General features: G+C 31.7%; 1 protein-coding gene and 1 long non-coding RNA gene across 2 annotated transcripts; one reads left to right on the top strand and one right to left on the bottom strand.

Moving 5' to 3' along the window:
* Positions 1–17,764: 17,764 nt before the first annotated feature.
* LOC110996764 lies at positions 17,765–37,947 on the bottom strand. The gene is made up of 3 exons (XR_002600301.2): positions 37,826–37,947; positions 21,383–21,730; positions 17,765–20,123 (listed from the first exon to the last, which is right to left on the bottom strand). It is a non-coding gene; the product is annotated as an uncharacterized LOC110996764 (long non-coding RNA).
* LOC110996763 (collagenase-like) lies at positions 25,252–28,514 on the top strand. Its single transcript, XM_022264589.2, has 5 exons — positions 25,252–25,485; positions 26,310–26,577; positions 26,992–27,084; positions 27,380–27,558; positions 28,061–28,514. Exons 1-5 carry the CDS (start codon positions 25,312–25,314, stop codon positions 28,163–28,165), a joined length of 819 nt encoding a protein of 272 aa, XP_022120281.2. The 5' UTR covers positions 25,252–25,311; the 3' UTR covers positions 28,166–28,514.
* Positions 37,948–59,312: the final 21,365 nt, after the last annotated feature.

Here is a 59,312-nt window from a genome sequence, read left to right as displayed (position 1 = left end):
CCGTATTAAAGTAATGTTTTTAATTTTATAAGTGATGACAAATTATTAATGTAAAATTTAGAGCTCGTCATTTTTTTCACAGCATGTTTGAAAAAAGAACGTGTTCGAGGCGATTCCTTACATACTTCAAGAATGTCGAAAACAAAACACGATCTCCCGAATGACAAGCTTCAAGTAGTTTATTGCCATGAGTCTTTGCTTTTGACAGACGGAAATAGTAGAACAGAATTGAAATTTAGATTTTTGAAATTTAAATATCGAACAGTTTAAAATATTTTACTGTCTATAGATTTACTATTACGTATTGTAAGTGAACGATCAATATCTATTTATATAAATAAATATGTTTGGATGTTATGGATTGTTTGCGTTCTCACTTCTCGTACTCTGACTCATACTAAGTCCCCACTTAAGTGTTACCTAAAGACATGCCAGTTTCTCACTGATGTCAGTTACACATCACTTTAGATTCGTTTTACTACATTCGTAATTTGGTATATGAATACTTTAAAAGTTAGATATATTTTTTGGATTCTTGACATGAATTTCTATTACAAATTGAGAATATCTACTGCCCGTAAACAAAAGATTTAATGTTTATCTTTTTGTACAGATATTTCAAGTGTGGGCACTATAACATGTTGTTAGATTAGCTAATTACGTAGCCTTTAAGTAGGGACTAGATAAATCGAACATGATTGAAAGGTTTTTATTTTCAATATAACGTTACGAGACTGATTTTTTTATAAACTCAACAATATATCGCCAAGGCCTCGATATTGTGGTTCTAGGTTAAACTGTTGTATTAAATTAAACGCGAGTTTCCTTTACGGCAATCGACAATAATTTAGTTACCTCCTTAATACGTTGGCGGCGTCCGTTGATGGTTTTCCGATTCTATTAACCGCAGCGGCAGAGACTTGATTAAACTGAATCGTAAGGAAAATAGCCTTATTTGTTTCTGTTTTCCCTCATAATTTAAACTTGCCGAGATATGGATATTTGAAAATTTTGTTCAATAGAAAATGCTTGAGAATGTATATAATAATAAAAATGAACAAAGTATGTGGTTTTTCCTTTTAATAATTAATCCTTCCACCCATTTAATCTTCGCGTCTGGGTTTAAAAATCCTTCTACCAATTTCACTCTTTCACTTTCTCTCTAGGGGTCTGGAGTTCCACGACACGCTCTTCTGTAACGCCCTACATTTGTTGGAACCAACTGCCATTCTAGGTATTTGAAAACCTATATGACTTTAGGGCCGTCAAAACAGTTTACCTTAAAAGCCGGCTACGCACTTCAAGTCTCCTGGTCTTGCAGGTGTCAGGCTGTGGTAAACAGTTAAAAAGATTTTTTACTATTGTGTGACACCCACTCTGTTCTTAATTCCATATTTAAATTAGTTAAGGTATAGAATATTGACAAAAACAAAACATAGCTACAAAGCTATGTAAAGAGCATCCCTTTATTAATATGTATCGCGAAGCGTTGCAGAACCTTCGAGAGCTTGGCACACGTCATTCAACGTGCGTTTATGAGAACCCTCGAACGGAACGTAAATAGAGCCCTGTTTCAAAATCCGTGTTCCTTTCAAGTATTTACTTTGTATAATATAATATTATAGCGGCTATTTGCTATGAGACTAGAAAATATTTTCTACTTAATAATCCCAACTATATGAAACATTCAAGAAAACGGCGATTAATGGAAGAAATGCAAAGCTTTCTGGCTTGCCTAAGACAGGCAAGAGATAAGAACGCTACACTGTAGACAAATTGGTATGTTATGTATTATTATTTTTATGTGATTACAGAATAGGTAAACAATATCTAGGTACTAATAGAATATACAACGTCAAGTGTACAAAGAGAATCTAAATGAACACAAAAGTAGTGAGTGACGTAATTCGATCGTAGGAGTACTTTTCCATTGACGAGGGTCTGAAGTGAATCCATGTTACACGGATCATTTGTAAACAAAACACTTTATCATTGAATCGAGAATGGTTAACCGCATTTTTTCATTATTACAAATCATTAATTGATTCATTATTTTAAATCATGTACTTTGTTGGGAATTTATTGAAACAAAGTTTCTCGCTTCCTGCATTAATCAATTTTCCCAAACGTCTTGAAATACATAATTCATATTATCAGAGATGCATCGCCGGAATATAGATACTAAGACTAATTAATGCTGTTTTATCGATTTTTTTATTGCGCTATATCCTACAATACAAATTATAGCTTATGACTTAAACTCCATCTGAACTCCCTTAATTTTGTTAAGATGACAACTTTCGGAGTACAAAAATACTAAGTTACGAAGAGATGAAGTATGCAACAAAATAATCTAGTGCCGATTTATGTTATAGACACATAATATAACGATCTGCATCGCAATACATCGAGGAAATGTAGCCAAACAAACAACAAACTTAAACGTATTTCTTTGTGCATGTAGTTTAATATTCATATATAACCAATTGCATATCCAGTATATTCAATATGATTCCCCAATTGCATACCAATATTTCTATATAAAATGAGGATTTTGCTTATCATTGACATATTTTTTTAATTATAAATGTGGTACACATAATAAAAACATTAACAGTACTTTGTAACAAAAGTGCACAACTGCGTAAATTCCATCTTTCATTGTCAGCTTTATTGTACTCTTCATTCCTTTTATATTACGGAATTATAAAACGCTGGTATATTTTCGCTTTTCGTTACAAGAGCTGACTTTTACTGACGGATCAGCCAGGAATATGTCTAAGAGGAGACACCAAAAACATCGTGATCGAGACAGGAAGGTAAAATGAGATGGGATTGACCGTCACTTGTGTGATTATTACAATTTATTTTTTTGGGTTTTTTTTTTTACTTTTAATCTTTCAACCTTTTTTAAATTGCCGTTTTTGTTGCATAATGTACTATCTCATAGTTTACTATCCTCAAAAGTAACACGATCCTGAGGAGAAACCCATGTTTGAGGGCTCTATTTTATATGTATAGGAAGCGATCTGCCCTGGAAATTCATTTATTGGGTCATAAACGTGACAGTTTTCCTACTGTTTTTGTTGTACGGGTGACCTCAGAGCTTGTAGACGTGCTCCCAGAGCTCATAAGAACCGTTACAAATATCTTAAGGACATATTATACTGGGTCTTACAAGCAACCTTTTCACGCCTGAAATGATACCTTTTAACCAGAACAAACATTAATCACTGCCTTATGATTCCATTAATGTATGAAAAATAAATAAGATTAATGTGCGACTCGGTAAACGTCTTTCTGCTTCCATTAGAGGCTTCTCTGGTAGAATTAGAACGTCTGTGAAATGCGGTGAATATATTTACTATCTTTGACGTCATTGCCATTAAGTTCCTTAAAGGGATAAGGTCAAATTATAGGTTCACTTCAAATGCGGTTGGCGAATGATATCGAATTTGTATGGCCACGCCTATTTTTACTTCCTTACAAATCTTTCAATCTGTGGATTTTGTGATAGTTAAACTATCCTGATATAACTTACATAACATAGAACTTTCGCTAGCCGAATTGGATTTCGACTTTACAGATTAAATGTTACCCACAACACAACAATTTTGTCACTACCATATTTTGCTCATGAATAAAGTTTATATTATTTATTCCTATTAACATAACATAACATAAGCATCTTAATAGTCAATGTGTTTGAAAATTAATATTAATTTATAAAGACACCGAATGAGGAGAATTGATCGCAAATTTTGGTTTCAATTAGTTAATTTTGCAGTTATTATACGCATTATGTCATCAATTATAGATTATTTACTCTGATATTACCTGCGATATTATTTTCGTTTAAGTCCCACGTTTCATACATTGTATATTAAATGAATAAATTTGAGCCGTACTGTATAGAAAGAACAAAACACCTTAATATTAGCTATTTTAACACCTTAAAAATACCGAACCGTTATTATTTCAACAATTATTTAATTAAATTAATAATTGTAGCGTACTTCTAATATTTTTTTAGATTGCAATCGATGATTAATTTGCAACATTTTTATATTCAATTTGCATCTATTTTCTCCGTGTAATATTTTTGTTGCCTTGTTTGTTAGATATTAAACCTAACACTCAACGTAAAGAAAGTGGCAAGTATTTAACATAAAATAACAATATCGCAAACGCCTCCGCCGTTTCTTTATTAATTTATTGCTTTGGAAATTAATATTGCAAATTACAATTGTTATTAGGAAATTAGCAATTCTAAAAAGCTTTTCAACTTTCGCGTTCATTCGCCTTCATAGCTTGATTGTCCCGCATTTCTTTATATCACAAAATCGTTAAATGATACCTTTGGTCAAATTTTGTATGAATCCGTATCGCTCGTTTAATATGACACAATTTAATTGAATTATAAATTTAATTTACTCAAAAAATATATATGAGTTACTAAAACACACACGCTAACATTGTCCTATTACCTTCCATCCCTTTTTATCGTTTTCAACGCTATTGTGGTATTTACCATAAAATTTTGAATAAAATGAACCATACATTTAAGACGTGGAATTCACCATAATATGTACACAGTGAACTTCGTCATAAAATAACGCGACCAAGATAAAATTTGTCATTTGAGATAGTTTCTTCTAGATCCTGACGCTAAAGGAACCTAAAGTGAAGAACCGAAGGTTGATATGACCAATTACGTCATACATGCAAAAAAATCATTTTTTTAAATTCAATAGCAAGATACATTTTTAACAGATATTGGAGCGCCTGAACTAATTTCCACTCTCCAATGGTTTAATGAAATAGTAACTTAACAACAATTGATACCAAAATACTATAAAGAAAAACAGAAAGCTAAGACTTATTTCTAGACTAAAGATAAAGGTTGACATGGTCGAGACATTTGTACACACCAGAATCATAATCTTAGGGAAGCGATGGATGGAATGGGAGGTGGAGGGTGGTAGTGTAAAATAGTGTAAGTGCAGAGTGGAAATTAAGAATGGTTAAATTATACTTGAACTAGCAATTCTGTTTCTTCGTAGTTTAAAGCCCAAAGCCACTTGGTAATTAATGTTTTAAAAATTAAGGATCCTATTAAGTTTGATGTACTTACTCAAATATACCAACCAACTGCAAATAATAATAAAAAAAATAGGCAAACGAGCGGGATGGCCTTTGTGGGAGGAGAATGTTCTCTCTTTAAATAATTAAGAGTTAAGACCAACCGAACCAAGTGCTGAAGGTATTATTATTGTTCTGTTTTGTTCAATAAAACTCACTTGTAATTAAATAATTAGTTTTACATCAGAACACTACAAACCTCTAAAAAATATTTCCACGCATACCTCTTTGCCTTGGGCGCCGCCTTTATCAGACTACCAAACACTTACCTAGCCTAACAAAACGCCCTAAACAACTATTATTCTAAGCAAAAATAATATACTTTTGTTAACGAGAGAGTGGATAAATATATTATACCCTGTTGCGCAATTTCAATTTTCTAACTAAATGGACAGAAAAAGGATTTTGTTTTGCCTATTTATTAGTTTGGAAAACCAATACTGTTGTGGGATCCGAACAATGTTCCTCCGTCAGTTGAACAGAGACAAATTGTTCTTAGGACATGAAAGAATGTTGATAGCTGTCCTTTGGGGTCCTTTTAAAATTAATGATGCGTTCGTATTGTATTTTAAGTGCGTATATATGTTATATTTTCGAAATTAACACTAACTTGTATGGTGAAGACATTATTTATCTTAGACACCATCAAGTAGGGTCTGTTCGAAGTATATGAGCAATCCAAGCATATAAGCAATTCTTTACGTTAATCAAATCAAATCAAAACCTTTATTCAGTTTAGGTGCGTCTTAGGGCATGCTTCTGAATGTCAAGATTATTTCCGAAATTCGCGATAGAGCAAACCTACGCCATCCGTTCGCAAAATTATCAGGACTTGTTCTGAGAAAAACGGGCAAGATACTCAGCAAGTTTTACCCTTCTTGCAGTTATCATAGTTATATACATATATATATGGTGGAATTATTAATCATAGTGTAATTCAAATAAGTTCCAAACAGCTTCAGTTCAATAAAATATTTAAACTTATCATAAATAAGCTCAGGGTACTAACTAAATAGCAAGGCAACGAAGTCGTTAGCAAATGGTTGTGATTAATTAAAAACAGAATATTCCAGGAATTCATTAGTTTAAAATGTCATGTTTGCTACCGTAGGTGGGTTTATGTTTGCGTATTATGCAGGAAGCATGCGTCAATACGCCGTATATTAATCTATATGAATGTTATTTACCCTTTCGTTTCCAACGAATCTACGGGAATACTATTTATGAATGAAAGCGTTTCAACAAAAAAGCGAACAGTTTTGTATCCAAATAAAACAAAAAATTGTTATCTTATGCCCAAACCCAATAACTTATCTCAATCTATTTTTGACCATCTGAGATAGACCTCTTAAAGAAAATATTGATAAAATGAGCCAATAACCAATCGACGGATTTTAAAAGCCATCTGTCGATAAAAGGTATCCATGTTAGGTCGGATCGGTCGGGTCGCAATAAAATAATAATCTTATTATTTAATTAATTACTTATTTTTATTTATTTATTTATTAATATTTCCTATTGATTATTAACGTTTGTTAATGTAATATGTGTGTTCTTATAATGTAATAACGAAGCAGTAAATTAATACAATCATGAAAGGTTTTTTTTTATAGAACAGGGGGCAAACGGGCAGGAGGCTCACCTGATGTTAAGTGATACCGCCGCCCATGGACACTCTCAATGCCAGAGAGCTCGCGAGTGCGTTGCCGGCCTTTTAAGAATTGGTACGCTCAAGTTTGATTAATTTGTTTGATAATGTGGAGTAATTTGTCGTATTGGCACGCGTGTGGCTGAATATACGAAACTCAGATTGTACTTTCACCATATTCTTTCATCTTCTTTTATCGAATTACATTTACGTCGCGAGGAAAAGAGAGGAATTCTTTCTTAGGACGTTTGTCCCTAAGGTAAATATTTTTATAAACTAACTTTTTATTTTCTATAATCTATTTCGTATTCTTGGCTTAAACTGTGCAAATTAAGAAAGTTAAGTTAATTTTTCGAGGGCTGAACATCTGCGACCACTATAATTTACAAAGTTAGGAAAAGCTTCTAATTAATTATTCAAGTTATCGACAGGCGGTGCCCTTTATTTTTACGTTTACGATCAAGCCTTTTATTTACGAAGCCACGAACGAAAACTTTATTGGAATCTATTAGCAAGAATTTTTTAGAGAATTTGTTTGAAATAAGCTACAGCTTTATCTTTGATGGGAGAACTATCGAAATGTGTAAACCACCAAGTAATATAGATCAACTGTAAAAATATTTATAGGATAAATTCAGCTTAGAACTTATGATAATACTAATTTTGAAAAGTTTTTACTAAAAAAAGGGCAGTATAGTCTAGTGGCTGCAGCGCGCGACTCTAATCCCTGAGGTGGTAAGTGTGATCCCTGGCTGTGCACCAACGGACTTTCTTACTATGTGAGCATTATCATTGGCTTACCTTAGACCCAAAAAAGTCGACGGCGTCTGTCAGGCACAGAAGGCTGATCACCTACTTGCCTAAGATTGAAGATCATGAAACAGATACAGAAGTCTGACAGCTAAAAAGGTTGTAGTGCCACTGTATAATCTGAATTATTTTATTAAATATATTGATGTTTCACGGAAATTAAAGGATTGTCGGTTGTAAGACATTATTGTTATTACATACATTTTCTTTTCTGGTGAAAACTAGCCATGTTCTCAAAGCTTTTAACGTAGACTAAAGTTACTGTTCTGTACTGTACTGTGACACCACGAAGCGATCCAAGAATGAAAATTAATTTAATATATTATATTAAATTAATTTACTCCCTGTTACAAGAACTTCAAGACTACAACGCAAAATAGGGTAACCTACGACATCGTTATTTTAATGAAGTCTGTATCGCGACACTGAACCACATAGCGAGTCAATAAAACACAACTTCGTTGTTACTACATTTACTTTAAGTCTTTATCAACATATATATTATTAAGAAACATACATAATTTTTGGCAAATAAAAAAAAAAAAAGTAGTAAGTATACAAAGGTAGTGAAGTGAAGTTATTTATAACGTTTTCACATAGATTGACAACTGCCTACATCGTCAGAAACAAAAATGAAACGTACAAATAATAAATAAACGTTCTACGTACAAGCGATGGTATTGCCGAGAAAAGCAATATTCGTAAAAACCCTTTCATTGAAAGTACAATTAACTTAGTCATGCGAAAAAATGTATTTTATTGAATGAACACAATATCTGTTGGCTAAAAATATAATTAAATTATAACAGTATGACTACTCATATTTTATAAAAGTAAAACAGACTGAAACGAATAAGTCATAATAATATCGAAGGAAACAGTAGGATTATTTATTTATGCACTTATATTAATAATCAATTTACGATATATATATATATATATAAAATTGGTAGATGTATGTATTTGTTGTATGTACCTTAGTAAATGAATATAGTCCTCAAATCAAAAGCGTAGAACGAACAAGTACAGACGAGAGACTCTCCGCTGATCTGTTTCATGCAATATAACAAGCTTATAAGGAACTCCCACCTCTACGCCAGTATTGCTGACGTCTTTATCTTCAACAATTTAATGGCAGCTTTAATGGAATCTGGATACGATACTTTCTGGCGCTTAACGCCGACACATACGTATAATGAGTTTACACTTCTTCTTCTTCAAGTGCCTCTCCATTACTGGAGGTTGGCCGTCAGTTTCCTAAAACGCTTCTCGTTCTGCGCCAGATGAAGCAGTGAGTTATGAGTGATGAGTGAGTGATGAGTTTACACAAAATCACAAAAATAAAAGTCTGGGTCTCAGATTTCTGTATCTCTTTCGTAATTTTGTGTTTTTTTCTAAATAGTATGTAAGTGATTAGCCTTATGTGGCCTTTTCGTTTTTTGGTTCTTCGGTTTCCTCACGATATTTTTCTCCACATTACGAGCTGATTCAAAGCGCACATAGACGCTACACAAAATAAAGTGTGTCAAAATATTTAATTTTTTTTGCGATAGGTTTCTAGTTGTAAAACAGATTTGTGCCATTTACAACCAATGACGCGTCTGATATGAATAGCTAGAGTCTAACGTTCGTTTGCATTACTTGAAGACATTTTGCGAAGGTGTTTATAGATTTGAGTACAATACGCATTCAGAGCCCAGGTGAATAATAACCTCTCGTGTCCTCATGACAATGACAGATCGCTATAAAGTACTCTGTCGATTGGTCCCTTCAAGCCGTGATTATAATGTTCATTGATGATTGATCAGCTGTAATACCTTTACAATCGATAGGGCTTATATAATCTAAAAGTGCTATTTGAGAGTATTACGAATAAAAGAGCGTACTACAAAATTACGGTATTTACGGGAAAATGAAACGTTATAATTTTTATTTATAAATATCAGTTGCGTGCTTCTTCTTCTTGTAAAAAGGAGGTTTTTATTTTCGAATCCTTTATAATTTTTGTTTGAATCCACATTACGTTTCTTTGTCTTATAACAAATAAAGTACTCATTTAAGCATTATATTATGATAAATAAGCATCTCTTTCCCTGAATTTTCTTAATAAAGGCACGTAACATTTTAAATGGCCACAATTACTGTTTAACCACGATTATTCGTTCAATTTAAAGTTACGATAAGATTTAAATCGCAATTAATGAGTATTCGGCATCAATTCTAAAAACTTCCGATCCGTAAGTGTTTTTTGGATGCATTTCATCGAATTAAATGCACTATAAGTCGTAAATATCAAGAGCATGATTCCCAGCCATTGGTGAATTGGCTTGAGGCAATTTGGCAATGTGCCCGGCCGCATATCATTGTTCGTTGAATAGGATCGGGATGCAGGAAACGTTTATTACATGACGGCCGAAAAGGTTTAAGAGTTCATAATATATATTGTTATTATACTATGTATAAAGGTATGTTCTGTATGTGTTCCATGTCTCAAACCCGTAAAATCAGGGTTTTTGGGTTCTTCCTTTCTTCCACTTGTGGATTTAATTAATATTTTTAAAGTTATCAAAAAGTACCTAGTTATAACAGCTGTTTGGTGTAAGTGATATGTATTTGATATTTAGTAAAAATAATTATGCTTTTTTAATTTTGATTAATCTGCCTAGATTAAAAAATGTGTGAAGGTACTCTTGAAAGTGTTTTTAGATATTTATGGCCACACTTAAAAGCTTCCGGGTCTACGATAACTCAAAGAATTATTGATTCGTTTCACCATAATAATCACCCTTAAGCATTACAGTTCCATTGCATTTCTTATAGCAATGCATTAATATCAATCTATCCTTTACACAGAAATCAGATGCAAAATATTAATTAAGATATTTTCATAAATATCTACGTTAAAGGAGAACATTTTGAAATATGCCGTGTCTCACCCACAAATTGTCACATGTCAGACACAAACGACTAATAACTAACCTACCCTACTTGTCTAAAAAATCGAAACGTTCGAAGGAATCTGAAGCCAAGATATGTTTGGAGCGCCACTCGATTATTTACATAATTAACAGCGACTTCTAGGATTTATTTCTTCATATCATATCAAAGTTATTGTGGGTATAGTAACAGAAATAGCTTGTATGACATTTCGTTAGTTCGATATAGCTAATCGCGGTAAGTATAGAACAATCTGGAACATTAGTTCAGATAATTGATGTTGTTGCAACAGTGGATGTAATTTAAACTAAACATTTAAGGCTCTGCTCTCGATATCCTTGAGCTTAGTGATTAAATAGAGGCTACTGCATAGCGTCTCCGCGGACTTAGGGGTGGAGCTTTTAAATAAGCGAAGGCAGTAATACTAATCTATGATAATATTAACTGGAGGTCTGCACGTGATAGCTTTTCGATAAGTTTATATTAAACATGTATATTAATTAGTATTAGGGCCTGTTTCACAATGTATGGATAAATTACCAAATAGCTATGAAACACATACATTATTCGAAAGATAAAAGATACTTCGCATTTCATGTTAAATAGCGCGCTGACAGTCGTGAAACGCAAAAATACTATTTATCCTACCAATAAGTAATAAATAGCTTATTTGGAACTTATCCGGACATTGTGAATCAGGCTCTTGTAATATACTGTAGGTTAAGTTATTTAACCATTTATTTTGTTTTAGTTCATGGACCTCGTTCATGCAAATAAACGTTAAAATAGTTGTTTTTATACACGTTCAATAATCGAAGTGATCTCTTGCAGGTAACTCTCTTATGGAAAAAAAAATAAAAAGGAATATGAAGGGTATAGTGCATTGGGTGCATAACCAAGTTAACAAAAAGAAAATTACAAAAAAAATATAATAATAAAATGAAGTAAAAGCTAATCTCCCGGATTAATGAATTATAAAAATAATAATACAATACAAACGAATAATAAATACAAGAATTACAAAAGTTGACTTTGTACATAAACTTTCTCAGTGCGAAATATAATTAAAGGATTTTATCTCTATAAATATTGTTTTTAATCCATCGATGCTTCGATGTATTGTTAGTTCTTTGGTAGTACATTAATGAGGGAAATGTGGGACACAGGTGTATAGTTAAGTACCTGAGTTAATATTATTGTCGTATGAATATATTAATTGATTTCGGAGAAATTGAGCGTGACAAAAACACTGGCTACATTTGGCAGATATATGCTGATGTACAATTAGCACATTAGTACATTGTTATAACAGCTGTTTGTTGGTAGTAAATAGTGTATTTAGTAAAAAAAAGTAAGGTTTTTTAATATTTTATAATCTACCTAGATAAACATAAAATAAACCGATGTGTGAAGTTATTGTTAAAAGTATTTCAAGATATTTATGGCCACATTTTCGATTGGTAACGATTAACGAATTATTAAAATTCTAGGGCAGCTTCCTGTTTTAATACTAAGGGTAGTCTGATGGCATAATTAGTGGCCCATAATATTAAATTGTCTGTATACTTGTTATAGAGGGCGAGAGAGTTTGCGGAGCGCGTAACAAGACTGTTGATTTAGTAGAAGTACTGGTCGCAATTTCAATCTCAAGAGAACTCAAATTTTCATAAACAAACAAAAATGTATACAAATGTAATTTAAGCATATTTTGAGCAAGTGAAGTATAGGATATCCTCAAATTCAAAAGCATTACGTTAGCGATGTGAAGTAACGACATTGAAATTTTTGTGTTCATTCTTTGTATTAAAAGCATAACGAAATTAAATACATTTTCTTATTGACTTTTAAGATGTAATACATTAATTATATATGATTGAGGATACCTATATAGTACATACACATTATGATGGATGAAATTGAAAAAAGATCAATTAGAAGTAATTTATGTTACTATCTTGAGCATTATGTATGTATCATGAAAACATTCTACAGCAGTATTCCGTCTGTGTATGTCACGTGAGCAAAGGTGATTTAATAGTATGATTGCCATGGCATAGCTATTTTTTAATACTAATTTCAGATTGTTTCCATCTGTAGATACAGATAATAAAAATCAAGTATCATTTTTTTAAATATAATTAAAAAATATATCTTAATTAGTTATAAAAGTAAGCACCAAGCCAGTTCTCAAATATATAAGCTGAGCGTTTTCTAAGGCAGTTCTAGCCGCGCACCACCACTATGTGGAACCAGCTGCCCACTGAAGTATTTCTGAACCAATTCAACTTAGGGTCCTTCAAGAGCGTACTATTTCTTGAAAGGCCGGCAACGCACTTGCGAGCCTTCTGGTAATGTGAGTTCCCATGAGCGGCGGTATCACTTAACATCAGGTGAGCTTCCTGCCCGTTCGCCTCCAAACACAAAAAAAAAATCTGACAAGAATTGGTTAAAAAGCTCTCCTCATAAAAGCTATACTATATTTAACAAGAAATATTTAAATGTATTTTTTTTTGTGCAAGTAAATTAATGCTTCAGGTAAAAGCTATGTCTATGTATATATGTGTAAACCATGTATATATATATATATACTTTTCGGTATATTTCAATTACTCTTTACACAAATTTAATTAAGAAACTTTATATTTTAGGTATACCAAATCATAATTCAGCTAAAGCGAATTCGGATCGCGTCTGACCTGTTAAACGCAGGTGTCGCGGGCGTGGACGGCAAAAAAGATGTCATTTATCGTGGTCTGCGAGTTCCAGTTATTTCCTTAAACTAAAGTAATTTGCATGAAACGATTCACCTCGAAACTCCTATTCAAAACCAAGTTTTAATAGTTCTTGTAACTTTCTTAGAGTCTGAATTATAAACTTTTTAATGTTCTATAATGTTTCTTTTCTTCGCGTAGTTCCACATTCTTTTTAATATATAATATATTTATTTGCTAATAAAATATGACATATATTTTATTACTACAATAATTGACTATAACGATATGACTAATGTATATAAAATTTTCGATATCGAATTTTCACGCCATTATGATTCTAACAATATGACAGAATATGCGAACTTTAGATTAAATTTTTATACCATATAATATAAATATTATTCTTATTAAAACGTATTCGTTAATCAAATAATTTAAATAACAAGTACAGTGATAAATTCTGTATGTCGGGTAAGATTCTGAGTCCCGATGTATGTGATTCCCGTGTGTCGAAAACGTACCGACAAACAGAATAGACGATGCTTACATCTAAGCTGAATCCTTAAGACTACAATTAACTACGTGTCGACATGTCTTACTGCAGACTTGTTGTCAGTCATAAAAGTTTTAAGACAGACCATATGCAGAAATCTGATGTATTTCAAAGTTGTAGGCCGTGTCTAAATATGTCGTAAATAAAAAATAAAACATGTTTATTATGTAACATAAGATAGGTATCACTATTTCCACGTCATTAAATTTGAAACTATAGGCATCCCTACACATCGGCAAAGAAGACAGAGGGTGTAAGCCGAGAGCAACACTTTTTTTAAAACAAATAAGTAAATTAATTAGAAGTAGCAAGTATATATGACTTGGTATTGAAATACATAGCTTATATTCAATTTAATATATATATTTAAAAGCAAATGCCGAGAAACACATTATAAAGTTTAAACTTAAGTCAAAATTCGTAGCAAAGCTAGCTTTTATAAAATTATAAAAGCGACGTACTTTTTCATAAAGCGCTCGGAAAAGTAAGTTATTTTTTCCGCTCATAAGCGTTTTTAATTTGTAACAATTTTATGGTAAACTAATTTAAATTACTATCTATTAAAAATTATATAATTGTAATAGTCGATTCGATGGCTTAAAAGAGTCTCCCACTACAGTAGAACATTGAAGCTTTATTAAGTCGCATAAAAATGGCCGAAAGTCGACATTCTAGGGCTGAATATATGGAGAGAAAATTTACACATAAAATAAACATGATTTTTGTCGCAAAAAATAAAAAAATCTGCATTCAATTTTACAAGCTATTATTTACAATCACGGAGTCATAACACGAAAGTTACCAGCTATAATGGCATCTTTATGATTATTGACGCCTTTAAGGAACACCATAACTTTATTTAATGTCGATTCTTCGCATAACTTTATCGTCGGATCATGAAACTGTCTGCTTTTATTAAGTTCGCTTTTGAATATGGTTGTACTTTTCAATATGTAATAAGATGAGGAAATTGAATTTGGATCATACAATTTTATACTATAGAGTATTTAGTATTGTCTTTTAGTAACATAAGTTTTACACAAAGAAAACGCTTTTTACGGATTGAAGTTATGTATTATTGTAAACTTATAATTATTTAAACATAATTTTAAATTTATCCGACGTTTAGCGGTCACCGTGACCATGCACGCTGTAAAGCACGCGAACATATATATCATATCTAGCATATATATCATATATATATATATATATATATATGCTAGTTATTAGTCAGCATATATAGGTAATAAAGGGAGGCTTACTTACTTACTGCTGTATCCACTTTAATATTTCTTAATAAGTTTTAGTTGCGGTTTGTGTGTAGCTTATTTGAGTACATGATCGACTAGTCCGTGACTTCTCCAATGATACATATACAGTTTTAATAATTAAATTCATTGAGTGACAATATAATCAATTTGTTAATCTACTTTGACAATAGGTATCGGTAAGAAATTAGAAGCTTGAATCTATTTCTGCGGATTCTGGTGCTTACGATCATACTTTGACTAACTCAGGGACTTTTCTAGACTAATCTTATACCTTTAAACGAGCAATTCTTGTATATATATATATATATATATATATATATATATATATATAATTAGAATCTCGGAATCGGCTCCAACGATTTTCATGAAATTTAGTATACGGGGGGTTTCGGGGGCGATTAATCGATTGAGCTAGGAATATATGATAGAAAATAACAGAAAGGTGGCGTTTAAGTAGTCCTAATTCAAACTGAAAATGCCTCTTCCTGACATCTATCGGCGAATAATAATACTATTTTTTTAATTTTTTTTTAACGACACAACATCACTAAAGCTATTGCAGCATATATATTCTATATTATTCATATTTCATCATTTTATTAGTATGTAATTCGTATTTAAATATAATTTCCTAAAAACACAATTTATTAAAAAAAATACCGAGCAAAGCGGTCATCCAGGGACTAACATAAAAATAGATAAAACTATGTAGTATTTAGTATCGTGGTACTATATTCATGATTATTTTATTACAATAATAAGATTTTCTCCAAAATATTTTACTACGTAGGTATGTAGATAGATTACAGTTTTTCTTTTAAAATACTATGTTTAAACGTTAGTATTACAATAGTTGCAAGTCGTCTATGTTTCTATAGCATTTGACTGTCTCACTTTTACAGAAAGCGACTACTACATGTAAGATTTTAAAACCAAACGTAAGTATAACCTTATCCGATAATTCATTATAATACGCCAATCTTACGGAATATTTCTAATAAGAAATCCTTTTATGACTTAAGAACTCAGGGTATTTCTTAATAGGATTGTAATATTTCATATAAAATGGTTACCAATTAAATTAATAATAATAATACCTGAAGAAGAGTTAATACCACAGTTTATAATATACTTAAGACGAATAGGTAGATTTTAGTACATTTAAATTGTATTTGCTCAAATGCAAATTCCGTTGTTTATCCAGTTTCTCAGCTATTTTTAATAAAACTCGCAACAAGGTTAGTCACGAAGTCACGTAGACATTTTGTATGTATACAATTCTTTATTCCATTCAATAAGCTACTGTGAAAAGTGTTTGTGAAAAATCCTCTTCATAGCCTCCAGACACGCGGGTTATATTTGCGTTGAAGGTGAACACCATAAATTAAATAAAGATTTCAAGTCTAGGTTACAGGTCAGAAAAGAAGCATCATTAGTCAAAAACACTTATAATTTCAATAATTCTACAGCACTCATTGATATGGTGCTAAAATGAGTGATATTCATGTTTTACCAACCAGTTGTTGCTGCCCTCTAAGATGTTTTTTTTATACTTTTATTATACGTCTCAGGGCCAAAAGAGGAATACGATGCCACCTGTTGTTACAAAATGCATTGACTTAATTTCGCCAATAGTAAAATTGTTATACATTTTAGATAAAGACAGAGAGAATTAGTAACATATATGTCTATGACTACTTAACTGGAAAAAATATTGGTTCGCCGGAATCGAACCCCGATCACGCAATGTTTGATAACACCAAGCGACCGAGGTTCTGGCAGTCATCGCTTTATTAGACAAGTGAAGGTAACTTCTCAGAACTGCGGTTGTATAATCTACAAGCCGGTACAGTTTAATCATCAAAACAACTAAATGGTTTCAATTGTACAATTTTGATTTAAAAAACTGAGGCTGAACATTTCACTCAGGCTATCTTACTTTAACACCGGTGACGAATACCTAAATCTTCGGAATTGCGCCCTCAGAGAATAAGCACGTAGGCATTCTGTCCAATATTTATTTTCATTCGACCATTTAGCATTCAATTGTTTTATATTCTATTCAACATCGGTTGATAATAAATAGTGTCCAGTATTCGTTTAGATTATTAAAAAAACAACTGGCCCAAGAACTGTACAGTACTGTTTTGTCTCTTTCAAGTTTTCTATACGCTGTGTATAGACAGATGAAAATTGTTTTAAAACGCTGCAATTAGACTATGATACTATGAATAATTTGCAATATATCATACTAAGATATATTTCAAATCTATAACTGTCTGTTTCCAATATGATAGGAATCGGAAATAGATAACTACTGTATAAGGTCTAAACCCTGTGAAATATTCAAATTTCGACCAGACTTTGACGCAGTACATAGCCCTACATAAAGAACGTAATGTCATACACTGCCGGTGACCCATTTGGCTTGTAAATGGCACCCTACGAGATTTATTACACAGGTTTCATACTTACTAGGACTTCGAGGTATTAAAATCACTAGATTCATACATTTTAGCGTATATATAAGATATTGTGCTGATATTTATAAAGAATAAGATCGCTTAATATTCTAAGTTAATTACTTGGGAATAGGATATCTGTAGTAATTACAAATGTAAGATGATATAACATTTGTAAATTTAAAATAAAACAAGCAAATTGATATGGCAACACTGGGCAGTGCATTTTATTTAAGTTATAATGAAATGTATTACATTCTTTAAACCAGTAAACGATGCATTTAACTTAAGTGTTTAAATAAATGAATGGATAAAATCACACAATTCAAAACAATAGACGTTTACGGAAGCATTCTATATGTTTCTGTAAACAAAACAAATGTAAAGCGTTCCGCCTCGATAGTGTTGTCATTTGTTGGACAATGTGGTATATCCTATGCATAAGGTGATATAGTTTCACTTCCAAGATTACATATTCTTTGGATTAAGAAAAGTCTGGTACGGCGTAAAATATCTCATATGAAGTTACAACAATACAATTACCTATGAAAACATCTATTTGTTAAAAATAAGAGTAACCATACATCCAAACCGCCATTTTTCACTCGTATAACAATTGAAAACGTTAATTATACTACGCATTAAAAATTGTGTATATATATCACATAGATTAAGTTAGATTTTAATTCTTTCTAATCTATCTACAAGATACAGCTATATTATTGTGAATTTATAATAACTTTTACCTAAGTTCATATGTTTAACTGAAAATACATATAAATAATGAATTTACATAATTCAATTAACTCGTGTGTCGTCAATCATTACTGGTAATAAAATATATTATAGTTGCCAACACGCAAAATGGCTCATTACATTCTCTACACGAACAATCGAATAGTTAAAGTCATAGAATAGTAATGACCACCGTTCCACCGTTTCTTCCAACTAATATAACGTACGTCATTTGAATAGCATTCGTGTAGTAATGTAGTTAAGTATCTCTCTCTCTCTCTTTAGTCGGCAGCTCATGGTCAGCAACGAAACATCTTGAGTGGACTATCTGCTTCCACCGGTTTCTGTCCAGCGCTTCGATTTAGTAAAGTATACTGCGTAGAAATTTCGTTTGAGTTGGAAGAAACTGCCCAGATCACTTATCAAATTATGTTTGTATGTAAAGTACATACAGTATGTAGTTCGTATATGGCTTTTACAGACCATAATCGTGCTAAAATACGCGCCGATGTGAATACAATTAAATTATAAGACCGATAGACTTATAACAAATACTATACAAACATAACATTACATTAAATATGAGAACGATGATTACATAGTTTCATTGCTGAAGGATATGATATTTATATATTCGTATAATATGTATTGTATTGTCATTTCATTATTTTAATCACTAGTCTAAATTCTATCTATTTGTTTAAGGTAACTAAATTATTGTTCATTTGTTTGTAAAAAATATCCACGTGCTAGCAATAAAGCAAAATCAATAAAAAAGAACACCACAGAGTAGTAATAAGTGTGGAAATGAAAAGTGCAAGTACAAAATGTATATAGATAACAAATAGAAATAGCGGTAATCATCGCGGCGACACTGGGTCTGAAGTTTGACGCAAGGCCGTCCCAATTAATTCTACTATATATGTAGGCTGTGGATACCACAGCATCGGGGTTTGTGATCGCCATTCAATTAGGGACGTAATTTCAATTTGGAACCATATCATATAAAAAGAATTAGGCCACAAATTGCATAACAAAAATTGCCAAATTACCACAATTTTCTATAATAAATTATACATGATTCATTAGGCTAAAGAAGGCCTTCATAGCTTGCAAACAAAGCAAGCAATAGGCACGAAATTTTAGGCACACACTATTTTTAATTCAGCCACATTTGTCATTATAATTATAACACAGGAGTGGCCAATGATCTTGTTTACATTGTTCTTGTTAACCAATGGCCACTATAGTTTAGCGATAAATACTTTGAACTTAACAGTGTACATGAACCTATCTCCAGTTTACAATATTATCTGTGCCTATAAAGAAAACGGTACAATTTCTACGCTTCTTATTATTACGTTCTTTGGTAGCAGGCTAGATCGTTGCTTCTACAGCAATTCATATGTCAATCACTATCGATTTATTGAGATTAATTTTACAGTATGCATATAGGCTTTTACGCCTTATAAATGTAATCTTATACTACCAAGATAGAACTATAGTAATAAAACCCGATTTTTCTAGCCTAAGAGTAATGCACGTAGAGACAAGCCAAAATTAAAACAATTCCATTGGTTATAAAATACTTAAATATTTTCTATATACAAACATCAGTTACAATATTATATGCATACTACCTAGAAATTTCTACAGCTCTCTTTATTCCCAACAGGCCTTGATTCCCTCTTGTCTCGTCTTGGACCTAATGTATAAATTCAATAAGTTTTACTAATTGTATCGGACCTATAAAACATCTACCTATAAATGCGTTAAAATAAACCCCATCTTAGTACCTAAAATGTCTAATATTTGTAGTTACATAAGGCTTTTTAAAACTCCTACGATGATCTGAAACAACAAAGATTTATTAATTATTAAGGCTATAAACACACAAGTAATGCGTTTAAAAGGCTGGGAGTATAGTAGAAGATGAAGGTTCGTATATCTTCGAGTAGAGATGATCTCGAACTACTATCAAAGATGATTCACATGCTATACGGGCAGTTTTTCCACTAGTCTAATAAAAATAAGGAAACAAAGACAAAAAAGTAGGGCGGTTTTTTTAATTTGAATAATTCAATTTCTGCGCGGGAATATCCGTCCCAGAGTTGTTGTATGAGGAGAAATAATTTCATCAATTACGATGTAAGCAGTGTAATACCATTAATTTACGATTCATAATTTTAATGAATGTACCAACGTTTCTTGGCGAAACTCATTTCAGCACATAGAAATGTTTTTTATTAAAGTTAAAAGTGTCTTTATTAATTATACTAATTGGATTATTTGAATATCACAAATTTAATATACTAAGCTTTACCCATATAGGATGTAAAGTACAATATATGATATATAGAAATTATCTAACACGTTTTAATTGTGTTTTTTTTATTAATTTGTATATTTTATTTTTACGTGTGACACTGTAGTTTACTTTAAAGCTTAAAAACAGCAGCAAGCACGTAGGAAATTGTATGGAATTTCTTATGGAGGAAGGTTCCAAACTCAAGATTCTAGGTGAATACAACAAATACAATGGTTTGGTATGGTATGGTAGGTGGGCTCAATTTCCGCAACTAGACTCAAATTTGGTCCGTTATGTATAAAGCCCTGGATACTTAAGCCAGCCTAGCTCCTTCCAGAGGCACAGAAAATAAAAACACATACAAATACATATCATCCTTCAGATTGAAAATTTAAGAACCTTGGATTTATAAATTTACACAATTTCATACTAATATAATCATTAAACTGTCAAAATAATTTGTCGGTATTTATAAATCAACACAAACCTTTAACGGTTAACCATAAAAGATATATTTCGTTAAAATTAAATAATATCGACAAATTATATGTATTAATTAAGTTCAAATTACATTTAAATTGCAAATGCTTATCTATAATTAATTGAACGCGTGAATGATTTTAAGCGATTCATATATATTTTGTAAGCTATAAAACTTAAACTGAGTACGATTCCAGGTGAAATAATCGTTTAAGTCAACACAGAAGGTTGATCACTATTTTGCCTATAAAAAAAATTGTCACGGCAATACACACAGAAATCTGAGAATACAAAGTTTAAATAATTTTTTGGTTTAACTTACTTTCCACTTTTATTAAACAACGTGAATTGGACACCCATCCTTCCTATCATTTTCAAGCGGTGGTGATATAACAACATACGTATCTCTCTCCTTTTGGTAATCATCACCAGCGAACAGCGGCGGGGGAGGAATGACGTCACTTTCCACTTCCTCTTGCGTCACTTCCTGTCTCTTCCTCCCCGGCATATAATTCATGATACATGTCACAGCGATGAGGAACAAGAAGAATACAAACACGACGTCAAACATGATGAGGAAGTTGACCATTACAAGTTGCATCACGCCAAGACATTACAATCTGCGGGTGACTTCAGGAGATATCCTGAATGCCGGTACTTGGTCCCGAGTCTGGAACAAATATTAAAATGAGATGGATTAATTTTTATTTGTCATTATTTATTCTGCTTCTATAAACAATTCATTGATTTATGGATTGTCTGTACCGCTGAGAAAAAATAACATAAAATGCATAATTATTTATTCCATTATTTCCAAAAGATTGCCAACGGTCCGCACTCTGATATATTGAACTGATAAATAAAGGACAATATAATATCCTATTTAGGGCCTGCTTCACAATGTATGGATAAACATAAATTATTTGAAAGATAACAGTTCCAAATAAGATACTTCGCCTTTCATGACGAATAGCGCTATCTGACAGTCGTGAAACGCAAAATACTGTTTATCCTACTAATAAGTAACGAATAGCTTATTTGGAACTTATCCGGACATTGTGAAACAGACCCCTACTGTCAAAATACTTATAGGCAAACAACGAACAGGAAAAAAGCACGAATCTCAATCTGGATATGGGTTTATTTTTTTACGATTTGCCAATAATAACATCTTAAACTGTTTTATCCCGGTTTTGTTATGTTGTTCTCTTACGCGACTCAGACGTGGTTTTAAGTGTCTTCATAGAGCCAAGTAATGCCATAATATTGCCCTGTAATCATCAATGCTAAACTCCTCATACGCAAAAATCTTATTGCAAAAATAGGACTTCTAATTAATGAATTTAAACCATACGATAACGTTTCATAAAAAAATAGCTTATAAATTAAATATAAATTTAGTTCTTTAATAAGAAAACGTTTTCAGATTTAATATAAAGGTATCTTAAGGAGATATTTACGGTTTTATGTTGAAATACGTGAAAAATTGAATTAATTATACAATGTTTATTGTATACACATACATAATTAGGACAAAAATCTGTTCCTGAATGAGGAGAATTTTTTACTTTGAGACAAACAAGGAAGACGCTCATCTAATGTTTATTTTTATATATTGCATTAAGCAAGCCAATCAACTACCTCTCTAATACTATAAGACTTTATAGCGGCCCAAGCTGTGGGACTCAAACTTCAAAGAGAATACCTACGTCAGAAATTTAACTAGGAACGGCGACGTTTGACATTTTATTAAAGATCTTTGAAATTCAAATAATCAAATGAGAAAATATTTTAAATACTAGTTAAGAATATTCATGTTAAAAATAAATATAAAAGAACTCGTGAATAAAATTGCTCGTGGTTCGAAGTTTTCTTACAAAGTATTAACGCGATATTACTGTAGGGAACCTAAATATAACTCTAATTATAATTATGTACGTCACGGGCTAAAAGAAAATATTTTCGGAGAATGCGTTCATAAAACTTTTCATTTGGCCTCACGTTAGCAGTACAAGGCTTCATTTCGATACCCTTTTGTGCTTTTCTTTGTGAGAAAACACAAGAAGGTATTATTTGGGAACCCTCCAATCAGCAGTGCCTTGTATTTTCTAACCGACGTAGCGAAGAATATAAGAATTAGAGTAATGTTATGGGGACTTATTTTGCTACTCAAGACTTTATTAAAAATATTCATTCATTTCTCTCATGAATTGTTGGGTTCATAATGTTTTCACTGAGGTTTCGATATCGTAGTTTGGAAACACTTGAAATTGTTTAGATTTTTGCCAATTCTACTCAATTATATACAAGCCGCAAACATATATTATTTAGTGAGTGTTCATGTGCACGGTGAATTATTTCTGATTTTAATTAAAGACATTTTTTTATCATAGTTCTTGATTAATTGTTCTCTTCTTTACTACTGACAATGGGACTCACTTTTAACTCCTTAGTAGTAGAAATAAAATGATGTCGAAAAGTGTTCTTTGTGATTTACGACCACTGAACACAGTGAACGGTAATTTAGCTATTACAATTAGTGCAATAATAATTGTGAGTGAGAAATATTACACCATTTGTAATGATTTTCTTATGATAAGCAATAAATAAACTTACAAACAGGCCACGAGCTAGATTACGTTAATACGGAGCAGCCTGCAGCAAGTGTTAATATTTTAGCTGCAATTCAAAAGAAGTCAATTATTATAAATGTAAATATTGCCAGTTCTTCTCTTCCGTTCTACGCCCTTGATTTGAGAACTGGCAGTAAATGTAAAATTAGATTCATTTATTGTATATTTCTCTTTTTCGAAGTTCATAAGTGTACATTATGTTACCTATATGAATAAATTATTTTTGATTTTGAATTTGAATTCTTGTTTTGAGATGGTATTCAAAGACGTTAAACAATTTTTTTTGTAAAATCATGTTGTCTTATCTTTTTTCCGAAAATAGATAAAACTATTACTTTCCAATATTTAACAAACCATTACTTTTATTATACACCTTCTTAATAACAAATTGATAAAGACCCATCTAGTTTCTGAATTATATGATGCTAGTCGGTTCATTAAGTAACACCCGTCAAATATGCAAGTAGCTCGATTATCGTGCGCAAGCACCTATCTCTTGTTTAGCTTGAAACCCAACCCAATAATTAATCCACAATCTGAGATTGAACTAAAACTGAGATCAGATCGTCGATTGGTTTTTGGTACACTTTTATCAATATTTGGATTAAGATGTATATCTCAGATGGTCAAAAATGAATTGAGATAGGTTATTGGGTTTGGGCATAAAGCGATTATCGTAATACTTAGAAATCACTACTGTTACAATCTAGAAAATAATATATTTCATTTTTATTTTAGTTATAATTGTGATGCTGAATATTGTTTGATTTAAAATAATAATAAAAATTTACAAAACGGATGAATTAGGTGACGCACAATTATAATATAGACAATGTTATGGCAGATTTTTATCAACAAAATTAATTCTTAATCTTGATGTGATTGAAAATGATAACATAAATATCATATTATCTATCATTATGTGAAGAACTTTGTCGAACATATTTTATTTGTATGTTTTATTTACAACCTACGGTACAATAAAAAAAATAATCCAAATAGGACTCGGAATTTATTCATATACCCTTTTGGTGTATAACCATATAAACTGAACAATTTTGGATCAGATATCTAAAAAAATCTGTGATGCACAGGTACATACAACTAAAGATCTTTAAAATCTTTAAAATCAAATCAAATCAAAATATCTTTATTCATATAGGTAAACATGTACACTTATGAACGTCAAGAAAAACAAATTTAATTAATTGTAATTGTACTTTACCCAGCCTTAATAGAAGAAAACGAAACACTAACCTAAAATATGGCAACTCAATAGTACTTAATCAGAAAGTTCGAAAAGACATCTGAAAAAGTTTCAAAACAAGCCTGAGAAAGAGATTGTGGGTTGAGTTGATTCATTTTATATTTTAAAATTGAAACAGGCAAAACATAGTAAATCTTATTTATAATCATGCGTAGTGATAACTTAAATTAATAATACAATATGATATTTATATATATCACATGACTGACATCCGCTTTCACCTTATCACTGACTTATAACGATTAATCTTGCACTTGCAGACTAATTTATGTACGAGCCGATGTATAAAAGGAAAGTTTCTGTTAGGTATTTTTCATAGACATTTTATATTTATTATAGACATTTGAAGCCATGAGGTTACTTATATTATTCAGTGTATTGGTAACCATCAACAATGCTTGTGGAGAGTACGAGCCATTAGTAAGAAACTATCATGGAGAAGTTGGTATCCCGGAAGCAGCACGTATCAGGGCAGCAGAAGCTGCCATGACGCCCAATAATGATGCAGTGAAATTTCCTTTTGTGGTGAGACAACTTGTATCGTTTATCATAACTATCGCTTTTAAGAAAATTACTTTAAGGAACTAACTTAAAAACATATTAATGATTACAATCATTAATATGTTTTGAAATGATAAGCAGTTTTACAAAACTGCTTATCATTTCATTAACAACGTACATTTTTGGTTTTAATTTCGAAAATATTCAACCATCCCGATGTTACATGATTTTCCGAGAATCTTCGCGAGTGGAGACGCGCGGCAACGCGCTTTCTGTACAGTTTCTTAGTCGCGTTTTTTATTTCTGAATGTCATATCCTATTGAAAACAAGGGATTCGATAAACCTTAGCATGTATCTTTGTATATACAGCAACTCGGGAATCAGCCGCGGGCTTCGGCATCGATCTGCCTCGTCTACTAACGGCCACAACGATTTATTATTATATGATGGGTTACAGGAGCTATGAGTGTTGTATTGAAAGAATAGAAGGATTCTTTAGTAATATAATAGAAAACGCACGCATGGACGGGGCACGTACATCGTTTTCGCTGTCCACGAAACTTTAAGCATTCGCCTCCACCGCCACAATTGCATTCCAAGTGCTAGTCTTTATCCTTTCGAACGAGATGTGACCCTATTTCCAAGTTTGCAATAGGTTAATTATGATGTGTTTAGTATAGTTTGATAGTAAATGTATGTTCAAAGGAGATTAGAGATGAGAGAGAGTATTATCGTTCCTATATACCGTTACATCATTATACCCACAAAATAAGACGCAGTCCAAACATATATCTTCAACTTCAGTATATTTGAATATACTAGAGTATAAATTTTTAATATGTATTAGGCAGGTTTAATCATCAAGTTAACAAGTGGTGAGGAGTCCGTGTGCAGTGCCTCTCTTCTATCCAATACTATATTGGTGACAGCTGCTCAATGCTGGCGCACCAACTATCACCAAGGAGAAACGATGACAGTTGTTCTTGGATCCAATCGCCTTTTTTCTGGTGGTGTTCGAGTCGACACCAATGATGTGGTAATACTTTCAAGCTACAATATGGACAGGGTAACAAACGACGTCGCGGTGGTGACCATAAAGCACGTTGATTTTACAGGCAAGTTAATTAGTTCATTATTAGTAGTCGAACCACAAAATGTAAGTAATTACTTAGAGAATAAGGGAAGATAACGAGTGACCCTTTTCCAAACAATGTCCACAAGGCAACACGGTAGAAAAGAAAATAATAGAGTTGGCCGGAGAAAATTTAAGTTGTGGCTAGGAACACTAGACGGTAAAAATATTTGTGATTGTCACCTAAAAACTTAAGTGTATAGGAATGTTCCAGAATACGTTATGATTTTCTAGTAAAATAATCCAAACAAGAAAGATCTTAACATGCTAGTGAAATTACATTATAAACGTATAAACATATGCAAAAGATTCGAATTATATTTATAACCACACAACTGAAGCAATTTAGTTCACTTAGAATATGCTGATGTTAGTAAAATTATTGTACCTGTTACAGACAATATAAAGTCAATTCCATTGGACTCAAGAATAAACCCTGATTTCTATGGAACGATAGCAACTGTAGTGGGGTATGGTACAGTTGGAGCTGGTAAGTAAATAAGGAAATTTTAAATCGTGGAGTAAAACTTTTGTACACGGCACACAAGTTTACCATTTCAATTCCGCATTGTTTATCCTACTAAATCATTGCTTTAACTTATTAACTTTTTGATATTATTGTTGCGAATTCTTGTTCGCGTGAATTATTAACCAGAATTAGAGAACCAACATACATAGAGCAGGCCACATTTTCAGTATAATATTCTTTATCACAACACAGACACAGTTCACTTAATACAGTGATTTAAATAATAATTTGGTAATGAATACCTTTGTATATTTAGATAAGGATCGTAAGTCTTCAATGAGGGACATCAAGGTCGAAATAATACGTCAAAACCAATGCTACTTTGTATTCGGTTACTCGGCAATAGTTGCTTCAGTGAATTGCGCAAAAAATTTCGTTGGTAACATTTCCTGTACTGGTGACACTGGAGGTCCTCTTATCATTAATAATACGTTGGTAAGTAGTAGTTTACATTTCACACATTTTAGCGACTTAACGTACAGTTTGAATGCCTATAGAAAGTCTTGTTTACAAATATTTTAAATTGTACTTGGAAGGATGAAAACTCACGAGATCGTAGAGGATATTTATATGTCAAATTTTCAATTGGCCTATAATGAACAAATAATGTATTGTACGAAACAATCATTCATGGATCGTAACTATTATCTGAACGGCGATATAGTAAAAATTCCCGAATAGGCCCACTATTCTTAGAATTGTAGATGGTAAAACGTAAAATTGATTTACTCTCGATTAGCTGACGATTTATTCCAAGATTAAGATTTACTCCTGTTTGGTCGAATCCACCCTAAATATTATTGTTTGACTTTTGACGTAAAGAAATATGTACATACATGCAGTAAATCCTATTATTTTCTACTTATTAGTACATATTGAAGTAGAATACATATTTTTAGGGATTTATATATAAGGTAATTAATATATATTTTTTCAGGGCGGCATCGCATCTTTCACCGGACCCCAAGGTTGCGAACGTAATATACCGGTTGCCTATACTTTAATAATTTACGTTGGTCCTTGGATAAAACAATTTTTGTAGACTGTTTAAAAGTAAAGATGAATTTTATATACATATTATTTTTGTATTATTCAGAAAACTTTCGTCCATCAGTCCGTCATCGTATCGTTTAATACAACACATCTATAGTGACAAATATCTTTTTTTATTAATAGCAAAGTTAAGACTTAACAGAAAGCGAAGTAACTTCCAAAATTGAGCGTTGTTCGTGGATTATCTTAATTATACAAACCAGACGTTCATGAATATTTAACCGTCAAACTTCTCTAACTTAATTTCTATACTGTGTTTGATGGTAACAACATCTCAACGTCATTTGTAGCATTAAAAATACATTTTGATTAAAAAACAGTTAACGTTTTCAACAGAATATATATTTTGCGTTTTGGCTTTATTTAGATTTTTTTTTATAAAAAAAACACCATCCTGGTCTAACAGGTGACCCTAAATTGACAAGGCAGCATAACAAACTAAATCAATCAAGAAATTAATCAAGAACATTACTAAAGAATTGTATAAAAAAACTCATTATTATAGGTATTAAAAATAGTAGAATTTTGGAAGCGGTCTTACAGCGGACATCGGGGCTTTATAAACACAATACTAAGTGTCAGTCAGTCTAATAGAGGAACGTGAGCTAAAAATAAAACCAGTGTACAACAAAAAGTTCAATCAAATTCCACTTCGGTTTCGTGGTTGAAATTTTGGAAATAACATTTATAATACAATTTTTCAGTTGCAGGTGGCGGAGCCATTGATGGGATTAGATTAAACATTCAAAAAGTTTCTATAAACTTTAAATTAAAAATTTATATAAACTGTCGCCTGTTTTTGTGTCCAAAAATACCCGAAATGTAATCTTATTACAAAGAAAAAATTGAATAAAATTTATAAAGCTCCCTACATTGAAGTTAATGGATATTGGCATTTTAGCATGGAGAATTCAGCAAATAATTCAGATTTTCTGTGAAACGCTCGAGTAATATCCGTCCCAAACGCTCCACTAGCGGTCCCGAACTCAAACGACTGTCGCCTGACTTTTATTGTACTCGATTTTTATCGCATAAATGAAAAATGAGCACTGTTTAATAAGACATTACAGTAACAGATAATGATTATTCCCATTAACAATAATTGTTTTTTAATTTACATTGACACGATTAGCTGTGAACATCCCTTGTAATTTTTATGTATTGTGTCATTTGCGTTTCTTTGCAACGAAGTGTGAATAAATAAATAAAATATATTAACTCAATCTGAAATATTTACATATTGCTCGCTTTTTGTTTAACTGCTTATAATTTGTATTGCGCTTTCTGGCTTAAGATCGGCCATCTTATGGCCGATCTTAAGCCATAAAGCGCAATAAATAGCGCAATATAAAACCGACAATACCTTAATATTAACATAAAAAATATTAATAAATTCATTTAGATATATCAGGATAGATTTATATGAAATATAATTCATATAAGAAATATTGATCAATTGTGTTTAATACAGTCACGGACTAATTACGGAAAACTTAATATTAATTCTTGTACAAATACTTGATGAATTGCAATTCAGATTAAAATAAATAAAACATTAAAAAAAATTAAAAACAAAACTTTAAAAAAAATCTTGTAAAAGTACATTTAATTGTCATAACAACATACCTATAAAATATCAATGTGTGTCTATTGAAATCGTAAAAGTTCAATATGAATAATGAATATGTATTTACAAAACATGGAAAAAAAGATTTATTTAGATCTTTGAACGAGTGTCTAAGAAATTATTAGTATTAATTCGTAACATAATGCCTGTACTTTTGTAAGAAATATTATCTATAACCCACAATCCCACCCACGATGGATATTAAATACTAGCGCCCACCAACTAGTGTTTGTTAGACAGTCCAAGGCGCCAACTTAAAACAATCCAGTTGAGATCCTGATGGTTGATTGTAATTTTTTTAATAACCTGGAATTCATTCATACATACATATTTGCCGATACAGTCAATTTAATAATCATACAGGTTACTGTAATTTACAGATTAATATGATTTTTGTTATCTATTCATTATTTTTTAAACTTATTTTTTATTATTTCTTGCTTCTGTGACAACCTAGTACGTAGGTATAGATTTCGCCCTAATACTTTCCAACATTCAATACATGCTCGTAAATATGTATAGTCCAATTCATGTAGGTCACATAATGTTCACTTATGAACATCAAAAAAGAAATATACATTGAATGCCTTTAATTTTAAATTTACTGCCAGTTCTCAAAGTATAATCATAGAACGGATGAGAAGAACTGGCAATAAACTCTCCGCCACTCTTTTTACTTTTCACAACGTTTGTAAGGAGCTGCAACCATTACACCATGTTCCATATGACATCTTAAGTAATAAAAAATAATAAAATAAATTAAAATCAAAGATTTGTCCTCTATCAGCCGGAGGCATGGTGAAATGCACGCACTTACATTCTCGTGGGAACAATACGCAAATACAATATTGTCGAAACAACTAATGTCACCGCATACACGAATTCAAGTATGACCAGTCGCCACATGTAGCACCCATTCACGAGTATGACGCATGGCCACCCATCGGCCCCCTCGCCATATTTTAGGGAGAGAGACAACCCGACGCATGGACACCGCCGCTATCTAACCAATGAAACAGACGCAAAAATATGTCTGTACCATATGGTTTATTTAAATTTAATATTAACTTTTTTTAATATGACATTTTTTAAGATTTTAAATGTGAAAAATAGCAAACGGAATTAAATAATTTAAATTACCAATGAGATCCGTTTTTCCATCCAAGTCTAAATATTTCATAATGTATTTGCATTGTGATAAATATTGATGTCTATTGGGAAAATTGCTTAGTCATAACATGATAAATGGTTCTGTTGCGAAAGGTTCGCCATCCCTAAACTACTAACTTCATGAAAATTTAATATGAGATTTACGCTTATTAAATAGCACGTGAGTTAGCAATCTCCTTTCTGCATAGTTTTGCTTTAATAGTTGGAAACTACTACTAAAGGACTGTTTCATCTTGTAAATAAAGGTTGGTTTTAAACTATGCCTAAATTAAAAAGCATTATGTGCTATATATAGTGCTATATTATAAGAGACTTTGAAATGTCTAAAATCAAATAGTGAAAAAAAAAGTGAAAGAAAAGTGAAAAAAGTGCTGTCTTTGGTAACGATGTTTTTTCGAAAAATGGCAACCATGGCAACCAAGGCGTTACTATCTTAATAACCGTACTAGCAGACTCGGAAAAGCGTTGCTGTGGCTAAGGTTTTTGTATCATAGTAGTAAATTATTCAAAGGAAACGGTAGTAGAACTTATGTGAAAGGTAGACAGCTTATGTGAAACGTTGGTACTTTTAACACAGCGCCATCTGTTAGAATTATATTAAATAAAAAACAAGTATCTATATATATAAAAGAAAGTCGTGTTAGTTACACCACTTATAACTCAAGAACGAAAGAACAGATTTGAGTGAAAATTGGTATGGAGGTAGCTTAGAGCCAGGAGACGGACATAGGATACTTTTTATCCCGTTCGACAGCGTTCCCGTGGGACTTGACATGAAACGTCAGTCACTATAAAAAGTGGTATAACAAATAAGAATCAGACTTGGAATAATAAAACGCAAATGATAGCTATGTAATTGACGTATAATGACAGCTATGTAATGACGTATATATGACAATTTGATATTTGTAAGATATCAATATTCAAAATATTTCTATTAAATAAATACGTTTAATTATTTTTACAATTTACAATTTAATTATAATGATAGTGCTATTGCCCATTCGTATAAACAGTGAAGAGAACTATAAAACTCGGTATTGTCGTATGTATACAGTTCATCCAAAGAATGATGAATGTTTCTATTTGTTGTTGTTGTCGAATGACGCATTTAATCGAGTATTGGAACGGGAACGTGAATATGATCACCAGGAATTAGATTTAGTAGTTCAAACGAATGTACCCCTGTTGAAATACCAACAAAAGGAAGTTTATGATACTTTAATGAAGGCAAACGATGATGAAAATGGTGGTTTATATTTCCTAGATGCCCTTGGTGGAACTGGCAAGACATTCCTCATGTCATTAGTTTTAGCAACTGTTCGGGCGAGATCCAACATAGCGGTTGCAGTTGCTTCTTCTGAAATAGCAGCCACATTGTAAGAAGGATGCCGTACGGCTCATTCAGAATTAAAATTACCGTTAAATCTTCAAACTATTGGAGAACCAACATGTAATATTGCAAAACACTCAGCAATGGCCAAAGTTTTAGCGGCATCGAAAATCATCATCTGGGACGAATGCACAATGGCGCATAAACGTGCATTGGAAGCACTTAACCGAACATTAAAAGATTTACGCAATGAATCGAGATGTTTTGGAGGAGCAATGATTTTACTGTCTGGCGATTTCCGCCAAATACTGCCAGTAATTCCAAGATCTACGGCTGTCGACGAAATAAACGCTTGCCTCAAATCGTCAAATCTATGGCGCTATGTGACGAAACTGCAGCTGACAACAAACATGAGAGTTACATTGCTTACTGATAAAAAAGAAGAAAAAGAATAAAGATGTAGATGACCTGAACTACATAATGGTATGCGTTTGGTGGTTAGAAAATTGAAGAACAATGTAATTTACGCTACGATAATGATAGGAAAATTCAAAGGTGAGGAAGTTCTTATTCCGAGGATCCCGATGATCCCAACCGATATGCCGTTTGAATTTAAAAGACTTCAATTTCCGATACGTCTTGCATTTTCCATGACCATCAACAAATCACAAGGCCAATCCTTAAAAGTTTGTGGTTTAAATCTAGAACATTCATGTTTTTCCCATGGTCAATTATACGTGGCATGTTCACGGGTCGGAAGACCATCAGCGTTGTTTGTTTTTGCGCCTGATAATAAAACAAAAAATGAAAAAATGTGTATCACAAGGTACTTAAGTGAAGAGCAACCTATGTACTAAAATACAGAAATAATAATGAATGATTAATGTAGGTATTTAATTTTTTTGTATTTTTTCCAATAAAAAAACCCAAACTGCTTATTTATTGCCATTAAGGCGGAACAAAGTTCGCCAGGTCAGCTAGTTTGCAATAAAATAAAATTGCGACTATAATTATAGATCTAAGCTATCCTATCTCTTAAGTTGGACCAGACTGCTCACCGGGTGCCAATTTAATTTAAAATCGGTTTAGTAGATTAGGTGTCCACCGCGGATAAGCATCGTGACGGGAGTGGTATATATATATATTAAGATTTAGTTAGTTTAGATAGAACAAAGAAGGCTAGTTTATCATATGAGTATGAGTGTGATATTGTTAGAATTGCATAATATATAAATAAGAGCTGAATTTTGTAAGTTTATGCAGATATGTATTTCCATCCATTTCCATATATTTTTTGTAGGTATACTCCAGCTTTGTTGGCGAGATTATTTCCGTGGTTTTTGAGGTATGGGTAGAACTTCTGGTATAATATAAGCAGCGAAGTGTCTTTGACATGTATTTAAAGTCGGCTGATTTCTTTATATGAGATTAGTGAAAAAATACATGTCTTTAATCAAAACATGTTATGACAATCAGAGTATCAGAGTCTTCTCTTTTCATTAGTCCTTCAAGTACTTCTGTAAATCACATAAATACATTCAGGTCACGAGATTACTCTTTAATCGTTAATTGACAGTTTAAAAAGTATGTTTTGTGTAAAATAACTTTCTCAGAGATATTATAATTGCTGTAATTAATTATTTTTTCATCAATCACTCATGCTCTCTTGTGATTAATTATTAATTCAGTTATAGAAACGTAAATTAAATAAATCCGTGGAAAAATAAGTATAGTATTTAATTTTGTATTTTATTTATATATAAATAAATGTCTCGAATTCTAACCACTTACGTATAAATATTAGAAAATGCAACCATATTATTTCTTAAAAAGCGATTAAAAAATATTAATAAATCCACGCAATGTAATACCTTCTTCTTTCTATAAAAGCCTATAGATTATATATACAGACATATACAAATAAATATATACCTAACTACCCTTAGACACAATTTTACCAGTTGAATATATTACTTTCTGTACGCCGTAAAGGTTTTATTGAAAACAAGATGAGTGTAATGTAGGTATATATTTGTGGCTGTAAAATATTTATGAGGTCGGGAAAACGAAGGCATGTACCTGTAGGCGATGGCACGGTCTCGTGAAAAGTAGGCTTTCACAAAATCGAATCAGACAGGCTTTTAAACACGGCATAAGGTCATTCACCTCAAAGTTTTGCTATACATTTCTACTAATAAATATAATTTTTAAATGTATGTTCTGTTTGTTGTTAAAGTTGAACGCAGAAAAGGTGACAATTGAGAAAATAACTGAAACGAAGAATTATCATAACAAAACAAATGCAGTGCAAGGTTTTATATTAATTTTTTTACTAAGAACTAATATTTTTATAAAGCAAAGTTGTAAATTTGATAATGTAATATTTATTTCGGTTTTATAATTATAGAAATCAAGATGTAGCATAAGGCCTATGGTGTCAATATAAAGAAGATATCTATAACATACGTATATGTTACGTTTTAGTCTATAAAAGAAAGGAATTATTAAGATCAATTATAACACGACATATCATACGAGATGGACCTGTTTATTTGATTCCTTACATGGAACCTTATATGGCAAACCTGCCAGGATGATTAAACGCTTTAACATTATGATATTAATAAATCGTAGTATATATTTATAGATTTTCCTATTATATATATATTATAAATTAAGAAGGTATTACATTACATAATGTTTAGTCAATCAATCAATCAATCAAAAATAATTTATTCATATAGGTAACATAATGTACACTTATGAACATCACAGTGTTTGAGTGTTTGATTGGGTATTTAGTGTGGGTCGGAACTTCATCTTGGATATAGGCCTCATACTAGATAGATTTCGACACTTCCATCCATTGCTTGCTCGCTACATCTATGATAACCTCAGACCAGCGCTATTTGGTGAACCAAATTGTAAGCAAATAGTTATCCCTTTCAATTCAGACACTCTAACATTTAAACACGTTAATAGAAACGTATTTAAATGTTAAAGTGTAGTTAGTACGTCTAGGTATCTGTGTGTCCTTTTTGTCAAGGCCTTCTCCATCCTGTCATTCCTCTCTACACTGTGCCATACTGTTGTTTCTTTAATTTGGTATATCTAAGTTGTCTTTTATCTTTTTCGTTTCTAGGTGTATTATGTAAAAAAACAACTTCATCAAATTATTATTACCTTTATATTTTTATGTGGCTGATTGCGTTTTATTTTCATAATTAATCAATCTGAATGTATGTACCACTTTCTTTGCAAATAAACGATTTATTATTTATTCATTTGTATAATTAATATGTATAATACATGTAGTACATTATACTTGAAACATTCATTATAAATGTTACATAAATACAGCGATCCCATTCCATATTAATTATATGCAAGCAAGATGCAATTTCAGATATGAATTGTTAAATTTGATACAATATTGTAGCACATAATCATACCTCCCATTAACTTAGGTGCCATAAAAAGCAAGACCGATTACAGTGCATATAATGTTTCAATACTTGATACTCTGTAATGTCTGCCTTTTTTTATTTTATTTGTATTTCTTAGTTAGATTTTATGATATTACCATTTTGCTCACGGGCATATATGGCCTTGGGCCATATATTAATACCAAAAATATTAGTGGACGAAAACATAATGTTGTTAAATTAGCCATGTTACTTTGAACGTAGGCTGCAATTTTCCCGTACTAGACTTTAGATTCAGTAGTTCCTTTTTTTGGGAAAACAGATACTCTTCTTTATTGAAATTCCAGAGGCTCTTTTATCTGTGGCTTACTATATAGTTAGCGATTATCTAGTTGATAAAAGGGCCTGGGACTAGTGCTAGGCTACTTCTAATTAATTTGATATATTTGTTTTAAAATAAGTATTGTTCGATGATTTGCTTTTTTAAAAGAGTACCGAGGGTTCTTTACGCCGGCTTTTTCTCTCGGCCTACACCTCCGTCTTCTTTGCTGATGAGTAGGGATGCCTACAGGTTCAAATTTAATTACGTGGAATAAGTGATATCGGTCTATCTCATGTTCCATAATAAACGTATTTTATTTTTAGACATTATATACAAATACATTTTAGACAAATCTCTGCTATATAGACGAAGAATTTTAAGCAGCAAGACATTATAGAAAAGTATAACAGTCCAGAGCATTTAGATTAGTAACTCGTGGATCTGGGTTGGTTAGGAACATAATTGCAAAGTATAAGAAATTTCCTGTACCTGTAAGGGAGCACTTTATAATCCGTAAGTTATTATTTAATTATAGGTTATTATTAAATCTCGGTTCAATAAGCAGATTATACGCAACTTGACTATGATAATCCATACGTTATCTTGTATGGTTTTGTTTATTTTAATAAATTCGTACTCTACTCGCATTTTTTTATTGGAGTGAGTTTCAGATCAGTGCGTTTTTGAACCGTATCCATCCTTAATCCTCCATCATAAAGCGAATAAAAATTGAGAAGAAGAAATGGACAAATTATTTACTTATGAAAGTATTATAATATTTCTAGCCATTTCTAGCCAAGCGACGGTTTCTTTTTTATTCATTTATTGTGATTTACTTAAAAATACATTTTTTATAGGAATAATAGGACGCATGATATATTTTTATAATTTTCGTTTTAACGACTGTTCTAAAGTTTGTTTTGAGTTATCATAGTCGTATATTAAACCCCTTTGTTTGCAGCAACTTCATGTACTACTACTAACTACACCGTCACGTATTTTTAAATAATACACAATTAGTTGTATAATGTGTGTATGAAGCGAACTTCCATGGTTGATGTTGATTTCAAACCATAAACTTATTTACGTATTAAGATATTTGAAAACATAACATAATATATTTTAGTATGAGCTTTGATTAAACTCGAACATAACAGAATTATGTCGGAATTATCGTTTGATATTGATTGACAATAGATTAGTTTCACAATCGACAATAATCAAATTTAATTTAGCAGATATTTACCTCGCGTTAATTGGCTATTTGTAAGAGTTCCTTGCGCAATTAACCATAGAATATCTTGATTGAGTCTCTTATCTTACTCTCTTCTACCCTTTATATAAGCTAAACATATATTTAAAAATGACCGATATACATCGATTCATTTGTTATTGCACTTGAAATCACAAAACTCCTTCGTGGACGATTTTTGTGATGAAATATATCACTTTAATATTATTAATAGGAAATCAAGTGATTTTCAGTTATATATTATATATACATTCTCAATTAATTATTTCATATTATAAGAGAATCGTTTGGTTAATAAAATTTTGCGTTTTGATATAATTTTTATTCTTACGTTAGAATTTTGTAGAGTGATTAATGGGATATTGAAACTTTTTGTTTTGGAAACGAATTAAGTCCCTGTACATTGTATGCAGTCGTAATTTCGTAAATTTTTAATTTTATATAAATCCTTAAATATAATTTATGCATTGCAAATTTAATTGAAACTATGTGTTATCTGTGTTAGTATTAAAATAATTACCTCTTATAAATAATACATTGGTCCAATCGCAATTGTTAATTCACAATACATGGTTTCCTTTTCCGATACGATCCCGAAGTTTTCGTAGAGTCGGATTTAAACTGACAAACGCGCCGGCCGGCGTCAAGCGGCTCACTGCCGGACCCCTCACCGCATTCGCGAGTCGCAACCCTATTTTCATTTACAAACATTATAAATTCATATCCCATTGATGACTCGTAGACTATAATTGAATATATGATAGCTATTTCTGTTTATAGACCATCTGTTTTGTGTAAAAAACATCAGCTGTTTAGGCATTACGCAGACTCAGTTATAAATCTATCAATGTATTTTTTAACCTCTCTTATGCAGATAGAAAAGAGGGTACTGATTCTTGAAACACCAATACAAAAGGCAATCAAAAGCAAAAAAAACAAGTGTTGATTTAAGACAAATATAGCCTATATAACCTTTCAATAGAAATAATATTAGAATATACAATTTGGGACACTACAACTAGATTTTGAATATAATTGGTTTCCGTTAAATCCAATATGAACTTCGAAATTCAAATGCATTTTTGAATTTCGAATATCCGAAAACAATATCCGACGCGTTCGCCTCGAGCCGCCGTCCTATTAGCCCGTATGTGGAACCAATCTGTGATTAAGTGACACTCTGTGAACGCTCTTCTCATACATTTCTTTAGAAAAAAATAGAACCGATTATGCGCTAAAAAGTTAATACTACCAATATTTAATACTTTTTCTTGAATGGACATGGTAGACAATACCTTAGAGTATTAAATGTGGGAAACGTGTAGAACAAATAGTTAATTTAGTATAATTATGTGTCAACATAACGACCAACACACAACCTAACCGAAGTATTTACCAATCTCAAGAAGTACTGAAACGATTTTGATGAAACAAAGACATTCTATATATTGATAAATATACTCGTATATCCGACAATATGAATACACGAATTTTAGTACATGTACATGGAAACCACATGGAAATCATAATAAGGTATTTAATAGTTTTATCATCGGACGTCAAGGCACAGTACGAAATACCACTCGTATAACCTCCACGTCCGTCATTCCACAACTGAGCATTTCTTTCAGTTGGTGCCGCGCACCATCACTATGTGGAACCAATTCAATTTTTAAGATCGTCAGTTACTTTTATTCCCATACCTTGTTTAGTATTATACCTGTCGCATCCATACATTGGACAGTTGGTCAGGATATGCAACACCGTCTCATTAGATGTGCATACATCACACAAGGACAGAATTTTGTCTAACCCTAAACACAGTGACCTAAACACAGTGATCAACATCTGGCTAATCAATCCCTATGGTTTTATTTGATTAATTATGAAAGGCCTAAACATTTGGAAGGACTAACTTAGTTAGATAGGCGATTCAGAAATTGCGTTCTACTCATACATATTTCACCGTATATAAGGAATTCCCCTTATATTAAATTTTAAATATATTTAACTGTTGTTTCTAAAGTCCCATAGCGACAACTGAATTATTGATTCCCCAACTAAATTCTATATTCGAAAGCCTCTTGAATGGACTGGTAACTCGACATTCAAATAACATTATCACTGAAAGCCAAAATGTAAGTGTCAGATATGTCGGGTGATGTTCACGAAATTTAATTAAAGTTGAATGGGACACAGATGGCCTCTTCCTCGTTTGTAATATAAGGGTAAATGCCTCTATTGTTTTCCAAATATTAGATTCAAACAATTAAACAAAGGAAAATGTTTTATGTTTTGAAGGTTCAGTTTGTCAGAGTGAGATATTGTCAGAGAGTCTTTTGAGGAAAAACTATTTTTATTAAGGAAACAGTAGTTAGAAGGACTTAGTTAAACATAAGTTTAAACAGAATTTGACGTCTAGGACTGAAAAACGTTGTAAAAGGATACATAATTTTAGTAAAATGGTAGCGTAACAAACAGCAATTTCCGAGTAATATTTGTTTATACAAATAACATAATACATAAAAGTTATAAGGGATACAACGAGCGGCTGCTTTGTCTACTAAACTACTACTTTGTCTTTGTAGTGTTATCTGTGAACTTATGACGAATATGCGAGATATACTTGTGATATACATGAACATATCCACATATTCGTTGTTGTTATTTAGATTTTTTTTATATCAATCTGTATGACATGAAAATATTTCTACCTTAACGCAAGAGGAATACACTAAAAATATTTTATCTAGATATTATACCGTCTTAAATACTGCAGAAAGCTTCAAATTCTCAGAAACATCGACCTTACTTACGCAAAATACTCATAAATAAAAAGATTTTCCAGCGATTTTCCGAGACGTGACTTGGTGGATTTTAAAATTGGGTCAACTCATTTTAGTCCCTAATATTTGATATCAGTGAAGCTATCGAGTGTACCTATTACATTTATTTATTTACAGATCCATTACACGTTAAAATATAGCGGCTTGAAAATTTCTTGGAAATATTGAAGTGTAAATGAATTTTTAGATGAGCTTACAAAGTGAAAGATTGATCTTACTTATTATAGAATCCTATTGTCTATCTCCGAAGGTTTTTATTCTATATTATATTATTAACATAAGCATTTTATAACACGCATTCAACTAAGTCCTTTTTATTGTACATATACCAATCTCAATAGAAATTTAATGCCGTGGTACAATGTATCATTTATGGTTTACAAATTTCAGTACAAGATTCTACTACTTATTTGTAGCTCGTAAATTATTTCATTGAGTCATTTGCATATCATACATTCAAGATTAATAGCGCCAGAACTAAAAGTTAAATCAATACAGCATTTCAAAATTTGCTTCTTCCTGGGAAGGCTGCAGGGCATTGGGTTATGACCTCCCCTCACATGTACTGTTATAAAATATAATAACGACCATGAGTACGGCTGTTGTCATCTTAATATATATAAATCTCCTGTCACGATATTTGTCCGCGATGGACTTAACTACTTAACCGATTTTAAATTAAATTGGCACACCGTGAGCAGTCTGGTCCAACTTAAGAGATAGGATAGCTTAGATCTTTAATTATAATCGCAATTTTATTTTATTACAAATTATTTGTCTATAATTAATTGACAGTCACAATTATCTGTTAACTCAAAAAAAATTAACAGATGTCGATACTTTTCGACTGGATTGAGTAAGTAATCAATAGATGGCACTGCTATAGAAAACCGACAAACGTGTCATATAAGCTACTAATTCAATAGGATGTTTATTACCACGTGTCATTGAGGCTATAGTATAAATTAAATTTATTTTGTGAAACAAAGGAGAAACGAAGTTATTATATACTATAAAACATGACGCATTAAAGTAGACATTTAACATTGAAGACCTAAATTTCTCAATGAAAAGGCTAGAAAAATACAACGATAAAATTGCAGTCACTCGCTGTCGCAATGAGAGCAGAAATATTTATAAAACGTTGAAATCGACGCAGGATAATAGGAGTATTGTTAACGTTCGTAGAGTATAAATGTAAAGTATTATTCTTAAAGTTAGGAATTAAATAAAAACAATACATTATTTGTTGTTTATAAAGAAGTCGTCGTATCCAGGTTTTTCGAGCTTTTGTCTCGATGTCTAATCGTTTTTTATGTTTTTCTATCGTATTTCCACTTTTGACATTTGGTCAATCTGTCATACAAAACTTGACAATTAAAACTAATGTTATTTTACATTAAATAGTACTGTCAAATAACACTTTAAGCTTATTATATGTTATTATTTCAAAAACATACCTAAAAGAAATTATGTAATTTGTCATCGCTTATACACATTGGCGCATTAATCAATTATAAGCTTTAAATATTTAATAATAAAAAAATAATAAAAAATAATAAAAAATAATAGAATAATAATAAAAAAATAAAATAATTAAAAGCCACTTGAAGTGTAACATTTAAAGCACTAATATTTTATCAAAATGTATTTACACAGCATACAAATTTGTCGCTCAAAATAATTAGCGTCAAGTCAGTAGTGTAATTAAAACAGCAAAGTTATATTGCCTTTTGCAAATGGAATGCCGCAACGCATTTTAATAAGTTTGCTAGAAAATTTTTGCAGGCGTTACAAAATTTTACTAGCATTAAACAATTGTGATATTTTTCGTTTTACATGGAGTTCTGTGTTCAAGTTGATTTTTATATGAAATATTGACAGTTAATTATAATTTATTATTGCGAGATATTTCACTAACGTGAAGTCGGTATACTTGCAGTAGAGATGCGAAAAGTAGAAGCCACAAAAGCCGCCACGCAGCTATTGTGGTTTCACACGAATTGTTAACGTAAACCGGCAACAGGGACATATGTAAGATATCCAGAATATTCTGGATATCTCCTGACCTCGGAAGATTTCTGATGTGCAGGTGCTGGGAAACTCTATTGGGCCAACGTATGTGTAACGTAGTGGAAAGGATAAAGGATACATAGCTGTGCCAAAGAATCCTGGTGAAGCTAAGTTGTGGCCGAGGTCCGAGCCATTGGGTTTATGTGGTCTGAAGTTCAGTACGTGGTTTGAGATAGAACGTGAAGGCGAAGCATTGTGGACAGGGATATAGTCAAATAAAGTCATTGTATTTGTTGTACTAAAACGATTTAGTTTTATTTATCCCCATGATTTTAAGAAAATGGTTGTTATATAATTAGGGTATTCTTTAAATTATACCATTGCCGAAAATAAAAACATATTTTATTCATAAATAATTTTAATAGAATAAATGTATGTATGGTGATTCATTATAACCCTTACGCTTGATAAATAAAATTTTATTAAAAAGTAAAATTACATAATAACAGAACTAACTTTAAACCAATAGATATTATGATATCTATTGGTTTAAAGTTAGTTAACTTTATAGCTTTATTAAATACTTTATCCTTATCGCACTCCTCTTAATTTGCCTAGAAGTTGCTATATATATATATTGCTTTAAACGTTACACTATATTTATAAGATAGAGAATTGATTATATATAAAGCGCCAATGTGTACAAAGCGATGACCAGTGACATAATTTACATATATGTTTATATACAAATGATTCTTAAGCAACAATCCGTGAAATGGCACTCATTAATTAGTGGCTAATGTGTAATGCAGAATACCGTTGGCGCCAGATACCGATCGGGTTTTGCTTGACTTACTGTCGACCTATGCTCCCTTTATGTTATGTTACATAACTGACAGGCCTAGTAACCTATTTGGTCTTTCCGTTGCAATACGCTAAGGGCTATCGTTTGTATTTAGGGTTTCAAGATAGAAATTTAATTATTTTTTTATAAGGACAACAATGACACAGACAAAGAAATGTATTTTTATATACAAAGAACTGCAATAACGTTTATATTTGAGACAATATTTGTTCGAAATATAACATTCTTGTTTGGTAATATTTTGATGAGGGTGATCCAAAATATTTTTACTCGGCCGATCGTCACATTTTTTGCTTAGTATTTGTTAAGATTTACTCTCGTTATGTTTGACGAATTTTTATTTTTATTATTATGTTATTTGTGTTAATAGTTACGTTACGACGACATTAGACAAGTCGCGGGAACAACATGGGGTAGAGGGGCCTTAGAAAGGCCAGAATGGAGAAGATTGGAGGAGGCCTTTGCCACCTGGCAAACGGACAGGCAAAAATGGAAAAAAGGAACAATTTACGAAAAAAAAATAAAGAATACGCTGTCATGTCCGATACAAGGCTATTATTATTATTAATAGTTACGTCCTTAATTTATAATATTATTATTAATACTATTGTGAGGCAAGGTATCAGTATCATTGTATTAGTTATCAGAAGTTATAAATTACTGTTATTACTCTTTAATTTTAATTTTTTTGTATGACTGGGACATTAAAAGTAAGTCACAGGCTTCTGAAAAATAGTCCCACATAAACATATAGGTACCATGATATATGTTTGTAGCCAATAAATTAAATTTAACAACGTACCTACTTAATGTTGCCTCTGGTTAACGCGACGCAACATTTAAATATAATTTTAATCAACAGTAATTAAAGCACTCTAATAATATGATTAATTCACGTTTATACCCGTTAAAGACTTGCTTGATCGAAGCATCACTTTTTTAGAACACAAAACAGTGGGTTCTGATTATTCCGTATAAAAAACGTCATTGGACGCGACGATCAAATCTGAAGCACATGCTCATAATTGGTCACATCGCAATTAGTCTCACTGTCAGAGCACTCGGTATCACGTAATGCAAATCCATTTCGAGTATCACGGCATTAAATTAAATCTGAAACGCAGAGTTCATTACATTAGTGTAAATGTCCACATAAAATGCTAACAGAGGTCACATTATGTTGGCCCTGGAACACGAAGTCAAAACATTCCCTTGGAACAGCTATAAAGCCTCGTAATTACGGAATAACTTGGTACCGGGCTAAAACAGGATATTTATTTAATCATTTTGACGAGAAAATAATATGGTGCGCCGTCGAAATAGTTGGGGGTTATCGCATGTCATGTATTGGTGATCGAAGTACGCTGCAGCTTATTACGACTAGATTATTATAGGTTGCATTGGGAAAGTTATTATGGAATTTCACGTGGATGATTTACACTAAACAAATATTGCAGTTAAGAGTTATGCCGCAGTTTTGAATTTCAAAAACGGAACGCGTCATCTCATTATTAACTGTTGTCTAAGGATGCCTCGACCAATGACAATCGCGACACGATTAGTTGTTTCGTTTTATATCTGTAGTACGTAATCCTAATTTACATTGTAAGGTTAATTTATAAATATTGATTATCTGGAAAAATTCCGAAATTCAGTACTGACTGTATTTTTTTGGAATTGGATCGCCTATTAAGTGCTATACATAATAAATATACTTAGGTAATGTAAAAACATGTCTAACATACAGCTGCTTGTAGATGTGAAACATATATAAAAAGTAAATGTATTATTTATTGATAAATAAGCTTAAATCGACTATAGTAGTTTCGCTATTAAATAATTATTATTATAAAATAATTTAATAGCATATATCTCATACCCTTATACACATTGTATAAAGCACTAATAGAATTAAAATTTGTGTCCAAATTCATGTTTTGGTAGTTAATCTAATTGTAAGATTTAGCTGCTGGGGTTTTGACACCGTCACATATAATAAATCGTCAAATCTTCGTTCATAATGAAAACTGTTTACAAATGTAGGAACTTAAATTCTTTGTGATTTAATTTTTTTTTACCGGAAATAAGCAAAGCGACTAAAAATATCTTCGAAAGTCACAAAATTTCTGCTTTTAAGCTAATGAAATATTGGACCTCTTAGAGAGGCGTATTGGACGTTTAAAAGCTTTAATTGATTAGATCGAAGAACAAATAAGTATAAATAATATTGAATAACATTCGCTATTCATAATTTTAAAGGCCCTTTTTATGAAAAGTACTTCTAATGAAAAGTCTATGATTATGTTATTCTACAATGAAATACGCTTTATTAATTGTTTTGGGAAACTGAGATACATCAGCTACTTGCTGCATGAATATTTAATAATAATAACAAGACCTACGTATCTACCTACTTTTTTTATTACTTTAATAAAAATCACGGTGGTCAGTATTGTTCTCCCTCATTATTCTCTAAAAATACCTTTATTTGGTGTTAATAACAACATTAATTAGACCGAAAACATTTTTTTTTGTTTTCGGTCTGAATAACCAACTCTATAGTTCTGATTTTTTAATTACTTACAAAACAAAATTAAAAAAAAACTCTTTTAAATATAAATAGATTATCTAATAGAATAGATTAACTCGTGTCCTAGTTGAAAACACCTGGTATAGAGGTCCAGTATTAATTCCCGATAAAATACAACATGTGGTGAATAAATATATAAAAAAAAGAAATTTTTTTTCTCTATGACCTATTGCGATTGTCACCTCTTACAGTTCAAAAGTTACTTCAGAATGAATATATATGTATGTATAATTATAATGAGCAACGCGGATTGTAGATCATATAATAAAAGTACCCACTCATCTTTTATTAATAACTCGTTTATTAATCAATATACGCCCCCGTAGATTAACTACCCATATTTGGTTAACGAAGCTGTGATCGGAAATACGATGGGATACTATAAATAAAAGAAAGTCTTATTTCAAATAACTACAAGACCTTTCTGGCATATTTCTAGATACGTGGTAAATGCTACAAATATTGTTCTTACGTTGGGTGCCTAAGCAACCTAAACACGTGTATACCGGTTCGAGCATAAGTCGTAGTTTAAATAAGTTAGTAGTAAATTAAGCGTTGTGTTTAGTAAAAAAAATAATTTAACAAAAAAATAATTAATAGCTGGCTTGGCCCCTTTATCATGTTCTGATGCTGGCACCATGTGCACGAACGCGTAAATTATAAGCATTATAAAATTCTTTGAAAAGCGTTTACTTAAAAGTGAGACTAATTCTTATGAGATGAGACGTTTGACTGCTCAGTAGTTTTAATTAGGTATACCAATTGTCTAGAAAATTATGTTATTAATTCAAGTACATTCTTATTCACATTTTTTTTAACTTTAGTATCAAATAATCAGTTATATGTCACAGTTTAGTGTAAACAGTCATCTCCTCAGAATTATCTTAAAATCTCTTGAACCTACCTAAAATGGAGCAAATTTTTCAAATAATGAAAACAGGAAGCATCTTATAACTCTCTCCGTCTCGTTCAAAATGATTTGTAGTGCGATATATCATACTGTAGCAAATTTTAGTTCCAATAAATTCCCTTCGCCGACGGGTGTATAGAAAGGGAAGCTGCGTAGCAATCTGTAAGTTGTAGCCCTGTCAAAACTACATTATCGGGCGGAAGCGTTGATAAATACTACGTCTACATCTGGGTAGCCTTGTAAGTGGAAAGTTGGGCTTCACATGTTCGCTCTACCCTATTCAATAGATTGACAGCCTTATTTATACTACTCTCAGCTAGCGTTTAGTAATATTCTTACTGATAAGAGAAAAATTTCATTTAACTTTTTTCTTTATTGTGGTCCATCAGGAACCATGGCGTTTTGTATGATTATAAATCGTATATTAAAACCTAAACATAACATTTAAATATATAATATTAACAATTATATTACTACTACGCAGCAATATTAAAATATATAATTAAAAATTAATAAAATAAAATTAAAAAAGTCTGGTATGGCATGCCTTCAACGCTGGCAGGGTTTCGTCGCTGTATTTCGATACTTTTTCGTATAATTAAATTTTAAGGATATCAGAAGTTTAAAATAGAAGAATATAATTAATATAGCTCTTTTGGAGGGAGACCTGATCGACGAAAGAACCTTTTGGAAGAAGACTGACGATAGTGGCTAGTTTTAGTATTTGTTATAAGATTTAGATTTAAAGTTTACATTAAAAAGGTTTTATTATAAATATAATTATTAAGGCAAGAATAAATAAGTATTTTACAATTGACATCAAATTTTGCCCTAATTTAGAAGTGACCCCATTTGCATTAGAATTCATTACCTCTTTGAAATGTCTTCGACGAAATTCTTTGCCTAACAAGCTTACTTTATGGTATTTATTATAATCATTATTGTCTCATTCAAGTAAAATGTATTAGGGCGGGTAGGATTGCGTTATATTTGATTTCGTTTAGAATTATATCTTGCGAATGTATGAATGTTATAAGGCATCAGATTTTCACGTGTATGAAAGGAATATATTAAGTTAAAATATTAATATTATTTTTTAACAGAAATAGACGCGTTTACAAGAATTCATTTGAAAAAACTCAACTACATAATTCTCTATAATACCTACAGTGTTTATCGTATATCAGACATTGTGAGAAAAATTAACCAATATAGTTATTGTTTTCAATTTTAACGCATATATTTTGATACAGATCAGCACCGGCTCTCTGAAACTCCCAATAGTATTGCTATCCCGACCTCAAAATAGACTTTTTGCCACCCATGGACTTCAACGGATACTGAAAGAACTAATCAAAATTAGGCAAACGTCAGGCTCGTTATAGCAGTATTAGTGAAACATAACCTCTCTTCACAAAACATACCAATTAAAATCTTACTGCACTTAATCACATCGTCCTAAATTAAAGTATATGACACGACATAGAAAGCTTTTTTTACTTCATATAACGAACGGTGGCATTCCTAATGGCATTACGCACTTTGTTGAATTCGAGGTAATCTTGGATGCTGATCGTTGTTAGCCACTAATAAACGCCACACGGCTTGATTAACAAGCCTTTTTCTGTTTTAACGACATCGTTACTGAATACAACTGTCCCTGGATTAATTTGGAATGTGATATACAAAGATGCTCCAGAATGCGGATTTATTAACGCCTCGGTAATGTTTATAACCGCTGGTTTATTATAAGTTGACCAATGAACGGTTATTGCACTGTATTTTCGTCTTTAGTTGATATTTTAATTGGTAAGCAGGTGTTATTGGTACATTGATAAAATTATGACTGCAATTAAAATTTAACGATACTGAACGAAATGTAACAAAGTGTATAATTATGACCATATTGTATACATTACGGGAACGTCATTCATAAAAATTAAAAAATTTGGAATGTAATGAGAGTCATTCTCACATTGACCTGATTCTATGTATGTATGTAGTGTGGATCAGTTTCTGAACTTAGATACCTATTAGTCCGTTATGCGTAAAGTCCTGGCTAGTTAAGTTAATCTAGCTTTTTCCAGTAGCCCAAAAGTTTTCAGTTCAATTCGCAGGCTTCACAGAGAGACCTCACAGGATTTCTCTGTGTGCCCAGAGGATTTCTGTTCGTTGGGAAGTCACTGTCTCGCATGCCAGGACTACGTGTACTGGGCCTAATACTGGAAGTACCTATTGATTACACAATATACATCTTATATTACATTGTATAGTTCGAAATTGTAACAATCTCACTCTTGCATAATCATGTACATAAATTCTGTAATACACAATATATTCTTTGACTGTCAAACAATAGGTGATTCTAAATAGTAATCATTCGTTAATGCTATTTATATTCCGATTATTAATAGTTTTAAAAATAATATTACCTATCCGCATTAAAATTTAAATTTTCTGGAATTATATAAAAGTTATTTTCGTCTAAATGTTAGAGTTCCGTTAAATCATGCCTAAAAGCCTCTTTGTTCCCACATTTTATCACAGACATTCAGCGAAAATGTATTTTAACTTCGAAGATAAAAGTTTATATTTTGAACTTTTACACACCATTTCAAGACGGAATTTTTGTCATACCTTCAAAGTGTTTTAACGTTAAATTCCTCATCAAATAACAATATTTAAAATAAGAAATACCCATCTAAATCTGTAATAAAGACGAATTACGTAAAATCATTATACGAAGAATTATATTTATCTATTACACTACATTTATGAGGCCTCATTACACCATTGATTAATACAACCTAGTTAAAGTAAACGCTTAAAGCCAATCAGATCCTTATTGTCTTATATATAGGATCGGTATTTGCATGCCACTGTTAAAACAATGTGATCTACTGTTGAGCTTTCGAATGTGCCCTAGTATGTCAAAATAACAATTATGCAATGAGATCCGCGAACGGAGGCGTGGCTAGTGAAAGCTCGATGCTCACGACTCCAGCATTTGTCCTTTATTACATCAATCAATGTAAACATAGTAAGTTGTTATACCCCGCTTAAATTGGTGGTAGCATTTCTATTATGTAAGAGTAAGGTGCGGCGTCAAAGAGCCTTTAAAGTGTTTGAAAGCTTAGCGAGAGTTTTATCTAAATTGAAAGGAGTTTAATTTTCCCTTTAGTTTCGTAGTATTTAAAATTGAGCTTGAGTTTACGTGACTTCGTTCTATTATTAAGGTTTTAGCACACATAAAGATGTACTGAGATTATTTAAGTAAACAGCTGGATTGTAGTGATATTAATCAATAGAATTTCGCAAATTTTTGTTTTGGATTTGACTCAATACAACTTTGATATCTATGCGTTATTTGCATCATTACAAGGAAATTAACATTAAGTTGGCTAAGAGAAGTGTATCTGTATCGGTATACTGTTATTGACAGAGCTGATAGAGGTGATATGCGATTTTTATTTGCTTGCATCAAGTTAGCCAAAGTTAGATATATGAAAAATTATCTTGTCTAAATTACTCCTAGATTAGAAATCGTTACACAATATGCATTGGTGTGAAATGTATAAAAATATCACGATTAAATACAGTCAAACCTGAGTGACAACTTGGTAAGCAAGATAACTATATTAATTCTATTAATAAAAGTTAATACTTGATTAACAGAATTATAAAAAAAAAATATAATTATAACCCAGTAAATGCCCGTCATTTTGAAGCTATAAACAAAATATAGAGCTTCTAAAACTAAGATAGCGCCTTTAATATTGTCACCTAAATGTGAGGCATGGACGAGTTTCGTTTTTGTTCAGTTTTTTACTTCATTTGATTGAATACAATTTGAACTGGTGTTACAATAGTTTGGAAAGCAATCAATGTTACGAACCAGGATGTTCTCAAGTTCCTTTAAATTATGTTTTAAATGAGGAACATAAATTTATTACGTATATATTTTAATTAATGTTATATTTAAAATGTTGACTGTTTTTACATGTTTTCTATTGCTTACATAAATTCTATTTGAAAATAAATTTTCGTATCATTATTTTACATACATCTAGATATATCATCCACCTTATTATTATTGTATTTTTGATTTTCACACCAGTGTTCACCACAGTCGTCAAGAAATTTGTCTATTTCATGATGAACATAACTGGGAATACAGCTAGTATTCAGACCTTCATTCCAAGCATGTAATCGCCTTCACTAACAATGCAAACTGATCAAATATTCTATAAGACTTTAGGCTTATACCACAAAAAAATATCATTTGTATGTCATTAAATCCTCTGTTGGGATTTGAAATGTTGGCGTTAAAAGTAAAACTAAAAATAGTTGTGCAGTGAATGTAATTTACGGAACGGAGTTAAATGTAGCAGTGAAAATCACGGTTGGACGTACTACACACCAACAATTTGTATTTCTATGTATTTTTTAAGAGGAATAAATGTGAGAAAAGATCCCTCTAGGAGTTTTTTATAAGTAAAGTACGACTGACGTCGTCGACTTAATCTTAACAATTCTCAAACCCACTGTGTATAACACATTTCACTAATTTAATCTGTGTTACACAAACACACAGAATAATTTATATAAAATGATTTGTTGAAATTATACATACATTTAACACAAAACTAATAAATTATAATTTAACAATACCGAGAAAGTCACAATTAATACAAATTACAATTTATTCCATATTTTTATAAAAGAGAAGACCATTGAATACACAACAGATATACGCAAAAATAATTGTAGATTTTGAATCTCTATATACGTTTAAAAAATAAGTTATAAGTAGGCTATATTGTAATACTAGCCTATATTAATATTATTAAGAAAGATTTGAATTTTTAAACGAATACAACTGAATTAATTTCAAAAAAAATCCCATATAAAGAATACTTAATTATACATGAGGCCTTTCCAAAAAATAAAATCACACGCCCTGCGATACAGTTTATTAAATACCGCTAAAAAAACATATGTGTAGCGCTATCTAACTGATCCAGTTTGTCACCATTAGTAGAGGTGAAACTTTGTAATGGACAATGTGTTTGCTCTACCTGAATTATTTTGAACTAGTTCTAGTACGTGGTTTTGACCAGACACGCCTAGATGTACCAACCCATGTGCAAAAAATTTTCCGTTAATTCAGAATTGATATTTGCTTATTTGCGTGTTGTTCTCACGAGTATGTAAGTGCGTGCTCCTATTTCACGATGCCTCCTGCTGATAAAGGACAAATCTTTGTTTTTAATTTATTTTACTATTCTTTATTACTCAAGATTTCATATGGAACATGGTGTAATGGTTGCAGCTCCTTACAAACATTATGTAAAAAAATCTTGGCGATTAAAAAGAGTGGCGGAGAGTTTATTGCCAGTTCTTCTTTTCCGTTCTACGCCTTTTGATTTGAGAAATGGCAGTAAATGTAAAATTTGAATCATTTAATGCAAAAAAATTTTTTTTGACGTTCATAAGTGTACATTATGTTACCTATATGAATAAATTATTATTGTTTGTATGTTTGTTTGTTTGATACGTAGTAATATCACATCGGGTGGGTGTAAGAGTGGGGGAGGCAGCTGAAAGGAATCAATTGGCGGGAAGCGGCATAGGACTCGGACCGCTGAAAGTACCTCGTTCAGCCGCCCAAGACACAAGCCAGCGGAGTGAGTGAATGTCAGATGAAAGACACGGAAAAAACAGTTCAAAATTAAACTGCAAACTAAGTTCTTGATGTTTAAGTGTCAAGTAATCATCTCAGTTGGAAAACAGAAAACAGTTTTATTATCTGGCGAAAGTTCGTATTAGTGAGATTTAAAGTTCATATTTAATTACATAATAAAAAAGAAATAACAATCATTTTTTATAAAATCGTTATAGTTACGCTGCACATATTTTTACGAAACTATTTTTGTTTTACCAATAACTAACGCATTACCTTTAGAATGTACTAAATACGCATAGGAGGGCTCTGTATAACATGATAATAAATCTACGCTTGGTAATTATGCCACAGAATTAAATATACAACACCTTTCAGAGCGTTATCTAATAAAATTATTTGCTTAAAAGCACGTTTAGTCTAAACTTATGTCAATTACGGTCAATTATTGACGCCAAGAACTATTTAATGTGACTGGAGCTGTGAAATATATTACGTCTAATTATAATGCTTCGACATAAGTCTTTATTATCTAGAACTATAATTATAAGTTTGGTCTGGATGACTAAATGTTTTTAAATTGTCGTGATTTCTGTTTATATAAACTCAGCTTACGAGTGGAAATTACATTTTTACTGGGAAAATTCCATCCCGAGGGGTCATAGTTTTATGTCATGATTAAAGCAATAATTAAAACTTTTCTATATGTTTGTTTTTACAGTAAGCTAAGGGATCAATTGTCTGTTAATAGAAAGGATGTGCTTTGAGTGTCTCTTTTATGTCGAACAAATTGGTCTGCTAGAAGCGGATGTGTCAAAGTCGCAATTAGTAGCAACTTAGTTCCTAATACTTTTTGTTTGTTTATTCCCTTTTGTAAATCTTTGAACTTGTAGTAAAATGTATGATGTATTCTTTGACTATATTTTCAGTGTATTTGTTTGTAATAATATATAATTTATGTTAGCTGTAGGATTACGAAATAAATAAATTCAACAAGAGCAATTTTATTTTGTTTTGACCAGTAGGTACTACTGGAATTCATTCATTCAGCAATTGCGAGCCATTTCCAGCCTATTCCCAATACTGTAATCTAGATTATTCAATTCACTTGATAACTTTCCTCGCTAAACAAATTGCATGGTCTTATGGAAAAAAATGTATAAATTCACTTCAACAATCATATTCCTTTAGTAAGTTTCGAATTACTTAAGAAATACATGTTAATGAAAAGTTATAATAGTTTGGCGGGCTTAAACGCCAACTAATTGATTTTTTTATAAACTGTGTCCAGTTTGTGTTTTCACCACACCAACTTTTTCTATTTAAAATTATGTATACAATAAATAAATAATAAAAAAAAATGGAGTCAAATTTTTTTTCGAGTAATTTATTTTGCAAAATTTGAGTAAATCGTCATATTATAAAAACAGCCGCCATTTGTTATATGGGAGCGCGAGTAACATTTAAATTTCCAAAAAACACGGCATTTCTTACGTTAAACTAAAAAAATATTGGTAAAGCTTGAAATACAATTACATTTTTGAATGAAATTGCATTAGACTTGTCACGTGCATTGTATCTTGTCGCTCGGTTGGGCATATTTCAATTTGCGTAACGTCTATTCCTGCGTAAAACGCGAACGTGCGACACTGAATGTGTCAATCGTGCATCAAATGCTACCAAATGGATCATTGCGCTGTGATAGTGAAAAGCGAGATTATAGACTTAATTTTTATTTACAAAAGTCAACGCTCGGCACACTGATACATTAGTAAATAAATAAAAATAAAACACAACATGAAAAAAATACATCGATTCATAAATTATAAAAACTAAGGGATAATTTGTTTCAACATTATCCTTGCGTGAGGAAGCAGCTATGGATATCAAGACCTAGCCTAGACAAAATTATTTATATTTTTTCAAATTGTCCATGTGTCCTGTGGCTGACTGGCTATTTGATGCATTTTTTATTTTCCATCCTCCATCATTCATTCCTCCATCATTATTTTTATTTTCTTATGCCATTGTAGTATGCAATATAACGTACAGCATATATAATAATATATATTATTTCAATGGCTTCTATAATATCCTGCATAATTATTTAATGGCTGCCATTATCCCTGTCTAACCAGTGCTTAAGTCGATATACAAAATGTAGTTTAAATAATCTTTTAATATTCAATAACACAACTTCGGATCACTCATGACAGACAAAACATTTATTACAAACAAAATACACACACATAACCACACAAAAGAACAATAATCAAATACAAAAATAAAAAAAGCAAGTGTGCTTATGACCACACGACTGAAGTGAAACATATTGTATATATGTGTGTACAATATATGTATATATATAAATACATATATTGTACTTACTTACTTACTACTATATATATATAGAATAGACGTGGTACAGAAAACAATAGATTCGGGGTTAGAAACGTAATTTGAGTTATATGGTAAACTATACAATACCTAAAGGTTTGATTATTAAGCCCAATGCGGCATTAGATAGATCTATCCATTGCAATAGTTATCTTCAAGCTAAACTCAATTCAACTCTGCGACAAGTTACAATGGGAAGTTTAGGGACTAATAATTGCTTTGATGTGTTATTTACAAGATGTATTTACACCTTACAATACTAATACACAATTCATAAAATACTTATTAGTTAGGACTTAGTAAATTACGTCAATATATTGCATTATTAAAGATATAGAAAAACTGTAGACACGGCGCCAGGGAGAATGTGACAGAGAAGAGTAGGGGTAGGCGAGTAGCAATAGTAGTAAACAAAGCCATGTCGAATACTAAGACCAGACTCGTCAGAGCTTTTGTATTTTCCATATTTTAAAAATATATAGAAAATTCGAGATTATTGATATATTTTATCTTAATATATATATTTCTTATGTGCGTGTGTATGTGACTGAACTCCTCCTAAACGACTGGACCGATTTAGACGAAATTTTTTGTGTGTGTTCAAGGGGATCTGGGAATGGTTTAGATTCACAATTTTGTCCGCTGGACAATGTTTTTTTAATTAATTTTCAATTTATTAGTTGTTGTTGATTTTGGAATGTTTTACATTGGATCCGACAGACGGCGCGGCGCTACCATCGCAGTGTCAAATTTTAAATAATATTCGAATTTTAATTTTAGTCTGTCCTGAAATTTAAAAAAAGTTTGTTATCATTGTGTTATATCGTGTGTGACCATGTGCTTGATCGTTAGATATTGTCATAACATTTGAATAATTTTCATCAAAATGGCTTATTAAAAATTGAAATTTTGAAATTAAAGACGTGTAGACAGGACAACGTTTGTCGGATCCGCTAGTTTATTTATATATTACAAAATACATACATTATCCTTACGGACTATGCAAATACGATAATGTCGAGAAACATTAACGTAATGGCATAGAAGACATGATGTAGGAGTAGAATGTTGCCAATACCATGGACTACATGGTAATCAACAAGTCCATATATAGATGGTGAAGTCGATACTCCACCAACTATACATCACTAGACTATAGACGATCGATCTTTCCGGATGAGGATGAGAATCGAATCGTCTCGGAAACTGGTAATGATAGAGAGTGGTATTGGCAGGAGAAGTCGGGGTCGGTCACCTACTCGCGGGTTTTAATATCTCTAATGCCTTTAGACAAGCCAGGATAGAACATTCTGGATAGTAATGAAGACTACCGAGAAGAGAGACATCACCCGACTAAGAGCCAGAAATTAAGGTATCAAACTCACCTTGGGCTGCGTCGAATGGTGTATTCCTAATAATCGATAGTATATATTATATTTAATTTAATTTATTGTAACCTTACGTTTGACAAGAGTACCATTCGTTAGGTTAGTGTATAAAGGAGGACGAAATTCCTTCGTTAAAGTAGAATTTAGAGTAAAATAAAGCTTTGAAGATTCTCCGTCGTGTTGTTCGTTGAACTCGTATCAAGTAAGGATAACTAGCTGCTCGTATTGCGTGAACGCAACAAAGATCTCTACTTGTTGTAGTTCAAGAGATCGCATCTGCTAAAATTGTTACGAGAATGAATTTTATCAATGGAAAGATATTTCAGTGATGTGACATAGACAGCCTTGAATATAATATATCTCACAAATTTAAATACAAAAAGGGAATTATTATATAATTTTATATGATACATTTGTATGTATACGTTAAATAAGAGGGCTTGGTTTATTCCAGAAATATTTTTTGTTAGACAATAGAAATTAATGGCATAGATTAAAATGGACCAGTTACAGAAGGCAGGCGGACAAGAGGCTCCCCTAATGTTAAGTGATACCGCCGCCCATGGACTTGGTATGATTTTTTCTTGAAGTACCCTAAGTAAAATAGGTTCGGAAATACTTTAGTGGGCAGATGGTTCCACATGGTGGTGGAGCGCGGCAGAAATTGCCTCAAGAAATGCCCAGGTTTGGAACGACGGACGTCAAGGTGATACTAATGGTGTTTTGTATTTAGCCTTGACGTCCGAATATGAAAATTAAGGATACTGATTATGTAAATATTTAACTCTTAGCCTATTATAACCTCTGGGAACGGTTCCGGGCGCTGTAATAAGGAAATCGTTCCTGACTCGCACGAAAATCGCTCCGGCGTGAGCGAGCCCTCAGCTGTATGCCTAATAACTGGCCGTATCGACTTCTGCTACTTTATGTACAGTTCCTATATACAGCTTAGCTAAATTTTTCTACAGGTAAATTCAAAGTAAATATTATATTAGTTTATTTTCAACATTAGATGGGAGTCACTTTATCACTATTGAATACATTTAACTTATTTAAATATTTAAAGAAAACACTTTTTTAACGAATTGAAGTTATGTACTATTGTTAACTTATAATTATTTAAACATAATTTTAAATTTATCCGACATTTTACAATAATAGGTACATAACTTCAATCCGTTAAAAAAGTGTTTTCTTTAAATGTGTAAAAGTTATGTTAATAAAACATAATAAATATTATTTCGTGAAATACAAAAAATGCAAAAATATAACAAACAATATAATAATAAACATACACTGCCACCCGAGAACATTGGTAAATGCGGAAGAAGATCCAGAGAGACCCCCAAAAGGTTCCGAGTAGCTTGAATGTGTTGCGTTGCGTAAAGGACGCAACGCAACACATTCAAGCTACTCGGAATAGGATTGGTTATCGACGATTCGAACCACTCTTCTTAGAGTGCCGTCAAGTAGAAGGAGCTAGTACTGGGAAGCTCCCGCCTACTAGTTCTACTAGGCCATGTGGGGCCCAATTTGTGCTTTATGCAAGGTAGTTGCAAGCGGCTCGGAGTAGTCATGAGCACACCAAGCTGCTTGGAGGCAAATTTGGCCTTTTCCGCCAATTGACCGCGGAACTGAACGTCGTTCAATACGTCAACGCCAAGTATTCCAATGCTGGCTGAATTATTTGACGGTTATAAATCATGTCTCATTTTTACTTTTATATATTCTTTAGTCTTCGTTTTCTAAAAAGCCGTAGGTACCTTTTCAACCAAAGTTAAACTTCTGCATCTGAATGATGAGAATGTCTCATGCGATAAGCTTCCATACATTATCAACTCAACAAAGAGTCACAAATTTCATATGAAATTAGCTGCAAAGCTCCTTAATCGGCCATCAACAGCCAAGGCAAACGTTGGTAGCAGAAAATATTACTCGTATAATATAATACTTAACCATTCAAATCCTTAAACATATGATAATAGGGATATATTATGGTTATACCAATGTTTTGTGAATCCATAGGCGTCACGATAAAGCTTTAAGGAGAGGCTTGAACAGATTTTTACTGTTTGTTTTCACACTAGAAGTGAGAAAAGTAGTATAGAGAATTCTAATTTGAAAGAAAAATCTTTTAATAAAACGGACGCATATTTATGAATTTGTTTTACAAGGTTTATCAAGAGTATTCTTTAATTTTATTACAAAGTAAACGTAACGTTAACGGGTGCTTAAAATTCAGGATTAAGTTTCATAGATTTATTCATTCATGAAAGATACTATCACCTTGTATCACAAAATAAAATAAAATATTTATACTACAAACTGATGTTCTAAATTCAATTTCATAAATTATCTGTGGATTGTGGAATATAGAAAAGTAAATATACAATACAATACTCACAGGACTTAGATAAAGTGAAATATATAATTAATATATCAACTTATTTATAATCAACATGTTTTAGATACAATTATAGGTAAAACAAATTTGTCGACATCACAGGAGAACGAAGAGCTGGCAGCTACCTCGCACAAAGAATTAGTCTAGCTATTCAAAGGGGGAACGCTGCCAGTATCTTCGGAACCTTGCCTAAAGGGACTCTATTTAATAATATTTTTTAATAATTAAATTTTATGGTTAGTTATTAGATAAATTTTTATGTATTATATAATTAATTATATATTAATAATATAATAATTATACAATAAAATAATCTTTTTAAATTATATTTAGTTTAGAGCCATCGCCTTAAACCAACTAAAACTGTTAGGGACATCGCAATGGCGCTAATATGGTGACAATAAGAAACAAAATTGAACTTTATTACTTACTATTTAAGCTTAAAATGGTCTGACTTTGGAGAATAATGGGATAGGATGCCGGAAAAGTGGACACCCTGACAGACGATGTGATGAAGGAACTCTACAAACTTATCTTTTTATGTACGTGGGAAATACTTCGGGAAATAGATTTGCATGTTTGTTATAAAAACACTGGCTGCATGGGTCACGATTCATTGATTTTTCTCAAGATATTGTTTCTATGCATTTTAGTAATTTGAATAAGCACGTATTTTCAATTCAGTCACTCTTGTCATATTTATTGCTATCTGCTATGACATGTTGGCTTTGGTTTTAGCGAGTAAAAAGTTAATGGGTAAATCTTATTGTTTCAATATGGCCTAACGAAGTAATTAGGTGTTTTTTACACTTTCATATAGACACCTACGTTCACTGCCTCATACATAAACATGCTGTGTTCTATTTAAATGTGTTATTGTTATTAATATCATGGCATTTGATAGTTAATTA

Source organism: Pieris rapae, chromosome 15 (genome assembly GCF_905147795.1).
Source record: "Pieris rapae chromosome 15, ilPieRapa1.1, whole genome shotgun sequence".
Taxonomy (NCBI): domain Eukaryota; kingdom Metazoa; phylum Arthropoda; class Insecta; order Lepidoptera; family Pieridae; genus Pieris; species Pieris rapae.
This window is presented reverse-complemented; position numbering and strand designations above follow the sequence as displayed.

What these genes read in the sequence shown, in the direction of transcription:
- LOC110996763 (XM_022264589.2), top strand. Translation starts at nt 25,312, where the DNA reads ATGAGGTTACTTATATTATTCAGTGTATTGGTAACCATCAACAATGCT. An exon ending in CAGTGAAATTTCCTTTTGTG is followed by an intron (nt 25,486 to 26,309) that starts GTGAGACAACTT and finishes AATATGTATTAG; the next exon opens with GCAGGTTTAATCATCAAGTT. An exon ending in GTATGGTACAGTTGGAGCTG is followed by an intron (nt 27,085 to 27,379) that starts GTAAGTAAATAA and finishes TTGTATATTTAG; the next exon opens with ATAAGGATCGTAAGTCTTCA.